Source organism: Triplophysa dalaica, chromosome 9 (assembly GCF_015846415.1).
Source record: "Triplophysa dalaica isolate WHDGS20190420 chromosome 9, ASM1584641v1, whole genome shotgun sequence".
Lineage (NCBI taxonomy): Eukaryota > Metazoa > Chordata > Actinopteri > Cypriniformes > Nemacheilidae > Triplophysa > Triplophysa dalaica.
Window position 1 is genome coordinate 24,223,529 of NC_079550.1, and position 60,948 is coordinate 24,284,476.

The 60,948-nt window shown below is 40.5% G+C and overlaps 2 protein-coding genes and 1 pseudogene across 5 annotated transcripts in view; 2 read left to right on the forward strand and 1 right to left on the reverse strand.

Annotated features, from left to right (window-relative positions):
- LOC130428789 (26S proteasome non-ATPase regulatory subunit 2) overlaps positions 1-1,948 on the reverse strand; it is a 7,354-nt gene extending 5,406 nt beyond the window's left edge. The window contains exons 1-5 of the mRNA XM_056757036.1: positions 1,780-1,948; positions 1,053-1,109; positions 541-705; positions 309-430; positions 1-129 (exon numbers count right to left, since the gene is read on the reverse strand). The exon at positions 1-129 is cut by the window's left edge and continues 96 nt beyond it. Coding sequence (XP_056613014.1) covers positions 1-129; positions 309-430; positions 541-705; positions 1,053-1,109; positions 1,780-1,884 — 578 coding nt within the window. The 5' untranslated portion in view covers positions 1,885-1,948. The remainder of the gene's footprint in view (positions 130-308; positions 431-540; positions 706-1,052; positions 1,110-1,779) is intronic.
- Positions 1,949-2,467: 519 nt separating this feature from the next.
- Positions 2,468-17,616, forward strand: LOC130428787 (NLR family CARD domain-containing protein 3-like; annotated as a pseudogene).
- A 4,910-nt stretch (positions 17,617-22,526) lies between these two features.
- Positions 22,527-60,715, forward strand: LOC130428784 (NACHT, LRR and PYD domains-containing protein 3-like). 4 transcript variants are annotated; one of them, XM_056757025.1, is made up of 17 exons: positions 22,527-22,665; positions 23,371-23,473; positions 23,661-23,771; positions 23,856-23,966; positions 24,051-24,161; positions 24,248-24,358; positions 24,451-24,498; positions 30,985-32,796; positions 33,456-33,629; positions 36,782-36,955; positions 38,010-38,183; positions 39,238-39,411; positions 40,562-40,696; positions 57,943-58,116; positions 58,477-58,650; positions 59,342-59,515; positions 60,299-60,715. In XM_056757025.1, exons 2-17 carry the CDS (start codon positions 23,424-23,426, stop codon positions 60,309-60,311), a joined length of 3,720 nt encoding a protein of 1,239 aa, XP_056613003.1. In that variant the 5' UTR covers positions 22,527-22,665; positions 23,371-23,423; the 3' UTR covers positions 60,312-60,715. The 4 variants fall into 4 exon arrangements, with proteins under 4 accessions (XP_056613003.1, XP_056613004.1, XP_056613005.1 ...); XM_056757026.1 differs by lacking the exon at positions 57,943-58,116; XM_056757027.1 differs by lacking the exon at positions 39,238-39,411.
- The last annotated feature ends 233 nt before the right edge of the window (positions 60,716-60,948 follow it).

A 60,948-nucleotide genomic window follows, 5' to 3' on the forward strand; every position in this document is an offset into this window, starting at 1 on the left:
TCGTGCTCGGCATTATGGGCCATGTTATACGGAACGATCTCTTTCACGAGCTTCAACAGAAGCTCCTGTTGGGCTTTATCGCCTTCCTCAATCTCCTGCCATTCCTTAGCGACCTCTCCTGCCAGATGCCTAGAAACACACATGATGAAAGAAGTGTTCTTTAGGATGAACAGACCATCTTGAGGTTTAACTTAAAAAAAGCGTATCAAGTAAATGAGACGTCTGATTTTAGATAATCACATAACATTTCTTAAGTTTTTATTATTTGGTCTTTGGTTACATTTCTCTTTGATATCGTACAGCTGTACCTGACGTATTCATGACCCCATGAGGCGAGCTCCTCCTGTGAGCCCAGCAGACGATATTTGAGACACTCTCTCTCAGAGCTCATGGTCATGGCGAGCACAGACACCACATCAGCACAGAAATGCTGTCAAGCAGAGACAGCTGTTAGACACTGCATAAATTATTCTCATGAAATCTATTAATAACAAAACTTTGATCTGTGTGAAGATAATTTTGTGAACATCACAAACACACCTGGTTCTCCCCTGCGGTCATGTTCTGGTAGATCTCTTTGAGTTTGGCGTAATGGGGTCGCAGGAATTTGAGAGGTTTCGGCACGGAGGTCATGGACGTCGTAGACGAGCGGATCTGACGACGCAGTTCTTCAAGAGCAGGGCGGTGCAGAGATGTGTCCTTCTCCTGAGAAACAGAGACAGAGAAAATGCATGTCATCTGATTTCTCACCAGTTTATGGACTGAATTTATTATAAAAGAGAGGAACTGGCTTTAAAGTCTTAATAAAAATGGCATTCACAGGGCATTTATATTCTTCAATGAACATGTTCTGTTGAAAAACAGTTCTCCCAGAACCAAAACAAACTTAATGGTCAAAAGACATTTTGTTGAAAAAGTTTTCAACTTATATCACTGATGTCAGAAATGTTTAAGAAAGTTAACAACGGTGAATTAAGATGTCTTGTTGTTTTGAAACAGCTGTTACACAAACGTTTGTAAATGAAACATCAGCAGTAATGAACTGAACTTACACCAAGTCTCTCCACCAGCAACTCCAATTCATCCTGCAGCTGTTTGTCCTCCTCTGACTGTCAAAAAACACATCATATGAATGAATTTACCCACTGAACATCCTACAAGACTGTAAATATATATATATACACACATGTATGATTTATTATCTCCGTTGGGACAATCCATAGGCGTAATGAGTTGTATACTGTACAAACTGTATATTTTATCCCCTAACCCACCCCTAAAGATCGTAGAAAACATTGCACTTGATTTTCAAAAATGATCGTTCTGTTCAATTTATAAGCTTTTGTCCCAGTGGGGACCTTAATTTTAGTCCCCACTAACATATATAAACCAAGTCCACACACACAATCCGTACATCAACATTTACACATACACACAAACTCTCTAAACACACACATTCATATAGACTCGTTATACAGTCCACACATATTATACATTTAATAAAATCCTGTTTCAAATGTCTATATGTAAAAGTAAAACATCATTTACATTGGCGTAGCGACATACCGTCACCTGCTTTTAATTTAATCGTCTGAGATATGATGTTTTAAAATATTTAGTATTGAACGCTTATCATAATAGCAATACTGATTGAATCTTAAATAAGTGAAGAGTTAAGGTGAATGAATGTTGTGAATGAGTGTGTGCGAGGATCTGGCCTGCAGTGACTCAGGCGGATTCAGCAACTGTGTGTAACGCGTTTATTTCTCTCTCTCTCACCAGCTCCTGTTCTTCTTTCTTCTCTTTCTCTTTTCCCGCAGGTTTTTTGTCCTTCTCTTCTGTTACTTCGGCCTGTTTTTTCTCTTTCTTGGCGGTTTCCTCCATGATTTAATGCGGCTGTTTCTCCTGACAAAACCCGACACTTCTGATGCGGTTTCTTCTTCTGCGAGTGACGAGTGGACGAGAAAAAGAGACAGAGACGCTATAGCGCCGCCTGCAGACTGCCTCTTATATCTGCACCTAGTGATGTTACTGTTTTAAGTCACCAAATAATGTGTGTAGTAGACTTATTGATGGAAATTATAGCTTGAGATTTTTTACATCTATCCATCTAACTTGGCTCATTTTGATGAAGATGAGGGTGGTTAAACTTGCATTACCCATTTAATTAAACTTATAACCAAACTTTTTATTGCTAATATGGGTCGTTGATGATTTTCACCATGAACGAAAGATCAAATCTGAGGGAGAAGTTTGAGTGTAAGGTAACGTCAAACCCAACACTACAGAACTTTAATTACAGTGGGAGAAAGAATATATAAAAGTGGAGAGATTGAGGCGAGACCACTGAGTGACGAAAAGCTGCGAAGAGGCGGGCCTTAAAATCGCTCTATTCTCATTGGCTCGTGATATTTTGATCGACAGCTCCCTTACCTCTCTGTTAAAGAAGCGGTTTTTCGAGGACGAGCTGGGTGCTGTTTGTCTGCAGTTGTATAGATTCACATGGTATGTTGTATTGTAACTCATTAATTGTTTTATTTGGTTATATAAAAAATTGTTTATATATTATTGTTTGTGTGGTTAACGTTACATGATTTTATATTTTTTCGAGATCGTAGGATTGTTTTTTCCTCAGACTCTTCCCGCTCCCTCAGCTGCGCTCGAATCACTCCTGAGGTAAATCAATATAAATGAGACAAACATACACAACTTAACCAGTTAATTTTTTTATCGTAATATGAACTTAGAATAATAATGAATTGTATACAGATTTTCAATTATGATGAAAGCCGAAACACTTAGGGAAGGGCGGATCACGTGATTCCCCTTCATGTTGTCGTTCCCTGTAGCCATATCACACCTGCGCAAAACACAATTCTGTAGAACAATGTTCGGTATCAAAGTGTCTTATAATACCGTAAACAATTACTTTTTCAGTGATGATACACAGACAATTCCTCGTTCAACAAGGTTTTATCAGTAAAGAGCAGACTGATATGACTGAATGATTCATGGACAATTTAGAGATGGAGATTATTCTTCAGGATTCAGGTAATCTTATCATACTTAAGTCTGTATGTTGCGTATACTTTTACAAAAAACATGTAACACATATAAATTAGAAGGTAGTCCTTTATATTAAATGTTACATGTTTTTTAATTTTTATGAAACATTTATTTATAGGAATATGCTTATTTTATGTGTTGTAATGTAATGTAATCATCAAATACAAGTAGCGGTACATAAACTGTAAATGAGAGAAACTGAGAAGCCCAAACACAAACGATCGAAAACACAAGTTATCAGAAATCTGTTGTTTAATGTCTCTGTTATTTGTTACAAATCAGTTGAGCAGAAGAGATCAGACTCCCCTGAGATCAGCTGTGTGTCTACGAAGAGTGATGGATCTATGGAGAAACTAACAGAATTTAAGGATGGAAACACATTTAATGTTCAAAGAGACAACTGCTGTCATGAACCTCAGTATGAAAGACATTTGAGATATTTATGTACCTTTTATCATTTCTATCTAGAGCAGTTTTATTTACAGTTCTGTATGATATTTGCTATATAAATATCTAGTCTTGCTTATAAATTAACATAAGAGACTGTTTTAGGTTTACAGTTAACGGTTTAGGAAATTCAGTTATCAAACATCTACTGTATACTGTTCTGTCACAGATCAGTTGATCAGAAGAGATCATAATCACCTGAGATCAGCTGTGTGTCCATAAAGAGTGATGGGTCTATGAGTAGACCAATACAATTTAAGGACAGTGACGCATCACCTGATCAAAGGTACAACTGTAAAAATAATGCTGGATGTTTTTCTTTGTAAAGCAATTTAAACTATCAATAGGTATCAAACCCGCTATATCAATAAACTTGAATTGCTTGATGCAACAAACAACAACTAAGAATATAATGTCACAGATTGGAAATTGTTACAGATCAATCCAACTGAAGAGATCAAACTCTCCTGAGATCAGATGTGTGTCCATGAAAACTGATGGCTATGAGCAGACCAATACAGTTTAAGGATGAAGACCCATTGCCTGATCTGAGGTACAACAGTTGCAAAAAATATGTGAATGATGTGCTTAAAAGCTTTCTAGTCCAGTAATATCAAGCATCTTGATGGTGTCTCACCGTCTTTAAACTCTGTTTAAGGTCATTTATGTTGTCTGGATCAGACTCAGCAGATCAGAGCAAAGGGTCTGTCAATGTTAAGTCTACAAATTATCTACATGATGAGAGTGACTGCTATAGTTCCAGGTAAAATAAAAGTGTCTCAAATCTCAACTTTTAAAGATTTTATAGATACAGTAGTTGTTTAGTGAGATGGTCTGTTGACCTTCATAGTACAGTTCTGTTATCAACCAACTGTACACACACGAGACAGTATGAACAAAAAAAAAGGATTTATCTCTTTATGGCTCCTCAAAAGTACTTCTGTAATAATCTGTTCCCAGTTATTATTGTCAATTTCCTGGCTCGATTTCGTTGTGCTGTGAACTTATTTTTGCTTTTTAAATGTCGTTATGTTGTGCACTATTGGGCCACCGTACATTAGAGAATTCCCTGTTAATACATTGAAATGTTTTGTAGTTTATGATACAAATAGTATCAGTTTAGTTTTCTAATTTGAGGAATAATCTGTTATTCTTCCTCCACAGCAATGACTCTGAACCTCATGAAGTCTTGAGAACATTTAAATCAAACTTGAGGAAGAAGTTTGAGTGTTTGTGTGAAGGAACATCAGATGAGAGAAACCCAACACTGCTGAATGAGATCTACACAGAGCTCTACATCACAGAGAGTGAAAGTGGAGAGATCAGTAATGAACATGAGGTGAGACAGATTGAGACACAATCCAGGAGAACAGCAACGGAGGACACACCAATCAAATGCAATGACATCTTTAAAGCTTTACCTGCACAAGACAAACCCATCAGAAGTGTGCTGACAAAGGGAGTCGCTGGCATTGGAAAAACAGTCTCTGTGCAGAAGTTCATTCTGGACTTGGCTGAAGGGAAAGAGAATCAGGACGTCCACCTCATATTTCCACTTCCTTTCAGAGAGATCAATCTGATGAAGAACCAAACACTCAGTCTTTTACATCTTCTTCATTTTTTCTTCCCAGAGACAAAAGAAATGGAAATCTCCAGCGGTGAATATAAAGTGTTGTTCATCTTTGATGGTTTGGATGAGTGTCGTGTGTCTCTGGATTTTCACAGCAGTGTGAGGTTGTGTGATGTCAGTGAATCAGCCTCAGTGGACGTGATGCTGACAAACCTCATGAAGGGGAATCTGCTTCCCTCTGCTCTCATCTGGATCACCTCCAGACCAGCAGCAGCTGATCTCATCCCCTCTGAGTGTGTTGATCGAGTCACAGAGGTACGAGGCTTCACTGACAAACAGAAGGAGGAATACTTCAGCAAGAGAATCAGTGATGAGAGTCTGAACAACAGAATCATCTCACACCTGAAGTCATCCAGGAGCCTTTACATCATGTGTCACATCCCAGTGTTCTGCTGGATTTCAGCCACTGTTCTAGAGAGAATGTTGAGTGAAGCAGAGAGTGAAGGAGAGATCCCCAAGACTCTCACTCAAATGTACACACACTTCCTGATCATTCAGACAAACATCAAACATCAGAAGGACTATGAGAAGAAAGTGAAGAATGATGAAGACATGATCTTCAAACTGGCCAAACTGGCTTTTGAGCAGCTTGTGAAAGGGAACCTGATCTTCTATGATGAGGACCTGAGAGAGTGTGGCATTGATGTAGCAGAAGCATCAGTGTACTCAGGATTGTGCACTCAGATCTTCAGAGAGGAGTTTGGCTTGTATCGGGGGAAAGTTTACTGCTTTGTTCATCTGAGCATTCAGGAACATCTCGCAGGTCTTTATGCTCACATCTCCATCACAAACAACAACACAAATGTGTTAGGAGCTGGTCGGCTTTCAAGAATTCGGAGTAGAGGAAAAAATAAATCATCAGAGCAGGTTTCATTATGTGAGTTTCATCAGAGAGCTGTACATGAAGCTTTACGGAGTCAGAATGGACATCTGGATCTTTTCCTGCGTTTTCTTCTGGGTCTCTCACTGGAGTCCAATCAGATTCTCTTACAGGATCTACTGACACACATGAGAAGATGCTCCTACAAGAAAGAGAAAAGAACTGTTGAGTACATTAAACAGAAGATCAGTGAGAATCTGTCTCCAGAGAAATCCATCAATCTGATTCACTGTCTGAATGAACTGGATGATGATTCACTGCTGCAGGAGATTCAACATCACGTGAAATCTAGATCAGTAACACAGGCCAAATTTTCCTCTTCATAGTGGTCAGCTTTAGTTTTTATGTTGCTGATGTCTGAACAGCATTTGGATGAACTTGATCTGAATAAATTTATTGGAGGAGAAAATACAGCAGATGAAGTTCTTGTGAAACTGCAGCCTGTGATTAAAGAATGCAGAAAAGTTCAGTAAGTAAAACTAACAACACTCAGTCATTACGCTATGATTACTTATTTCAGGTTAATCATTGCTATGTTTAAGTCCACCTATTTGTATGCACATTTTGGAATATCACCAAGAAAAACCTAGGATTGTAACGGCAAGATGCATACATAAAAAATATATGCCCAAAAAAACATATATGCTCAATTGGGTGGGATAACTTTTTATCCATTAAAAAGATATTCACAAAACCCAAAAAGGAAACCGATCTACTGAATATATTCCTTGATGCACATCACAGAAGTCCGGACGGTCCGGTCTAGTTGCACAGCATCTGGAATGTTTTTCTGAAATGCTTTAGCTAAAGTCTGTTGTGAAAGTGTTTCAACCATATATGTCGTCTTATATATGACTGCTTTCCTAAAAGCAGGTATTCGCCTCCAAAATCTGTGTTTATTATGTTTCATCTGTGCTGTCTGAGGCGCAAGCAACTTATTATATATATATTTTTAAAACAACATACAGTTCTGTGGGGGGCACGGTGGCTTAGTGGTTAGCACGTTCGCCTCACACCTCCAGGGTTGGGGGTTCGATTCCCGCTTCCGACTTGTGTGTGTGGAGTTTGCATGTTCTCCCCGTGCCTCAGGGGTTTCCTCCGGGTACTCCGGTTTCCTCCCCTGGTCCAAAAACATGCATGGTAGGTTGATTGGCATCTCTGGAAAAATTGTCCGTAGGGTGTGAGTGCGTGAGTGAATGAGTGAAAGAGTGAGTGTGTGGGCCCTGCGATGGGTTGACACTCCATCCAGGGTGTATCCTGCCTTGATGCCCGATGACTCCTGAGATAGGCGCAGGCTCCCCGTGACCCGAGGTAGTTCGGATAAGCGGTAGAAAATGGATGGATGGATACAGTTCTGCTATTGGAAAAACATAGCAGACAAAAAAATTCTGAGTGATATTTCGCAAAAGTTTGTCAGGAAAGGATAATTTTATAATTTTTAATTTTTTTAATTTATCCACAAGTGTTTCATGTGATATTCCAATTTTGAGCAGAAGTAAATATTGCCAAAAGAACATCAAGGGTGTCATGTAAATCAGCAAGTTTCAAAAGCAGAACATTTAAGCGGTACAGAGAGTGATGTGTATTTTTACATCACAGTATGATGGTATTGAGTGATCAAGTGTTCATTTTATGTTCAGCATCCATGTTTTTACTGACCTCTCTACAGACTGAGTGATTATCTTATCACAGATGAAGGTTGTGCTGCTCTGAGTTCAGCTCTGAGATCAAACCATTCACAAATAACACAACTGAATCTGATTGAGAATAGTCTGAGAGATTCAGGAGTGAAGCTGATCTCTGCTGGACTGGAGAATCCTCATTGTAAAGTGGAGAAACTGAAGTAAGATTGAGAAATCATTTCACTAATGATTGTTAGATTAACACTTATGAATAAAAATATGCCAATCAAATGTAGTGTAACATTCATCAAATATGTGTTATTGACAGACTGAAGTGTGTCTCTGTGCTTTACAGGTTGAGTTATTGTTGTATTACTGGTGAAGGTTATGCTGCTCTGACGTCAGCTCTGAGATCAAACCCCTCACACCTGAGACATCTGGATCTGTCTGATAATAATGTAGGAGATTCAGGAGTGAAGCTGATCTCAACTGTACTGGAGAATCCTCACTGTAAACTGGAGACACTGAAGTAAGGTTGTCTTAGGGTGTGTCAGGCGACTCAAAAGTAATTTTTCCTACTAGTCAATTGGGCTAAAGATCTGTTTGGTTATAAGCATTATTCCAAATATCTAAACATTTATACAGATTTTTAACATCGAAGGTGTGCAAATGATGACAGAATTTTCATTTTTGAGAGAAGAAACCCTTTTAATCGCCTCTTAGGCAAGGCAAGGCAAGTTTATTTATATAACACATTTCATACACAAGTGCAATTCAAAGTGCTTTACATAAAATGATTGACAGAAAGAAAGAAAATGTATCTTTAAAATGCAAATGATTTAAGATCACAAAAACTTTCGATTGTTAAGAAACAATAAAACAGCAATAAAATTGATTAAAAAATGTTAGTGTATATATGAAAAGAATAAGAGCAAAATATAAATAAATTGGAAATAGAAGTGCAGTTGATGTAAAGCAGCACAGTGCTCAGGTTGTGAATGCACAGCTAAACAAGTGTGTTTTTAATCTGGATTTAAAGTATCTTCTGTTGGTGAATGTCTGATATCTTCTGGAAGCAGATTCCAGCTACGGGTGGCGTAATGACTAAACGCTGACTCGCCCTGTTTTGAGTGAACCCTTGTTATCTCTAACTGACTTGATCCTGATGATCTGAGAAGTCTGTTTGGTTTATATTCAATTAGGGCTGCAACTAACGATTATTTTAATAATCTGTAGATTTTTTTTTTTAGATTAATCGATGAATCGCATAAAAATTTAAACCAAGAAAATCATTAAATTCCAACCCTTTATTCAAAAACAGAACTAAAATCTTTAGAAACTGCACAAACATGTTGCTCCTTGAACATCCCTGAGCTGTTAAAATAATAATAAAATAAAAATGGACTAACACAAAAAACATACACATGTATGCTTTACATCTGCCAAATATATAGACTTTTTTAAATAAAATGCCACCTGAGCTGCCAGAACAATAAATAATTTATAAAAAGTAAAGAACAATACAAATCAGAAAATGTAACAGGATTTGTTTGGATGTCAGAACTTGTTCTCTACACTACACTGCAGACAGACACTCGCAGACGCACACACTTTTGCAGACGCACACACTCACAATCTCTCACACTGACACACACACACACACACACACTCTCTCAAATTCACTTGAAGCTTATTCATTCAATTATTGCCATCATTGTAGGAAGTGCAAGCTTCATTTATACACCACATTTTAACAAAGCTTAAGATGACCGAGTGCTATAAAAGAACTTTAAAATTAAATTAAAAAGTACAACACACACAAATATATTTGTCAATAATAACCTATATGGGACAAAGCACAGAATATACACTGCAAAAATTGCTTTTCTAACTTAGTAGTTTTGTCCTGTTGTCAGTCCAAATATCAACAAAAATCTTAAATCAAGATACATTTACTAGACACATGAAATAGCATAAGAAATGATGTCTTGTTTTCTGAAAAAACACCTCAAAATTAAGTGATTGTTTGCTTAAAACAAGCAAAATTATCTGCCAATGGGGTACGAAAAATAATCTTAATGAGACATAATTTCAAACAGAAGTTTTTAGCATCAATTAATTCTCTCATGCCATTTTTTCTTGTCTAGTAATCTTTTTTTCGATACTTGGACTGGGAACGAGAAATAAATTACTTAGTAAGAAAAGCTTTTTTGCAGTGTAGCTTTACATGACAACAGATTGATAAATTAATGGTTCAAAAAAGGCGAGTGAATAAAAACGTGTCTTTAGTAACTATACCACCCCAGCTTTACTACTGTTATTAGCGAGCTAACGCTAATTTGTCATGCTTGTCAAGCTGGATAACGAGTAAACATCCGCACCAGGGACATTATGTTCCTCACTTCAAAACGCAACAAAAGTAGGATTCTGTAATGACTTAACCTGCTGTTGAACTCCCTTCCTCCTCATCAAAGACTCCAACATGTTTGCGTTTCAGGTGCTGGATCATTGCCGCGGTGCTCCCGTGCCATGTCGCTTTTGCATATTTTGCAGTTAACACAGTTTTTCTGTTTATTTAGTGTGAAATGCTCCCGCACCTTGGATGACTTGGGTCGCGCAGATTTCTCTGCCTCCGCCATGTTTCTTTCCTCGTTTAATTTTTGCTCTGCCCTGTCTATGAGGCGCCGAACTCTGCTAGCATCAGTGCGCGAGAGAGACCGAGTGTGTTCACTCTGCTCTGCTCTCAAATAATTTTTTTTTATAATCAAACGTCTCCGTGTCGCCCGACACAACGAATCGATTATGAAATTCGTTGCCAACTCTTTTAGTAATCGATTTTAATCGATTAAATCGATTCGTTGTTGCAGCCCTATATTCAATGAGCATATCTGAGATGTGCTCTTATTCCATAATTAATTTTTATATAATACTTTTCATAAGCATTTACAACCGCAAATCAGAGTTAAGATGCTATGTAAAATGCAAGTCAAACCCGAATGTAATGATTTAAATAATATATTATTTTATGTAATTTTGAATTTAATGGCAGCATATTTTAAAAGTTGGGACAGGGTGGTGTTTACTGATGAGACCAGTTGCTGGAGTTTTGGGAGATGAATGTTGTCCCATTTGTCTCTTATACAGGATCCGAGCTGCTCAACACATCATGATGTGTAAAAAGTTTTTAATTGACGATAGGTCTGGACTCTTCTACCATGAAGAAAAGCGGATCAGTGTTATCTTGCTGAAATAAATTCTTCCCTGTAAAAGATGTCATATGAATAAAAAAAACGTACATAGTTTCCAGCATTTATGTTGCCTTTGATCTCTGTTTCTGAACTGAAAACTGTCTTGTTCTCCACAGTTTGAACTTCTGTGATATCACTGCTGATATTCAACTAATTACTAGTGCACCTCTTAATAACAAGAATAAATAACCCTAAAAACATCAGTTACATAAAATATTGTAGAAATCTCTAAATGAATTTTGGCTCGCCCTTTGTTGTTTGATGAACATTATAAACCAAGATCTTTATTATGCTGCTGCCCCTTTAAGAGTTACCGCACTATTCTGCAACACACGTGTTTTCTTACCAAAATGTTAACGAAACACACTACCTTTACAAATATTCTTGTTAATATGGGAGTTTTGACGTAATTTTGTGTTTATAGACGTGGTCTTGTAGTTCGGTTCGTTTGGTACTTTTGGTCCGGACCCCCCAAAAAAGAAAAAAAATCCTGGTTTACCAAAGATATCGAACCCAACAGCTTAAGTGTAAAGTCGCAACGTGATTGTACAGCTTTTATAATTTAGATTTTAAACAGAACTTACAGGATATCCGAAACAATGCAGAATGCTGTGTGCACAGTAGCGATCTGCACTACGACTAATTTGACTGTTACAAAACCTTCGTTTAAACGACTGTGTAGTCGACTAGTCTAAAACTAAGAAGGGCCTATGTCATACATTTTAAAGTCAAACGAATGTAGGCTAATCGAACTGTTCATATACAATATTTAATATGAGCTTATTTATAGAACATACGTTGGCTAAACAGTTGAGTCCGCATGTGATTATGACGTTAATATTATTTTACATGTTCTTGTTGAGGAAATGCACGCATTATGCTCCAATGAAAGTCGACTCGATGTTTGTGAACAATAACTCCGTCTGAGGAATCTGCGAAAACTCTGAAAGGGCACACCGATAACAGTGCTTAGCGATCATATTTATTCGACATTATATTCAAAGAAATTTTGAAGTTTTGAGAATCTAGAAGCTGAGACATCCTCATCTAAGTTTTATTGAGTGTGCTCAAGATGCATTCAACACATGTACAGCTCATTATGCGATAAAATATCGCCAATCCGTCTTTCACACAATTAAAATATTAAAATATTGATATTTATTATTAAGAAATTGTTAACATAACTCTATGTAGCTTTAGATCATTATCTACTTTTCCTTTTATGCCTGCATTCCGTGCTTCCGATGCATTTTCCACATTGCGGCAAAAAGAACCCAAAAACAGTATGTTTATGCGTGGCTCCAGTGAAAGTATTATTATGCCACTTTGATATGATATAGTTTGCGTAAAACCCCGATTTCCTCCTTCAAAACACCCCCACAACTATTCTTTCAATTGGTCATTTCTGAGCGTGCTGTAATTGGCACAAAGGAAACTCTGTTGTAACCAAAAATTTTAATATTTTATTCCCAATGCACTTTAGACTATTAATAATTCTTTTTTCAAACATATTGTTTAGTATGTAATGTAAAAGGTTTTTATACAAAATTTTAAATTTAAAGTATAGTATTTTGTGTATTGCTTTTGTTTAATCGACTGTTGTTTCCAATGTCGACTTTGGAGCTTACGGTTTAAACGACTAGTCGTGTAGTCTCGCATACCACTAGTGCTAGTGCTGCATGGGTTATACATGTTCAGTGTATGCCTGTGCATATAAGGGTATTTTTAGCAAGCCAATAACTCGCGAAGACCTCATGAAGTATCTAAAGCTGTCAAAACGGCGGCAGGAATTCCTCCGTTACATGTGCAATGATCACTCGTTTTATATTACCAAATCACAAAATTTTTGGGTCGTATGTTTTTATATTGTTTTTAAAATATGTCTGTTTCAGAGTAAGAACGCTTGAAAGAGAACTCTGTTTAGTATTTTGTGCTCTGACACCCTGGGCATATCTCAAACAACCCTTGAGACCTGAAGGCTTAAGTGATTTTTCTTCATGAACGCTGGATTAATAGTTTGGTTTAATCAATGGAGACTCACAAATAAATAGGATTTTATGTGATGTATAACGTTAACATTTGGTATGCTTTGCAGTATTGTTAGAGAGGTTTATACAATAGTATAGTGCTTAAATGCATGTTTCCTGCGTTTTGTACAACAGCAGGGGAAATTTATTCTGGAGACAGAAGATATATTTGAGTTGCAAGATTGAAGCTTCACTCATTTACTCTGTCGGTCCTTGAACCGCTTCATCATAGCATTAAACGTGGCTCTTTTACACCTGCGAATTACGTCTTTGGGGGCTGGGGCACTGATAGAAAATGCAACTATTTGGTCACAGTCTAGAGCCCTGCTGACTGCAGAGTGAAGAAATATCATTCATCACATTTGTCTGACCTGATAGACTGAAGCGTGTGTCTCTGTTCTCTACAGGTTGTGGAGGTGTAAGATCACAGATGAAGGTTGTGTTGCTCTGACTTCAGCTCTGAGATCAAACCCCTCACACCTGAGAGTTCTGCACCTGTCTGTGAATGATTTAAGAGATTCAGGAGTGAAGCTGATCTCTACTGTTCTGGAGAATCCTCACTGTCAACTGGAGAAACTGATGTAAGATTGAGATCTGATGCTCAGACAGAAATCACATATAGATTATATCATGGTCTGTTTGAATACCAGATTCTGATGGTCTGGTAGTTCAAGTCAGTTTGATCGTTTGAAATGAACTGACAAAAGAATTCACCGGTTGGCACTGTAAACATCAATATCAGCTTTAACTTGGCAAATGACCATGGTTTAAGCCGGATAATCCATGGCTAGCTGTGCAATAAAGGGTTTTAATGCAATTCACGGAGGCAGGTTCGGTGGAAATTGGCCTCAACATCGTCCTTTAAATCCTTTAACGATGCGATGAATTAAAATCACAATTTTAACCTGAGTTTATGTTGTATAAGAAGGAATCGTATTCACGCGAACATCATATAAGTGTTAGAACTGAAAACACCTTGTTACTGAGATTACATCTGTTATTGACATCAGGCCCAGCGAACGCCAGCTTCTGGAATTCACCTATCTATGATGACTGTAATACGATTCAAGATATGGAAGGAAGGAAGCGGGAACCGGCAGACATTTAAATAAAGATTTAATATAAAATAATATAACAGTCGGCAGCCCCTCGCGGACGACTGCCGGCGAACAAAACATAAATACAAATATAAATACAAACGTAAAACATGTTCGGGCCCTGTCCTCTCTCTTCGACAGTCCGGCCGCTCGTTCCTTTTATATGCTCCCAATCTCCTACGTGATTCCAGCCCGGTGTGCGCACAGCTGGCGCCCATTCACAATTACTCACCGGACTCGAACCACGGTCTCGCCCGGCCAACTCTACTACAATGACATTGATAGGTTAATCACCGCCTCCATAGAATAATATCTATAGATAAGCAATAAACAAACATTCCGTTAAAGATAGCTAAATATTTTGACACCCCTAATTGTGGAAGAATACAGTTGCTGCACAACCTTCCTTCGGATTCCCATGTTAGGAATGCCGGGTTACAGACACAAAACGTTCCAGCTCATGTGGGAAAAACATGCAGCGTTTGCTCGTTTCATTTCTCTGAGGATTGCTTTGTGAACATTAAAATTAAAAAGCAGTGCTGTGCCTTCAATTGGATCCGATAGGAATGGCGCAGCAATCTTATAGGAGTAAAACATTTTTGTAATATGCATCACTATGGCTTTGTTAGAGATCGCTGGTCTCTAATGCTGACAGGTACGGTCATATACCATTAAACGCAATACAAGTATAGGTTATACTAACTATACGCAAAGCATTGCCATCACATCCAGGAAATAAGTCAGTTAATTTGAGTAAAATCATGCTGTACGATTGCGTCACATGAGATACTGATGTGTGGAGGTCATTTATAAATCAGAGGAGGTCTCCAGATAATACTGATGCCCTGCGAAAACTGTGAATGGTGAACGGAGAAAGTTACGTCTCTAACCAATTTCACAGAAGCCTCCAAATCTGCAAATTGCCATCCAATCAGAGCAGTGGGCGTTTACTTGTCTCAAGTCTGCTTTATTGTCAATTCTTCCACATGTACAGTATATACATACAGAGAATTGAAATTGCGTTACTCTCAGACCCTTGGAGCATACAATTAACATTAAACACTGACAGTAGACGTTGAAATACAGATAAATACGGTTTAACCATATGTACATCCAAACTATACAGATATACAAATAAGGACATTGTAGAACAAATAACAAAATAAATAAAAAAGAGATAAAGTGACAATAGGCACATGGCAGATAGAGTGCAAACCAGTTACATAAAACAAAACTGTGCAGATGCGAGTAGTGCAAGAAAAAGAACAGACTTGTATCAGACTGTCAAAATAGGTAGATTACAGACAATGCTGGATGAGGTAGAGATCATTGTAAAGTCTTCACAGCGGCACGCCCATTAAAACCGAGCGTTTGCAGAGCTGGCCTCAATACCAGTTGTGGCAGGCTGAACAAGAGACAGACACAGGTATTCCAAAAGTAAGCCCCGGAGGGTGATATAATGAGCACACAAACACAGTGCAACACGGTGAAAAGTACAAGGGGAATGTAACTCGTGGGTGCTCCGGTGTAGCTGTGGTGGTGCTCGTGCCTCGTGGTATAATAGTTCCAATCTTCCCTGTGCTACTAAAGGTGTATTTCCTGGGATCGTCAGTCACTGGTCTCTGCATAAGAAAAAGCTACAACATGTTAGAGAATCAATTGTAATGCTGGGAGCAAGCTCACCCTTTCCTCTTCTTCCTATGTTTATAAAGGGTGAGCTTGATAGGGACCAGGTGTTGACGATCCACAGGTATGGCGGCTTGATTGCGCCGTTGCCTTGGCGACGCTGACGTCACACTGACCTGCTCGTCACACAGTGTAGAAAATAGCCTATTACTTATGGATTTTGATGTTTTTGATTGTAAAAACCACGCGATTGTCATAAGTAGACCTCATGTAACAGTAGGAAACAATAAACAACACCACTTCATCCCACCTGTAATGCACGGCTGGATGTGGATCATCCTTTACTAAAATTACACCTGTTATGAATTTATAGTATTTTAATTCAGTCATGTTTTTGATAACTGAAGTCACAAACCTAAAACATTACATTGGAAATATGATGGGCAATATAAAAACTAATCCTTCAGAAAGAGAAACGCAAACACACAGAAAGAGTGAATGTATAAACACTTAACGATCACAAGTAGAGAAACAAATTCAACTCATTGTTGATTTGATCTGTGTGTGAACAGACTGTGTGTCTTTGTTCTTTACAGGATGAGCTGTTGTGATATCACAGATGAAGGTTGTGTTGCTCTGACTTCAGCTCTGAGATCAAACCCCTCACACATAAGAGAACTGAATCTGTCTGATAATAATGTAGGAGATTCAGGAGTGAAGCTGATCTCTACTGTACTGGAGAATCCTCACTGTAAACTGGAGAAGATGATGTAATATTGAATGATTTGTTTTATGAAATGATATGCTTACATGAGAAATCAGAGAATATGTGATATGCGAGATGAATGAAACAAACATCAACGTTTTCAAAGAATGTGATTTGTGTGTCTGAACTGACACTGTGTTGTTATTCTCTACAGTTTGAGGTCTTGTAAGATCACCGATGAAGGTGGTGCAGTTCTGGAGTCAGCTAAGAGATCAAACCCTTCACACAAGACACATCTGTACCTTCGAGTAATCTGAAATATTATGAAGATATAAACTAATGCCCATTAAATCCAGCTTTAGACATCAGAATACTGCAGTATCAACAAATAATGATCATTTCCACACAAGTCAGTACAGTTCATGTTATAATTACTTCATTTACAGTTGATTGATCCAACTTTGGCCATGACATGAATGTAGATCTTTCAGATCCAAGAGTCTCATTAGATCTTTGTTTGTCAGGAAATGAGCTACTCAAAGATAATTCTTTGTTGTGATATAACACTTTAGATCAACCTTGAGGCAAAATAACAGCAGACAGGCGATGAAGTGATGAGAAAAAGAAGAGATCTTGAATAATCTTAGTTGTGTTGTGATGCTCAGTGACTAGAAACAGTTCCAAATCATACCACCAACGGACGTAGATTTGTGGGGCTGTGGTTACTATTGTGTATAATTCTGATCATATTCTGTATACTATGGGGCTTTTTATGTACCCCGGTTATGAAGAAGTATTCATAGGAATGTTTGTAACATAGACGTGTTAGTAGATCAGAAATCACATTAACTTAGAGATGAGTGTTAGAACGATAAGATTGTTTGAATGATATAATCAATACATTTATGCATGACTCTTGATTTTATAACATTTATGCATGACTCTTGATTTTATAAACTATTTTAATAATTTTCAGCAATACAAAATCCAGGGATGGTGTGAAGGCCAGACCCAAATAAATTATAGCACAGCTCATTTTTGAAAAGCTAGACTCAAATAAATTATGGCACAACTTATTTTTTTAAAAATGAGTCAAGGTTGACTCTCCACCATTAGACATGAAACCTTGTTGCCTAAAAATAATGGTGGCAGACAAGGACAGTTAGGATAATAAAAAATAAGAGATAACGGGTAATTACCTGATTGGTTTTGAGAGGCAACACCTTTGAAAAGTTTCACTATAACTAGAGGCTGGAAAACACCAAGTTTTCAGATGTTTTGGGGACTTGGAACATCTCACTTTTTGTTTGACTTGTACAAATAAAGTTGAAACTTTGACACCTGGACCTTCCTTGTCTGAGCAATTTTTTGAGCTTGAAGATCAACATTTTCCACATCATTACTCGAGGCGTTTTAGGCAGGTCTGTGTGAGCATATTCGCTTTTAGATAGACTGCATCTTTAGTTCCCACTCTTTCATTTGTGCAATTTTACATGTCTATGCATAACACACCAAAGACTCAGAAAAACAAAATACTTCTGAAACTACAGATGATAAAAATGCTTCAAAATAACATCGTTCATTTTAATTATTGAAGGTCAAAACATAATTTTGAAGGTCAAAACAAATAAGATTACACACGTTAAACATTTCTGCTCAGATTTCTGATTGTCTCATTGAGATATTTGTATCTCAAAACAGATAAAAACTCAAACCAACACCTGCTAGTACTGCTTCTGCATGTTTCCTTAATCCATCGTTCTGTGGTAAATGCAAACACTTGTGAAAGTGTTCTACACTATCTCTTAAACCTGCTTTAAATCTTATTTTAAAACTTTTTATTAAACATTTAAATTTATTTTTTATATATATATATATATATATGTACTGTATATAATATTACAAATAAAATTTTCAAACTCATTTCTGACAAAAACTTCCATCCATCCATCCATCCATTTTCTACCGCTTATCCGGGGCCGGGTCGCGGGGGCAGCAGTCTAAGCAGGGATGCCCAGACTTCCCTCTCCCTAGCCACTTCCTCCAGCTCTTCCGGGGGGACACCGAGGCGTTCCCAGGCCAGCCGGGAGGCATAGTCCCTCCAGCGTGTCCTAGGTCTTCCCCGGGGTCTTCTCCCGGTGGGACATGCCCGGAACACCTTACCGGGAAGGCGTCCAGGGGGCATCCGGAAAAGATGCCCGAGCCACCTCAGCTGGCCCCTCTCGATGTGGAGGAGCAGCGGATCTACTCTGAGCTCCTCCCGAGTGACCGAGCTTCTCACCCTATCTCTAAGGGATCGCCCGGCCACCCTGCGGAGAAAGCTCATTTCGGCCGCCTGTATCCGGGATCTTGTCCTTTCGGTCATGACCCACAGCTCATGACCATAGGTGAGAGTAGGAACGTAGATTGACCGGTAAATCGAGAGCTTCGCTTTGCGGCTCAGCTCCTTCTTCACCACGACAGACCGGTACAGCGACTGCATTACTGCAGAAGCTGCACCGATCCGTCTGTCAATCTCCCGCTCCATCCTTCCCTCACTCGTGAACAAGACCCCCAGATACTTGAACTCCTCCACTTGAGTCAGGAACTCTCCACCTACCTGAAGTGAGCAAGCCACCCTTTTCCGGCTGAGAACCATGGCCTCAGATTTGGAGGTGCTGATTCTCATCCCAGCCGCTTCACACTCGGCTGCAAACCGTCCCAGTGCATGCTGAAGGTCCTGGTCTGATGAGGCCAGCACGATGACGTCATCTGCAAAGAGCAGAGATGCAATCGTGTGGTCACCAAACCCGACGCCCTCCGGCCCCTGGCTGCGCCTAGAAATTCTGTCCATAAAAATTATGAACAGAACCGGCGACAAAGGGCAGCCCTGCCGGAGTCCAACATGCACCGGAAACAAGTCTGACTTACTGCCGGCAATGCGAACCAAGCTCCTGCTCCGGTCGTACAGGGACCAGATGGCCCTTAGCAAAGGGTCCCGAATCCCATACTCCCGGAGCACCCTCCACAAGATGCTGCGAGGGACACAGTCGAATGCCTTCTCCAAATCCACAAAACACATGTGGATTGGTTGGGCAAACTCCCATGAACCCTCCAGCACCCTGAAGAGGGTATAGAGCTGGTCCAGTGTTCCACGACCGGGACGGAAACCACACTGTTCCTCCTGAATCCGAGGTTCTACTATCGGCCGGATTCTCCTCTCCAGTACCCTGGCATAGACTTTCCCGGGGAGGCTGAGAAGTGTGATCCCCGGTAGTTGGAGCATACCCTCCGGTCCCCCTTCTTAAAAAGGGGGACCACCACCCCGGTCTGCCAGTCCAAGGGCACTGTCCCCGACCGCCACGCGATGCTGCAGAGGCGTGTCAGCCAAGACAGCCCCACAACATCCAGAGACTTGAGGTACTCAGGACGGATCTCATCCACCCTCGGTGCCCTGCCACCGAGGAGTTTCTTGACTACCTCGGTGACTTCATCCCGGGTGATGGGCGAGTCCGCCTCTGAGCCCTCGGCCTCTGCTTCCTCAATGGAAGACGTGACGGCGGGATTGAGGAGATCCTCGAAGTATTCCTTCCACCGCCCGATGATATCCCCGGTCGAGGTCAACAGCTGCCCCCCTCCACTGTAAACAGCGTTGGTGGGGCATTGCTTCCCCCTCCTGAGGCGTCGGACGGTTTGCCAGAATCTCTTCGAGGCCGACCGATAGTCCTTCTCCATGGCCTCGCCGAACTCCTCCCAGGCCCGAGTTTTTGCCTCCCCAACCACCCGGGCTGCAGTCCGCTTGGCCTGTCGGTACCTGTCAGCTGCCTCGGGAGTCCCACAAGCCAGCCAGGCCCGATAGGACTCCTTCTTCAGCTTGACGGCATCCCTTACTTCCGGTGTCCACCACCGGGTTCGGGGATTGCCGCCTCGACAGGCACCGGAGACCTTACGGCCACAGCTCCGAGTGGCTGCGTTGACAATGGAGGTGGAGAACATGGTCCACCGGACTCAATATCTCCAGACTCCCTCGGGATCTGGTCGAAGCTCTGCCGGAGGTGGAAGTTGAAGATCTCTCTGACAGGCGATTCGGCCAAACGTTCCCAACAGACCCTCACAGTACGTTTGGGTCTGCCGAGTCTGTCCAGCTTCCTCCCCCGCCATCGGATCCAACTCACCACCAGGTGGTGATCGGTTGACAGCTCCGCCCCTCTCTTCACCCGAGTGTCCAAGACATACGGCCGTAGGTCAGATGAAACAACAACAAAGTCGATCATTGACCTCCGGCCAAGGGTGTCCTGGTGCCATGTGCACTGATGGACACCCTTATGCTTGAACATGGTGTTCGTTATGGCCAAACTGTAACTCGCACAGAAGTCCAATAACAGAACACCACTCGGGTTCAGATCAGGGGGGCCGTTCCTCCCAATCACGCCCCTCCAGGTGTCACTGTCGCTGCCCACGTGGGCGTTGAAGTCACCCAGCAGAACGACGGAGTCCCCAGTCGGGGCGCTTTCCAGCACCCCTCCCAGAGACTCCAAGAAGGCCGGGTACTCTACATTGCCATTTGGCCCATAGGCGCAAACGACAGTGAGAGACCTATCCCCGACCCGGAGGCGCAGGGAAGCGACCCTCTCGTTCACCGGGGTAAACTCCAACACATGGCGGCTGAGCTGGGGGGCTATAAGCAAACCCACACCAGCCCGCCGCCTCTCACCCTTGGCAACTCCAGAGTGGTAAAGAGTCCATCCTCCCTCGAGGAGTGTGGTTCCAGAGCCCAAGCTGTGCGTAGAGGTGATCCCGACTATCTCTACTCGGAATCTCTGAACCTCACGCACAAGCTCCGGCTCCTTCCCCGTCAGAGAGGTGACGTTCCATGTCCCTAGAGCTAGATTCCGCGTCCAGGGATCGGGTTGTCGAGGCCCCCGCCTTCGACTACCACCCGTTCCACTTTGCACCGGCCCCTTACGGTCCCTCCTGTAGGTGGTGAATCCACGGGAGCCAAAGCAACTTGTGTTGCATTATACAATTCATTTGTTTCTGAGTGTGTACAGTCCCTTGGATCGAACCCATGACCTTTCCCTTGCTAGAGACATGCTATAACAATTAAGCTACAGGAAAGCTGTATAATTATGTATATTGCCATGCCTGAGCAGTAGAAATCGCGGTCGTTCATGCAGGAGCAGCTTCAGCCGTAATTATTGACAAGATCATTTCTCTTCAGCTCCTAAAACTAGAACAGATCCATGAAAAGATTCTGCACCTCTCAATCATTATTTATTTCAGGTGTACACACAGTTACAGCCAATCTGCTAGGTTGGTTAAACGTCTGTTAGATTTTGACTGACTGGCCAAATGTCGCCTTGTTTTAGACTAGACGTCAGTGCAGTGATTGAACGGCTAACAAAAATGCCTGGTGTGTGTGTTTCAGAAGTGATGAACTATGTTTAATAGGGATGCAACAATACAGCTCACCCGTGGTTCAATACTGTCCTTGTTTTATGGCCCACGGTTTTTGGTTCGGTTCTGGTGATTTCGGTTCGGTTTTCGGTTCTGCACATTCAAGTGTTTTTTTTGTGATTATGCTTCCGTGACAGCAACAGTTAACACTTAAGAAGAAAAACTGTTTTACTGAAATTATCTTTATTTTACTTGACTTACTTTGTAATCTTTAAAAAAAAAATCAAACCGGAAAACCGCAATTCACCTTGACGGATTGAACCATAGATGTCATACATTACATTTAAATTTAAGCATTTTGCAGACGCTTTTGTGACTAACATTGCATTATCCTATACATTTATACTTGGGTAAATGCAATCCCCTGGGATCAAACAACGCAATGCTCATACTACTGAGCTACAGAAAAGCAATATATTGAGTATTGTGGCATCCCTAATGTTTACTGCTTTAATTTCAAAAGACGATTAATAAGACAATTTTAAATAATTGATAAAATCCAGAACCCAGTAGATTAACTCCTCAAACGACCTATTCGTATTTAAGAAACAATATGTATAATGCATACATACACATATAATATCATTGGTTTCAAATCATTTATATTTTAATAGTATGGTTTTGTCACATCTTAATTTGGGCGGGTTTGTTTTAAGAAATGTTGACGTATTTTTAACATTTTAATTTATTTATTTTAACAAAAACGAAAGTGAAAGAGCGAGCGCAGTACATCACGTGACTCTCTCTCGGTGTCCATTTTAGACACGTCTTCGAAACAAAGTTATCTTCAGTATTCAATAACTGTGGCTTATTATTAAGTTTAAAGTCGCTTTTGAACTCCGATGGGATCTTTTGAGTATATAATGACACTTTAACCGAGGTAAGTGTCGATTATATATTTTTTTATTGATTTGAAACTGCGTTTGTCTCTGCAAGGCTAGATAGATGATCTGGAGCTAACGTAACGTTACAGCTTACGTTAACTTACAATCTTCAGCTAACAGTAGCACAGAATGTAGACCAGGACGTAAAACATAGTATTTTAGTTTCCGGATGTAAGTTACGGGTGCAGTTTAAGGCTTTATTGTTAGTTTTTAGAGATTGCGGACCTCATAGTTTCGTGTGTCGTCACACTGTAGTGTCGAATGCGGAACATTAGCGGGGTGAGCAAATGGAATCTCCAGTTGTTGTCTGTAAGTTTAAAAGCTGTCGATTTATATCGTTTAGTTTAAATTACAAATAGTTAATATCACCAAACGTCGAGAAGAGACCTGAGCTGTGATTTGTACAGAATCCCCTCTGAGAAAGAAAACCCAGAAAGAATGTATTTGGTGTCATAAAAGTTCCGAGTGATTCTCCACAAAATTTAGGCCCTATGTTCACATCAGAGGAGCCCTGACAGGAATTTGTGACTAAAATACATCTGCGGTTGCTGACTTGCACACAAACTACACAACGTTATGGTCCATATATACTTCATGTCTTAGTGTTTCTTCTGTTAGTGATGTTATTTAAATATTTATGTCTTGAAAACGAAAGAAAATTGAGAGCTCTATAAACAGCCGATTTCTTGCCTACCCGGTAGGTCACGTGATCAGATTTACCAGTGAAGATCAGACTGATGTGACTGAATGATTCATGGATGATTCACAAATACTCAGAGATGGAGATTATTCTCCAGGATTCAGGTATTCTTATTAAAGTCTGTGTTTAAAAACTTTTACTTTGCATTTAAATATTAATATGGTAAATTATATCAAAATCACAATAAAATATTAATATAGTTCATCGTCTAAAGGATGTTTTTTATAACGAATGACAAAGAACTAATGAATAATTTACCTAATTAAGAAAGTAGTTGACTTTCTGTTACAGATCAGTTGATCAGAAGAGATCAGACTCACCTGAGATCAGTTGTGTGTCTATGAAGAGTGATGCGTCTATGTATGAACCAATGAAATTTAAAGACACATCACCTGATCAGAGGTACAACAGTTCTGTCATTTTTTTTTTTTTACCAATCGTCAGTTATCAAACATCTGCCGTTTAATGTTGTGTTTGTTGTTACAGATCAATTGATCAGAAGAGATCAGACTCACCAGAGATCAGTTGTGTGTCTATGAAGAGTAATGCGTCTATGTATGAACCAATGAAATTTAAAGACACATCACCTGATCAGAGGTACAACAGTTCTGTCATTTTATTTGTATTACCAATCGTCAGTTATCAAACATCTTGTGTTTAATGTTGTGTTTATTGTTACAGATCAGTTGATCAGAAGAGATCAGACTCACCTGAGATCAGTTGTGTGTCTATGAAGAGTGATGAGTCTATGTATGAACCAATGAAATTTAAAGACACATCACCTGATCAGAGGTACAACAGTTCTGTCATTTTTTTTTTTTTTTACCAATCGTCAGTTATCAAACATCTGCCGTTTAATGTTGTGTTTGTTGTTACAGATCAATTGATCAGAAGAGATCAGACTCACCAGAGATCAGTTGTGTGTCTATGAAGAGTAATGCGTCTATGTATGAACCAATGAAATTTAAAGACACATCACCTGATCAGAGGTACAACAGTTCTGTAAAACTGTGCTAAAACATGTTTAAGAACTGTGTAGTCCAGTAATATCAGACAGTCTGATTGTGTTTTTGTGTTTAAGGTCTAAAAATGTTCTGCAGTCCATTGAAAGTGGCTGTCATAGTTTCAGGTAAAATGAACGTTAACATTTGGCAAAATCTTTCATCTAAAGTGTCTTGCTTTGGTATACATGTGTAGGGTGGTCACAATTATTAAATTATAGTCTCATCACAATTATTTCAGGTAACCGTGAGTGTTGTGAATCCTTTGAAAACAATAGAGATCTGCAGTATTTGCTGGGTTTTACATCCACTGTCATTGATCTGCACTCACTGTTACATTTAACTGACATTTATCCATCATTTGAGTTGTATTAGCTTTAGTTGATTTGTTTTGTTTCCAGACTTGCAGCATCTACTCAGCAATACCTACTTTAGTGCTCAAGACTCAAGTTTTCTCTGTTAAGGTCACTCAGTAAATAGGGCTGTAACAAGGTATCAAAGTATCATATAACGCAATACTAAGTCATTTAGATATGTGTAGTACAGCAATTAAGATATGAATCGTAGAATATGACAATATATTTTCTGATTAAATTATATTTAAAAAAATCAGTTTTTAGTTGACATAAAATTGGTTGAATTAATCCTTAAATATTGTTAATACTTTAACAAAATAACAAATATTACTCAACATTGTAGGAGTGATACTGAATTGTTGAATAATTGATGTATGGATAGGAGCCTGATTCGACTACCAATCTCACAGTCGAATCTTTGCAGAGGCAGTTAAAGATAAATTAATACTTTGTATGTAAATGCAGGTAGTTCGTTACTTAGACTGAACTTTGCACTGCATGATACAAATAAAAATCACAGCATGTAGTGAACACGGCGTAAACTTTCGGAACTTGTCATTCTCTGCTCTGAAAGTAACCGTGTGTGTCAGGAGGACAGAGAAAGAGTGCGATAGGAAAGAAAGGTGAACAGGATTTTTTGACTGTTTAAATGGTGAGATGCTTTATTGCATTCCTCCTTTACATGCGGGAAATAAAGTTACATTATTGGAAGTGCATTGGTTCTGTATTCACGTTTGTAAAAAAAACAATTCATTATTGTCGGGTAGTTTTGAATATAGTTTTGAGGCGAGATCTGGCCTAGTAGCCTAGTGGCACAGTATTATTGCAAGATGTTTAAGGAAAATGTCCATTAATTTGACTATTTGTGGCACGAGTTTTAAATGTACTGTATCTGTTTATGCAAAATGTCTGAAATGCAGGGGAACACACATAAGATAAAAAAAATCTAATATTAATTTACAGAATTTGTTTACAACAGAATATCAATTATAATAATAAAAAATAAAATATACATGATTCAAGTCAAAATGTGCATAATAAATGTGTTACACATTGCACACACATACATATGATTCGACTATAGGCAAAACATAACAATTCTTTAATCGGGGACACATTTTTAATGATTTTAGGGAAAAGTTTGTTCTTTATTTATTTTTATTTATTTTTTCTTTCTTATATCGTGATGCAATCGTCATTGTAAACCCAGTATCGTGCAACCTATTGAATTGTGAGCTGAGGGTATCATTTCACCCCTATCAGTTAATAAAAGTTATTTACAAAATTTTCACATTTCTAAAGTATATATTTTCTTAATTGAATAAATTAATTGTAATATTAGTTATATTGTCAAAGCCTTAAAACAGTCAATTAATTGGCTACATGGCAATTATTTAATAGACAATTAATGCCCAGCCTAATTTCATTATCATGACCTCCCTATACATGTGTTCATTGTGTTTGTCCATGTTGTTTTGTAATTTTGTTGAGAATTGTGCTGATATCATTTACTGTATTTCATTAACAGCATATTATTAGATTAAATGACATTCATCTATTGATTTAAACTGACAACACCATTATATGGCTGTTCATAACTATTTTATGATTTGGCTAATAGGTAGTCATTTGTATCTTATTTGTTAATATGATCTGCTTTCACATAGGGAATGCTTATTGGTTTTAAAAAAATGTGTTTATGTTTTATTAAAATTGGAGATGCACCGATTGATCGGCCAGAGACCTGAATTGCCTGTTTTTCGCATGATCGGTCACTCTCAGGTTTTACCTATTCCAAGTAAAGCTGATTTTGCCAGCGAGGTGGGGAGTAACTTCACAGCCGTTAATACAATCTAAGCCGCAAGTACACATGTTAACGTCTGTGCACGAAGCCGATCTTTCACGGCTGGTTTATACTTGTGTCTGGGTCCACCGAACTGCGTTAGTCTCTGCTGACTGCACACGCATCATGTAGCGCACAGACAGAGAGATGCAATTTTTTTTACTTAGGGTATGTACTACATGCTTACAGTTATGCTAAACTCTGACACATGCTGAACTCTCTGTGTAAAACAAACATACATTTTATTCAACCCGAATGCTTTTGTTATGTCAAAGCTATGGTAATTTCACTAAGGTGTAATGACATTTAATACCACTTGTTTTTAAAAATCCAAAATATTTAAAAGAAATCAACCAAAATATGTGATATATATTTGCACATTTTTGTGTTCGTAAAGAACTGAATCAAATACATAATACATCTTTAAAGTAGAATTCACTCAAAAGAATTCACTACATTTTTACTTTTTATTGAAGTTGTAGGGTTGTTATCCTAGACTTTTGTGAGATGCGTGCATAAAGATCAATAAAAAAACAAGTTTAGTTATATTTTATTATTTCTACTTCTTTTCAGTCACAGAGTTCTTCAATTTAAGAGCTGTTTGAGTAAGTGAAGATTCTGTTATTAAAGGCGAAGTTCTTGATTTTTAATGGCCACTAGCGTTGTATTATAGATTTGAAACGAATCTCTGTTCAAACACAACAGTTAACTGCACATTAAAATCTATGGAGATCTATATATATATCTATGGAAATACTTTAGAACACCGAGGCGTTCCCAGGCCAGCCGGGAGACATAGTCCCTCCAGCGTATCCTAGGTCTTCCCCGGGGTCTTCTCCTGGTGGGACATACCCGGAACACCTTTCCCGGGAAGGCGTCCAGGGGGCATCCGGAAAAGATGCCCGAGCCACCTCAGCTGGCCCCTCTCGATGTGGAGGAGCAGCGGATCTACTCTGAGCTCCTCCCGAGTGACCGAGCTTCTCACCCTATCTCTATGGGATCGCCCGGCCAACCTGCGGAGAAAGCTCATTTCGGCCGCCTGTATCTGGGATCTTGTCCTTTCGGTCATGACCCACAGCTCATGACCATAGGTGAGAGTAGGAACGTAGATCGAACGGTAAATCGAGAGCTTCGCCTTGCGGCTCAGCTCCTTCTTCACCACGACAGACCGGTACAGCGACTGCATTACTGCAGAAGCTTCACCGATCCGTCGGTCAATCTCCCGTTCCATCCTTCCCTCACTCGTGAACAAGACCCCCAGATACTTGAACTCCACCACTTGAGGCAGGAACTCTTCACCTACCTGAAGTGAGCAAGCCACCCTTTTCCGACTGATAACCATGGCCTCAGATTTGGAGGTGCTGATTCTCATCCCAGCCGCTTCACACTCGGCTGCAAACCGTCCTAGTGCATGCTGGAGGTCCTGGTCTGATGGGGCCAGCACGACGACATCATCCGCAAAGAGCAGAGATGAAATCGTGTGGTCCCCAAACCCGACGCCCTCTGGCCCCTAGCTGCGCCTAAAAATTCTGTCCATAAAAATTATGAACAGAACCGGCGACAAAGGGCAGCCCTGCCGGAGTCCAACATGCACCGGTAACAAGTCTGACTTACTGCCGGCAATGCGAACTAAGCTCCTGCTCCGGTCGTACAGGGACCGGATAGCCCTTAGCAAAGGGTCCCGAATCCCATACTCCCGGAGCACCCTCCACAAGATGCCACGAGGGACACAGTCGAATGCCTTCTCCAAATCCACAAAACACTTGGGATTGGTTGGGCAAACTCCCATGAACCCTCCAGCACCCTGGAGAGGGTATAGAGCTGGTCCAGTGTTCCACGACCGGGACGGAAACCACACTGTTCCTCCTGAATCCGAGGTTCTACCATCGGCCGGATTCTCCTCTCCAGTACCCTGGCATAGACTTTCCAGGGGAGGCTGAGAAGTGTGAGCCCCGATAGTTGGAGCACACCCTCCGGTCCCCCTTCTTAAAAAGAGGGACCACCACCCCGGTCTGCCAGTCCAAGGGGCACTGTCCTCAATGGAAGACGTGATGCCGGGATTGAGGAGATCCTCAAAGTATTCCTTCCACCGCCCGATGATATCACTGCTCCACTGTTTACAGTGTTGGTAGGGCACTGCTTCCCTTTCCTGAGGCGTCGGACGGTTTACCAGAATCTCTTCGAGGCTGACCGATAGTCTTTCTCCATGGCCTCACCGAACTCCTCCCAGGCCCGAGTTTTTGCCTCCCCAACCACCCGGGCTGCAGTCCGCTTGGCCTGTCGGTACCTGTCAGCTGCCTCGGGAGTTCCACAAGCCAGCCAGGCCCAATAGGACTCCTTCTTCAGCTTGACGGCATCCCTTACTTCCGGTGTCCACCACCGGGTTCGGGGATTGCCGCCTCGACAGGCACGGGAGACCTTACGGCCACAGCTCCGAGTGGCTGCGTTCACAATGGAGGTGGAGAACATGGTCCACTCGGACTCAATATCTCCAGACTCCCTCTGGATCTGGTCGAAGCTCTGCCGGACGTGGAAGTTGAAGATCTCTCTCACAGGCGATTCGGCCACAAGTTCCCAACCGACCCTCACAGTACGTTTGGGTCTGCCGAGTCTGTCCAGCTTCCTCCCCCGCCATCGGATCCAACTCACCACCAGGTGGTGATCGGTTGACAGCTCCGCCCCTCTCTTCACCCGAGTGTCCAAGACATACGGCCGTAGGTCAGATGAAACAACCGCAAAGTCGATCATCGACCTCCGGCCAAGGGTGTCCTGGTGCCATGTGCACTGATGGACACCCTTATGCTTGAACATGGTGTTCGTTATGGCCAAACTGTAACTAGCACAGAAGTCCAATAACAGAACACCACTGGGGTTCAGAACAGGGGGGCCATCCTCCCAATCACGCCCCTCCAGGTGTCACTGTCGTTGCCCACGTGGGCGTTGAAGTCCCCCAGCAGAACGACGGAGTCCCCAGATGGGGCGCTTTCCAGCACCCCTCCCAGAGTCTCCAAGAAGGCCGGGCACTCTACACTGCCATTTGGCCCATAGGCGCAAACGACAGTGAGAGATCTATTCCCGACCCGAAGGCACAGGGAAGTGACCCTCTCGTTCACCGGGGTAAACTCCAACACATGGCGGCTGAGCTGCCATGTGGGGGGCTATAAGCAAACCCACACCAGCCCGCCACATCTCACCCTGGGCAACTCCAGAGTAGTGAAGAGTACATCCTCCCTCGAGGAGTGTGGTTCCAGACCCCAAGCTGTGCGTAGAGGTGATCCCGACTATCTCTAGTCGGAATCTCTGAGCCTCACGCACAATCTCCGGCTCCTTCCCCGTCAGAGAGGTGACGTTCCATGTCCCTAGAGCTAGATTCCGCGTCCAGGGATCCGGTTGTCGAGGCCCCCGCCTTCGACTACCACCCGATCCACTTTGCACCGGGCCCTCCTGTAGGTGGTTGGTCCACGGGAGGGTGGCCCCACGTCGCTCCTTCGGGCTGAGCCCGGCCGGACCCCATGAGGGAAGGCCCGACCACCAGGTGCTCGCAGGGCTTGGCTCCAGGGTGGGGCTCCGGCTGCGCCATGCCGGGCGACGTCACGCTCCTCGAATTTGTCGTCATCATAAGGGTTTTTTGTATTAGTTATTAAACAATGAAATGCTTTATTACTTTACACAAGACTCTCCTGGTCCTCCATAGTTAGGGAGCAACAAGCGATATGTCATACAGGAGCCATAATACATTAGGTGCCAATACAAAGTTACTGGTTTCAACTAAAGCTAGACCACTACCTGTTGAGAGAAAGTTTTTTTATTTTTTTAAACCAACTGTATGTAAACCAATTCCGTGCAGTAAACCAATTCCACATTGAACAAGGTGCAAACAACCTTAGTCTTGTCGAGGTTTCCATTGGAAACTTCTTGAAAATAAATTTTCCCTGAAGCAAACCTGGGGGCTTCATAGCTGCATACATGTTAGCACGTCACGCTTGCGTAGTATAGACCCAGCTCGTAGCCTAACTTTGAGAATGGATTAACGGCACAATTTTAATTACGCGATAAGAGTCTCACGTTAACGCAGCACGTTAACGCCGATAACGGCCCACCACTAGTTTTTATAGACCTGCATTTAGGGAAATTTGAGGAAATTGTAATGTTCAATAATTTATGTAATTAAAATTGTTACATTGAAGTAAAGTAAATCTGGTTTTCTATGTGGTGTCAATTATATTTTGTTGATTGAAAGAATCTGCATAAGTTAGAATCGGTAGGTTTTAACTTATTATAAAATCGAAAACTGGAATCGGCAAAGAAAATTGCAATTGTTGCATCTCTAATTAAAGTCACAAAAATCTGATTTATAAAATAATCTGCAAATTATTACAAAGTCAATTTTAAACTCTGTTATAATCTGTTCATAGTTCTCATTGTCCGCTTCCTGAAGTCCTCAACACATTAAGATTAAACCTGAGGAAGAAGTTTGAGTGTTTGTGTGAAGGAACATCAGATGAGAGAAACCCAACACTGCTGAATGAGATCTACACAGAGCTCTACATCACAGAGAGTGAAAGTGGAGAGATCAGTAATGAACATGAGGTGAGACAGATTGAGACACAATCCAGGAGAACAGCAACGGAGGACACACCAATCAAATGCAATGACATCTTTAAAGCTTTACCTGCACAAGACAAACCCATCAGAAGTGTGCTGACAAAGGGAGTCGCTGGCATTGGAAAAACAGTCTCTGTGCAGAAGTTCATTCTGGACTGGGCTGAAGGGAAAGAGAATCAGGACGTCCACCTCATATTTCCACTTCCTTTCAGAGAGATCAATCTGATGAAGAACCAAACACTCAGTCTTTTACATCTTCTTCATCTTTTCTTCCCAGAGACAAAAGAAATGGAAATCTCCAGCGGTGAATATAAAGTGTTGTTCATCTTTGATGGTTTGGATGAGTGTCGTGTGTCTCTGGATTTTCACAGCAGTGTGAGGTTGTGTGATGTCAGTGAATCAGCCTCAGTGGACGTGATGCTGACAAACCTCATGAAGGGGAATCTGCTTCCCTCTGCTCTCATCTGGATCACCTCCAGACCAGCAGCAGCTGATCTCATCCCCTCTGAGTGTGTTGATCGAGTCACAGAGGTACGAGGCTTCACTGACAAACAGAAGGAGGAATACTTCAGCAAGAGAATCAGTGATGAGAGTCTGAACAACAGAATCATCTCACACCTGAAGTCATCCAGGAGCCTCTACATCATGTGTCACATCCCAGTGTTCTGCTGGATTTCAGCCACTGTTCTAGAGAGAATGTTGAGTGAAGCAGAGAGTGAAGGAGAGATCCCCAAGACTCTCACTCAAATGTACACACACTTCCTGATCATTCAGACAAACATCAAACATCAGAAGGACTATGAGAAGAAAGTGAATAATGATGAAGACATGATCTTCAAACTGGCCAAACTGGCTTTTGAGCAGCTTGTGAAAGGGAACCTGATCTTCTATGATGAGGACCTGAGAGAGTGTGGCATTGATGTAGCAGAAGCATCAGTGTACTCAGGATTGTGCACTCAGATCTTCAGAGAGGAGTTTGGCTTGTATCAGGGGAAAGTTTACTGCTTTGTTCATCTGAGCATTCAGGAACATCTCGCAGCTCTTTATGCTCACATCTCCATCACAAACAACAAGATAAATGTGTTTGGAGCGGGTCAGTTCTCTAAAATGTTGGACAAAGTGAAACATAACTTATCAAAACAGGTTTCATTATCTGAGCTGCATCAGAGAGCTGTAGATGAAGCTCTACAGAGTCAGAATGGACATCTGGATCTTTTCCTGCGTTTTCTTCTGGGTCTCTCACTGGAGTCCAATCAGATTCTCTTACAGGATCTACTGACACACATGAGCAGATGCTCCTACAAGAAAGAGAAAACTGTTAAGTACATTAAACAGAAGATCAGTAAGAATCTGTCTCCAGAGAAATCCATCAATCTGATTCACTGTCTGAATGAACTGGATGATGATTCACTGCTGCAGGAGATTCAACATTATGTGAAATCTGAATCAGTCGGACGCTCCAAACTCTCCTCTTCACAGTGGTCAGCTTTAGTTTTTGTGTTGCTGATGTCTGAACAGCATTTGGATGAACTTGATCTGAAGAAATTTATTGGAGATAAAAATACAGCAGATGAAGTTCTTGTGAAACTGAAGCCTGTGATTAAAGAATCCAGAAAACTGAAGTAAGTAAAACTAACAACAATCAGTTCACTGTTACTGTTGTATTCCTTTGTAGCCATCCTGAAATTAAATGAAATTCATTTCAAACACAAAGCCGGTAAATTTTTTGCCAGCCGGCCGTACGTTATCCCTTTCTTATTTTATTATTGTTATTTGTAAATAATTTTTATTCGTCTTGTATTTGTTATCCTGACCCATAGAGTATCTAATTTCTCTGATGTAGATGCTAAACAGCAGGTGTTGTGTTGTCAGCATGAGATCTTTTCATCAGAGAGTTGATGTGTATTATTCAGTTTATCTGATGTGTGAATTATAATATAAGTGTAAAGATGTAACATCACAGTTTGATGGTGTTGATCTAGTGTTTGTGTTATCAAAGGTTTTGTTTTGTTTGTGTGGAGTTTCTCTAAAGCACAGTGATGTTCTTCAACAAGAACTCAAAACTCTTCAGTGTTCTTCATCAGTCTGATGTTCATGAGCTTCAACATCAAACATCTGCGTTTAACAACAAACACAACAACAATATTCCACTTATTACACTCACATGTGTTTATATGAGTAAAGACACAATGAGAAACTGATTTGTCTGTTTTATTATTGTTTAATTTTCTCTTTTTTTTATTTCATGTTTAGCAGCAATGTTTGTCATTTATCTCTACAGGTTGAGTCAGTGTAAGATCACAGATGAAGGTTGTGTTGCTCTGACTTCAGCTCTGAGATCAAACCCCTCACACCTGAGACATCTGGATCTGTCTTATAATAATGTAGGAGATTCAGGAGTGAAGCTGATCTCTACTGTACTGGAGAATCCTCACTGTAAACTGGAGACACTGAAGTAAGATCATCTCTCTGATAGTCACACATGATTCTTACAGAAGCAGAAAACATAAACAGTTTTAAAACAAAGAAGAATTTATGGGACATAATAGTTATGATCAGACACAAGCTCCTCAGTGTATCAACAGGTTTTCTCATCTATTCATTTTTAAAAACATTGTGTCAGGTAATAATAATACATTTCTTTGTATAGCGCACTTAAAAGTTGTTTCTCAATGCGCTTCACAGTAGAGATCGACTGATATGAGTTTTTCTATATCTGATGTTTAGAGGTCAGGTCAGCCGATGGACGATATGTGCTGATGATATTTTGAAGTTTTCTCTTTATTTATGATAAAATGTCACACTTATAATAAGTGGATACACAACATTTTTAAACTTAAAATCATTTATTGAACACTGACTTCGACCTTGAACTGAACTTGAATAAAGACAGTAACAGTAGTATTCAGGTACAGGAATGTAAAACTGAAGTGTAAAACAACACAATAATGTTTACAGCAGAAGTTAAATACAGATGATGATCAGGGCCGGAGGGGCCCATGTGCGCTTGAGGCACAAGAATGGGGGAGAAATGTTCTCATAACAAATTTTCACTATTTTCAATCTGGCGTGTGCCTCTCTGTCCCGCACATACGCAGTGTGCACACAAAACAGTGTTTCTAACGTACGCAAGTCTGTCTCTTGATTTAGTAACTTTTAAAAGCTCTTTAGCAGCTTTTGTTCAAGAGAAGCACAAAGCGAAATATCCAGCGACCTTCCTATAAATCTTTCATTCAGAGGGAAAATGTGTCGGGTGCTGTCCGGAGAGCACAAGGTCTCTCTTTCCCCGCTCAGGGATCGTCTCAGTGAGCGGCAGAAGGAAGCAGAACATTTGACAGGTGACTCCTGAATGAAATGAGAACAAAACAGCATTTCCAACAAACCGGCACTGTTATCAACTGTTTGTCATGAAACAAGGGGGAGAACCCAAATCCAGGCAGGCACGGTGGTGAAAGATTTATTAAACAAATAAACACAAAACAAAGACCCACGATTGGGTAAAACAAGACTAACAGGTACAAGGTAAACTTGAAATACAGGACACGACTTGGCAAACAAGCACACTCAGCTTGGGGTATACAAACTACAGGCTACAAGCACATACATTGACCGACACATGACAATGAAACAAGAGGAGTATATATGGGGAACAAACACAGGATAATTAATAGGGACCAGGTGATGGGTGTTAAACACTTAGGGAAGGCTAATGAGGAAACGAGATGGCGGGAAACACTGACGAGACATGGAGAGAGAGTATCGAAGGCTCCTAGGGAAACTATCTCTCCCTCCACATAACTTAAGGCTATGCCATGACTCCACTGCACGAACAAGAATAAACGTGACATGATAGCGGAATCATGACACTGTTTGAATGTATGAACATGAACACATTTCATCTGTACATATGCATATGATTCCCTAAACGGAGGCTTTGTGAAAGAATATAGCAAAAATCGCCCCTTTTTATGGTGATTTGTTGGATGTCGCGTCAGATTTGACAATAGAAACTGAAAATATGAAGCCTAATTGAATAAAAACTTTATTGTTGTAATTAATCTATAAGCTAAATTAGTATACCCTCACAGTTGTATTTAAAATCTCAAAAGGTAAGAGTTTTTTAAACGTAAATGTAATTGGTGTTTCTTCACCAATAATGAATGTTTTTAAATAATGTTAATCAGCTTTATTGTTTAGTCTTCGTTATTAGAAAATCCAGAATGCTTTGAAAATGTTTTACACAAACTAACATAAAGACTCAAGAAGTAATCCTAATATTTGTTAATGCTGTTTAACACATTATACGCTTACATAAGAACATAAGTCGTGAGGTGCTTGTTACACAAATGAAGTTTAACAAATGGATAAATTACAATCATAGCCTTTTTATTCTTAGAAAGATTAAAATATTTGATAATTACACTTTAGAATATAGTTAAGAACGTCCTATACTTTATTTAAATAAAGTTTTGTAAATCTGTCATGTTTGTGTGTGAATTATGGAAAATTTTTATAAATTAAAGTTTATTTATTTATATAGCGCTTTTCACAATGTGCATTGATCCAAAGCAGATTTACAGGAGCAAACAGGAAAAAGAGAAAAGGTGAAAACAGCAGAGTGTTTATAGAACAAGAGAGATCATTATGATGAATAATATCTAATAAATAAATAGATAGAACTGAATGAATAGGTGGAGGTGAGGCAGTGTGTGCTTGAATATGTCAGTGAGTTACAGTATGCAGTGAATTATCTTGATATGATGTTGCTGATCCAGAAAAGGATTGTTGTTGTGTAATTCCTGTATGATGGAGAATGTGTTCAGGTGTTGATTGTCTTTCAGGTTGTGATCATAGTTTGTAATTTGACACTGTAATCCTGTATGATAGAGGTTTCATACACATAGTAACCTGTAGACTATTTTAAAACTTTAGTGTGCGCCCGTGTGTATGTGGGGGTCTACAAGATACTTGTACCCAGGGGCCCCTGAATTCTTAATCTGGGCCTGATGCTACTAAACTCTTAGTGATTTCTGACATTCTTGCCGATAAACGTTAGACCGGTTTAATGAGGATAATAACTGTGGGATGTGTGTGTGTATATATATATAGCCATTGGTCTGAACACGTCACTTTATTAGGTTGATGAGCATTTTTATTGGCATTACACAGTTTATGGAAACACAAGCAGATGCTCATATTTTTGAGCTGAATTTTTACTAAAGCAAATAAGTTGGATGTAAACCTGCCTATTGTCTGCATCAAACCATGCTTCCAAACAAATGTCAAACACCCTTCTGGGCTGCTCCAGGTCAGGACAGATCTGTGTCTCCAAGCACGCTGCTGTCTGTGAGTGGGGTGGAGTCACATGGTAATGTAGCCGTCAATCACGCTGCAGTGTTTGTGAGAGCTGTGGCCTTCTCCACCCCACACACATAGTGAAATTCTCCCACTCCAATACAGGAAAAAACACAGAACATTGGGGCTAATATGTTAGCAAGCAAGCTGCTGTCCTTTTGACTACAGTTCTTAAAGTTAACTGCAAGTAACTTTATATAGCAACATTCTGCTGAAGTGAGAGACTGAAGTGTGTGTTATTGTTCTCTACAGGTTGAGATGGTGTAAGATTAAAGATGAAGGTTGTGTTGCTCTGACTTCAGCTCTGAGATCAAACCCCTCACACCTGAGACATCTGGATCTGTCTGATAATAATGTAGGAGATTCAGGAGTGAAGCAGATCTCTACTGTACTGGAGAATCCTCACTGTAAACTGGAGACACTGAAGTAAGATCATCTCTCTGATAGTCACACATGTACTGATTCTTAGTTCATCATCTTCTATATTCATGTTCATGGGTTGGTTGTGGAGTATTTGAGATGCAGGAATGTCATAAAAACACAAACACAAAACTTTACATTATAAGTGTATTGTGATTGTCAAAACATTTGATAACTACAATCAACATCATTTTATTACTTTTAATTGTAGGTGAACTGTCCCTTTAAATTTTGAGCACAGATCAGACATGGACTTTTCAAACAATGGTTAAGAGATCTTGACATACAGAATAAATCACTGAAATCATGTGAAATGATGTGTTTAAGTATATATAAGAATATATTTTTATTTTAATAGATTAAACACAACCAATAAAGAAACTTTAAAAGCCACACAGTTTACTGGGACTTTGTAAAATGCTTAATGTGAAAAGCACTTAACGTACCCAAACAACCACCAGAAAAAACTAAATTTCTGTCAAATCTTACTTGTAATAAACACAAGCTGCTGTAAACAGAAGGAGTTGATATTCCACAAATAAAGTGAATAATGTCACGTTAAGTGTTTTCTCCTCCATAGAAGTCCATTATAAGGAAACAGTTTAATGTGGGACATTCACACACGCTTAACATGAAACTTTACTTGTTGTGTTTATATTCTGAGCTCATCAGATCATCTGCACATGAAAAACTTTATTTACAGAAGCGCTCGGCTCTGTCAACACTAACTCTCGTCTTCTTTCATTTGATTGGTCACCTCACTTATTTTGACATTGAGGAGCGCTGTTAGACCACTGAGACGTTATCAAATGTTTGCAGCATTAAATACACTTCGGCTTTTACACAATTATTACACACATTTGATGACACACTATAGAAACAATGGTGCGTACGGTCCTGTGTAAGAAAACAGATGTGTGGTGTGAGAGCGTGAGAACAGCATTTTAATGATGAGCTGAAGATTTAACATGATGATGAATGTTATTCAGTGTAATATGTGTTTCATTCATGACATTCTGCTGAAGTGAGAGACTGAAGTGTGTGTTATTGTTCTCTACAGGTTGAGTCAGTGTAATATCACAGATGAATGTTGTGTTGCTCTGACTTCAGCTCTGAGATCAAACCCCTCACACCTGAGACATCTGGATCTGTCTTATAATAATGTAGGAGATTCAGGAGTGAAGCAGATCTCTACTGTACTGGAGAATCCTCACTGTAAACTGGAGACACTGAAGTAAGATCATCTCTCTGATAGTCACACATGTACTGATTCTTAGTTCATCATCTTCTATATTCATGTTCATGGGTTGGTTGTGGAGTATTTGAGATGCAGGAATGTCATAAAAACACAAACACAAAACTTTACATTATAAGTGTATTGTGATTGTCAAAACATTTGATAACTACAATCAACATCATTTTATTACTTTTAATTGTAGGTGAACTGTCCCTTTAAATTTTGAGCACAGATCAGACATGGACTTTTCAAACAATGGTTAAGAGATCTTGACATACAGAATAAATCACTGAAATCATGTGAAATGATGTGTTTAAGTATATATAAGAATATATTTTTATTTTAATAGATTAAACACAACCAATAAAGAAACTTTAAAAGCCACACAGTTTACTGGGACTTTGTAAAATGCTTAATGTGAAAAGCACTTAACGTACCCAAACAACCACCAGAAAAAACTAAATTTCTGTCAAATCTTACTTGTAATAAACACAAGCTGCTGTAAACAGAAGGAGTTGATATTCCACAAATAAAGTGAATAATGTCACGTTAAGTGTTTTCTCCTCCATAGAAGTCCATTATAAGGAAACAGTTTAATGTGGGACATTCACACACGCTTAACATGAAACTTTACTTGTTGTGTTTATATTCTGAGCTCATCAGATCATCTGCACATGAAAAACTTTATTTACAGAAGCGCTCGGCTCTGTCAACACTAACTCTCGTCTTCTTTCATTTGATTGGTCACCTCACTTATTTTGACATTGAGGAGCGCTGTTAGACCACTGAGACGTTATCAAATGTTTGCAGCATTAAATACACTTCGGCTTTTACACAATTATTACACACATTTGATGACACACTATAGAAACAATGGTGCGTACGGTCCTGTGTAAGAAAACAGATGTGTGGTGTGAGAGCGTGAGAACAGCATTTTAATGATGAGCTGAAGATTTAACATGATGATGAATGTTATTCAGTGTAATATGTGTTTCATTCATGACATTCTGCTGAAGTGAGAGACTGAAGTGTGTGTTATTGTTCTCTACAGGTTGAGTCAGTGTAATATCACAGATGAATGTTGTGTTGCTCTGACTTCAGCTCTGAGATCAAACCCCTCACACCTGAGACATCTGGATCTGTCTCATAATAATGTAGGAGATTCAGAAGTGAAGCTGATCTCTACTGTACTGGAGAATCCTCACTGTAAACTGAAGACACTGAAGTAAGATCATCTCTCTGATAGTCACACATAGGGTTGGGCTGATAGATGATGACATTGTCCATAGCTGATGGTGACATTCATCATGATGTTGGGCCGGCATCGTGATTCCCCTCCATGATGCAATTTTCATCATCAGGGGGTCCGCGCTCGTCTGGATATCCCGTCCACGTACATCCCAATACCAAGACAAATGACATATTAGATACTTATACTTATTCAACTTCAGTACGTACTGGCATAGAATGAGATTTCACACACAACTTTGGTTACTAGTCACAGACCGGGGCGGCCAGTACAATATGATCATGATAGTGAGGAAAAGCAAGGACGTCTTCCTGTGGATAGATGAGGAAATCCATGTTATAAAGCTTGTTTGATTTCATCCGGCGCCAAGCAGACCGATGGACGGATGACATCACAGTACTGAGAGAGAGTTTTAAAAGCATATGGCTCATGATTCTCTCTGGTGTTGCTGTAATGTCACCGGCTCCATCAGTGTACGCAGCGCTGCACGAAGTCAAACAAGACTTATAACATGGATTTCCTCATCTATGCACAATGACTGCGTCCTGTAACAATCACCTAAGATTAAACTTGTGAAATTTAAACAAAATCATTTTAACCACTGACCAATATAGCAAATATATAAACTAACTCATGTATCCAGAAACATAACTTGCAAACACAAAATGTAAAATGCTTTCTTTATATAGAGAAACCAATGAAGAAGTATCACACACACACACCATACTACACAAACCATTGGAATTCCCAATAGTCCAACATCTACAAAAGTTCCCAAATCACAAAGTGTCTCTATGGAAACAGTAACCTTTAGCAGTCCACTGTCCAGGGTGTTGAAGTGCGGAGCTGAAGTAAGTCCTTGATATCTTCTAGCACAAATTCTCAGTTATGGACATATTTTCAATGTCCTGTTGACACAGACGCATAGAACCTCCTTAAAGAAAACATTGAAGAATATGAAGATGTAAAGAATCCTTTTGAGTGAACACAATAATAATGTTTTTATAATAATGTAATGATGAGAATAAAAGTTCTATCACTTCATACAAAAAGATGATTGTCATTGACGTAACATGTTTATTTAATAATGACATTCTGCTGAAGTGTGTGTAATTGTTCTCTACAGGTTGAACTGGTGTGAGATCACAATCACAGATGAACGTTGTGTTGCTCTGACTTCAGATCAGACTCTAGGAGATTCAGAAGTGAAGCAGATCTGTGATGTACTGGAGAATCCTCACTGTAAACTGGAGACACTGACGTGAGATCATCTCTATGATAGTCACACACACTGATCACACAACATTCATTCATGTTTATCAGTGTGTACTTTTAAAACATAAATAAATAATACTGTAAACACTCCATTAAATTCAGTTGTTTGGCTCAACATCAAGTGATCAGTCAGTGCTTGAAGTTCATGTTTTGAAGCAGAAAAATCAGGCGGTGAAAATATCTGAGTGACTTTGACAAGGGCCAGATAGAGATGATACAGACTGGGTCAGCTCATGTTTAAAAGACTTTGACCTGTCAGTGTTCCTCATTCCTGGTCATTGGGCATCAGGGTCAGAGGTGCCCAAGACTTACTGATGAACATGTGGAGTGAAGCCGAGCTTGTCTGATCAGATCAGATGTGAAGAGCATCTGAAGTTTAAAGTGATGAAAATTTATGTAACATTCCTTTAATCCCCTCCTTGAACTGCCACCTTACCGTGGTGGAGGGGTTTGAGTACCCGAAAGACCCTAGGAGCTATGTGTCCTTCTTGGAGACTCTGGGAGGGGTGCTGGAAAGCGCTCCGACTGGGGACTCTGTTGTTCTGCTGGGGGACTTCAACGCCCACGTGGGCAACGACAGTGACACCTGGAGGGATGTGATTGGGAGGAACGGCCCCACTGATCTGAACCCGAGTGGTGTTCTGTTATTGGACTTCTTTGCTAGTTACAGCTTGGCCATAACGAACACTATGTTAAGCACAAGGGTGTCCATCAGTGCACATGGCACCAGGACACCCTTGGGCGGAGGTCGACTTTGTGGTTGTTTCATCTGACCTACGGCCAAATGTCTTGGACACACGGGTGAAGAGACATGCAGAGCTGTCAACTGATCACTACTTGGTGGTGAGTTGGATCCGATGGCGGGGAGGAAGCTGGACAGACTCGGCAGACCCAAACGTACTGTGAGGGTCTGCTGGGAATGTTTGGCCGAATCCCCTGTCAGAGAGATCTTCAACTTCCACGTCCGGCAGAGTTCAACCAGATCCCGAGGGAGTCTGGAGATATTGACTCGGAGCTGTGGCCGTAAGGTCTCCAGTGCCTGTCGAGGTGGCAATCCCCGAAACCGGTGGTGGACACCGGAAGTAAGGGATGCCGTCAAGCTGAAGAAGGAGTCCTATCGGGCCTGGCTGGCCAGTGGGACTCCCGAGGCAGCTGACAGGTACCGACAGGCCAAGCGGACTGCAGCCCGGGTGGTTAGGGAGGCAAAAACTCGGGCCTGGGGGGAGTTCCGTGAGGCCATGGAGAAAGACTATAGGTCGGCCTCGAAGAGATTCTGGCAAACAGTCCGGCGCCTCAGGAGGGGGAAGCAGTGCCCTACCAATGCTGTTACAGTGGAGGGGGGCAGCTTTTGACCTCGACCGGGGGTATATTAGGGGGGTGGAAGGAATACTTCGAGGATCTCCTCAATCCCGCTGTCACGTCTTTCATTGAGGAAGCAGAGGCTGAGGGCTCGGAGGTGGACTCGTCCATCACCCGGGCTGAAGTCACCGAGGTAGTCAAGAAACTCCTCGGTGGCAGGGCACCTGGGGTGGACGAGATCCGCCCTGAGTACCTCAAGTCTCTGGATGTTGTGGGGCTGTCTTGGCTGAAACGCCTCTGCAGCACCGTGTGGCGGTCGGGGACAGTGCCCTTGGACTGGCAGACGGGAGTGGTGGTCCCTCTTTTTAAGAAGGGGGAACGGAGGGTGTGCTCCAACTATCGGGGATCACACTTCTCAGCCACCCCGGGAAAGTCTATGCCAGGGTACTGGAGAGGAGAATCCGGCCGATGGTAGAACCTCGGATTCAGGAGGAACAGTGTGGTTTTCATCTCGGTCGTGGAACACTCGACCAGCTCTATACCCTCTCCAGGGTGCTGGAGGGTTCATGCGAGTTTGCCCAACCAATCCACATGTGTTTTGTGGTATTGGAGAAGGCATTCGACTGTGTCCCTCGCGGCATCTTGTGGAGGGTGCTCCGGGAGTATGCGATTCGGGACCCTTTGCTGAGGGCTATCTGGTCCCTGTACGACTGGAGCAGGAGCTTGGTTCGCATTGCCGGTAGTAAGTCAGACTTGTTTTCCGGTGCATGTTGGACTCCCCTTTGTCGCCGGTTCTGTTCATAATTTTTATGGACAGAATTTCTAGGCGCAGCCAGGGGCCGGAGGGCGTCGGGTTTGGGGACCACACGGTTTCATCTCTGCTCTTTGCGGATGATGTCGTCATGCTGGCCCCATCAGATCAGGACCTTCAGCATGCACTGGGATGGTTTGAAGCCGAGTGTGAAGCGGCTGGTATGAGAATCAGCACCTCCAAATCTAAGGCCATGGTTCTCATTCGGAAAAGGGTGGCTTGCCCACTTCAGGTAGGTTGAGAGGTTGAGGCAGAATCAGCTACTTAGGTCGGCTGACTCGATTTCCTTCTCATTCATTCCAGTAGCGTACAGTGCATTACTCTGTTGAAGCCCAGCATCCATTGACTTCAATGGGGCTGCTTTAAACAGTTTTTTTCAGAGCTTAGAAATAAGACGGTCATTGGATAACGCTACGATTATGTCCCGCCCACGGACACTCAGCGTCTCTGGGATGAATGGAGGAGTGGGCTGGCCCGGACTCCGAGCGATTGCGTGATGATTGGATGGTCTGTTATCTCTTTTTAATCCACTTTTATGTCCCAAAACGCTCGTTTTTTGGGGTCGACAGCTTTTAAAAACGTATTTCTTGTTTTTTTTAGCTTGTTTGCTATACACATTGTCACATATCAGCTTTTAGATATTGTTTTTTTGTTGTTGTTATAAATCATAAATGACTAGAAGGCGGCAGCTTCTCGCAATGCAAAGAGACGGTTGGTGTGGGCGTGGGCGTGGTCTTCTGATTATGACAAGTATCACTCTGTGTCTCCATTTCCAACTCAGTCCCATTGCGGATTTTGCATGTGTAGTCGAAAGACAAACTGCTGCAACCTTCATCGTATATTTCACACAATTTCACAGCACATTCATGTTAAAAGAAGGGCCAACACTGCAAATACTGACTCTTTGCATAAATGTCATGTAATTGTCGATAAAAGCTTTTGAAACGTATGAAGTGCTTGTAATTAGATTTCAGTACATCACAGAAACAACTGAAACAAATATCTAAAAGCAGTTTAGCAGCAAACTTTTTGAAAACGAATATTTATGTAATTCTCAAAACATTTGGCCACAACTGTACTCCTACCCACAGGTCTAGTTCCTTGGGTAGTGCACACACTGGTATTCCCACTCCGTGATCGGTAAATTATGACGTGTAGTTTTCAAAGTGCTCCATCCTCGGTCTATAACTGGTCGGTGTCCAGGTTTTGTAAAGAAAAAGACAAAAGTTATCAACGACAGCTTACTACGACAACCTGGGACAGCAACTGACTGTCCTACTGCCAGAACCGCTGGATCCTGTTCCAGTATTTGCCGTGCTACTGGTCCTAAGTGTCGTCTGGGGTACCCCGGTCGTGCAGGATGTAGGACTACTCTCTCACTCCAGAATCGGTACTCCTGTAAATACTCGTCTTCTCGCAGCGGAAGAGGTCGTTTCCATCCTATTTTAACCTCCTGTTCCTTTCGGAACTTCTCTGCGGACGCCAGTTTGACGATCACCTACAACTCTCTCGGGAACACCCAGTCTTGGCCTGTATATTGTGACAATAGTAGCAGAAAGAAAGAAACACATAATGCATATCCCTCTTATTGGCATCTTTTTGGGATCTATTCATGGGCAAACTAAAAGTAAGGGAAAGGGGTTTTTGCCAAAAACAGCAAACAAAACATCAGCTATTTGCCTGCCTATTTATGTCTAAAAGAATATAACTACACTTCATGCCCCAAAAGAAAATACAATTCTAGGCTTTCTCCCTTTCTTATATCTAAACAGAGTTATAATATTAAAATAAAAGTGGCACTCCTTTTTCTGGTTTGGTTGTTTAACAGGCTAAGGTGTCTCATATTATTCACATTTATCCATTGCTGTAATCATGGTTAACATAAATGTCTCAGAGTCATGCTGCACATTTAACTCTGTATGCAGTAACATTTGCCTAGCTGTGGACCCAAACATTGACTCAAACCATGTCCCATATGCCTCATCTCTTCCCGCATTAGCCGTTAATTCATCTCTAAGGTTTTTCAACTTCTCCATAGCAAGAGTAAAAGACCCATCAGGGGCAGTGTTATTAGGTATGTAAGTACAAAAATCTTCTCCAAACATTACACAAACTCCTCCTTTTTCAGCTAATAACCAATTCAGGGCTTGTCTATTTTGCCAGGCCATTTTACTTGTCTGGGCTAGTTGTTCTCCAAGAGCTTTATGTGCATCATTTGTGTAGTTAATAAACCTCTGTTGATTGTAATACAGATAATTGATATATTCTGTGTTCTTATTTGGGGTAATCCATACAAAGATAGACTCAAATCCAGATTTAACTTCATCTCTTGCTTTAAACTGGTGTGGGATATTTCTAGGATGACCAATGGCATCTATGTTAACATTTGGGTCACTTTGGTAGGCCCTTTTCACTATTTTCTGTTTTGGCTCCCTTTTAACACTCTCATTTGGATCCCATGTAATCATAGTGGCATCTTGTATTAGCTTTACTCTTGCACATAAACCTTTCCAGTGTTTTGGTAGTGTTGGTCTTAGTTTACCTCCACCACAAATCCAAAAGTAATCAGCTATAGCATTAGCCTGATTTTCGTAAGATTCAATCAAGGGCCATCCTATTGTCATTTTTGGGCAATCTTCCCATCCTATCACTGTGAAATTATCTGTAATTGTAGCGGAAACAAACTTATTATCCCATTGTCTTATTATCCCCTCCTGTCATCTCATAGTCTTGTCTAAATGCCAAATAGTTATACAATTCCCTTCAAAAATTCCCACATTATTGCCCTCTTTTTCATTTGTACTATTATAACATTCGTGCTGCAATGTATAATCTATTTCATAAACTACTGGAACTTCAATCATATTTGTTGGGATCCTCACATCAATATCCATACACTCCTTTCCCCTTAATGAATGAGCATATTAAAGTTCCCTGTTTTCACGTCCTGCCAGTGCTAAGCATTCTGCATGGCAAAAAGGAACAGTTTTTCTCTTGGCACTGCACTGAACTGCATAATGTCGAGCGCAATGTCTGTAATCATACGGGTTTGGTACAACAAACAGTTTGCTCAATGGTGACAGGGTGCAAAACACGCAACTATCCATGTACGATTGATCCACTGTGAAGTGTGCCCACCTGAACCACTCATTTTGAATAGCAATGTCCCAAAGTCTCTCAAACTGGGACACTTCATCTCATGTTGAAATCGTAGGGTGTCCATTCAAGTGTTGACAAGTCAATTGTTGGGAACTCTTCTGCCAGTAGTTGTTCGGCGGATAATTCTGGGCATGCAAGCTCTCGGTCTGTGGTATGGTCTGCACCATGCTCATCAAGAGTAGTACCATGACCATAAGGTCCTGGATCTCCCGGTCTGGCCATGGTTCACCGGCGCCTGTTGTGGTTGGGGTGGTGTCTGGTTCTGGTCTATAGCGGCTATCTCGAGCCGCACTATGTTCCCCATGTATGTCAGGATCGTATATAGTCCTGATAGCATGTTCCTCCGGGTGTCCCTGTTCTGTGCTCCGTCTTGGCTTGTCGGGCTCCTGCTCTGGCTGTGATCCGTGCTCTGACTGTGCCGGCTCTGGCTCCTGGTGTGGCGCCTCCTGCTGTGTCCTCTGCTCTGGCTTGTGCTGTGGGAGCTGCTCCGGTTGTCCTCAGCTGCCCTAGGCGTCTCTGGGGTGGACTCTGGAATCCCCTCAGGGGTTCTCTGACTATTACCTTGGCTCTGACCTTCGTCTGAAGTCTCTGATTAGTCCTCTTCATCAGTTTGCTCAGGATTTCGCCGTCAAAGTTGTGGTACTCTGGCGCAGTGATTCAGATGGTACCAGGTAGTGCTCCCCTCCACTTGTACTGCCATTGGTGTTGCTCGTGTGACTGTGTAGGGCCCCTCCCGCCTTGGCTCATTCCATTTTCTTCTGAAGTCTCTTAAATACACTTTGTCTCCTGGAACGATTGCACATGGAGCTTCTACGTCCTCTCTAGGCCATCGACATTGCTCCTGTGAAGATATAGCCTCATGTATAGCAGTTAATGGTCTCATGTAAGTTCTTAACTCAACTTGCAATTGTTCCAAAGGCGGTCCATAATAAGGCTCTTAAGTAGGGCACCGTCAAATTTGTAGTCCTGTTAGTTTGCATGTGATAGTTCATTAGCGCTAGTCATCTACCCAGTTCAATTTGGTGTCTGCACAGATTTTGCTAATCTTTGCCTTTAGGGTCCCGTTTCCTTTCTCCACAATTCCTTGAGATTGGGGATGGTAGACACAGCCTAGCCGCTGTTTTATTCCCAACTGTTGCAAGACAGTTTTTACAGTTCTTTGAATAAATTAGGAGCCGTTGTCCGAACTGATCTCAGATGGAATTCCAAACCTGGGAATCACTTCTCTTGTCAAAAACTTGATCACAGTCCCAGAGCCCTGGTCTGATGATGGCACAGCCTCCACCCATCAGCTGAATCTATCTATTATCACCAGCATGTATCTTTTGCCTCTGACTTAATGATCATGTCGACATAATCCATTACCAAGTGTTTAAAAGGTTCCTCGGGTACAGGGATGTGTCCTATAGGTGCTGAGCACAAATATCACACCCTGTTAGAAAATCATTCACTGTTGCTTGCAAATAAGGTGACCGATACCCTTGTTGCTTGATTTTTCTCAGTATCTCATTTCGACCGCAATGATCAAATCCTTGTGTCTCAGAAATTAACGCAGTCAATAGAGCATGTGGTGCAATGATTAGTCCTTCATGAGATCGCCATACTCCATTTACATCTCTTGTGGCCCCCCTTTGCTGCCATACTGATTGTTCGACAGCACTTGCCTGCTCTTGTATGCGAGCAAGGTCTGTAATTCTGGGCTCTGGTTGTATTAACACCATGGGGGCCATTAAAGCAGCTTTGCTCCCTGAGGCTTTTCTAGCTTCTGCATCGGCAGCATTATTTCCTTGTATTACAGAGTCATTTCCCTTTCCTGGCAATAATACCCAGCAGTTTAGGTTTCATCATAGCCGAGATTAACTGTACAATCTGCTCGGCATGCTGTATTGGGGAACCATCACTTTTTCTGAACCCTCTTTGTTTCCAAACTGCTCCATAAAGATGACAAACTCCATGCGCATATGCAGAGTCTGTATAAATATTTACAATTTGCCCCTTTGCTAGCTGGCAAGCTGTGGTCAAAGCTTTCAACTCAGCCAATTGTGCTGAACAAGGCTGTTCACAGTGCTGGGAAATTACAGAAAGGAATTCATTTCCTTCTCGTTTGACCAAAGCAAAACCAGCATGATTTCCTAAATGGTCTCTGAAGCAAGAGCCATCTACAAAATAATCAGCCACCGCATTTAGTATGGGCGTAGACTCTAAATCTGGTCTAAGAAGGGGAAACGCCAATGATTCAGACATGTAATCATATGGCGTGCCTTCATTATCCAGAGGTATGTAATTTGCTGGGTTTACAGTAGCACAATGTTTCAATGTTACATCAGGATATTTCAAAAGAGCTGAATATTCCAGGCTTCTGGCCTGTGTTAAAACAAATCTACCTTGTTCCAACATTTCCACCACCTTGTGATGTGCATACATTATCACAGGGTATCCCATAGTCAAAGTAGAATCCTTCTCATAAGCATAATATACAGCTGCAAGTCCTTGATAACAAGGAGGATACCCCTGTGCTACAATGTCCAACCTTGTATTATAAAAGGCAATGGGCTGTTTTCCCCTCACTTTACAAGTCTCCTGCATTAATACTGCAGAGGCATATCCCTCTTTTCTGTTAGCTACATAGAGGTGAAAGGGTTTTGTATAGTCAGGACTTGTGAGAGCTGGAGCACTTTGCAGTTCTCTTTTAATGGATTTGAATGCTATTGTCGCATCATTATTCCATCTGAGTGTGGTTCTTGACCAACAGTCTGTGGAAGCGGCACTTTGCTAATTCCTTCCAATTGGCTTTGTGATATTGCTTTGGTTTTATATGCAATTAATCTTCCCAAGTATTCTACCTGGAGAAGACAATACTGTAGCTTTGTCTTTGAGGCTTTATGTCCTCCTTCTGCTAATCTATTCAGAACTTTAATGGAATCTCTGTGGCATTGCTCAAGTGTAGGGGTACAGATCAACAAGTCATCCACATACTGGAGAAGTGTACTGTCCAGTACTAGATCTTCCAGATCAGCTTTTAACAGCTGATGAAATATGTGAGGGCTATGGCGGAACCCTTGAGGGACCCTAGTGTAGGATATCTGCTTCCCCTCATATGTAAAAGCAAACAAATGCCTGCTACTCTCTGCCAAAGGAATGCTGAAAAAGGCAGAGCAAAGATCAATCACTGTAAAATGCTTAGCATCAGGCGGCACATTTGTAAGCAGGGTGTAAGGATTCGGAACTTCTGCTGGCCAATCTTCTACTATTTCATAGATTGCCCTTAAATCATGCACCAAGCGCCATTTTGCTTAATCCGCTTTGGTAACTGGCAATATAGGAGTGTTACAAGGACTGGATGTCTCTGGAGATGGTGATCTAGTGGGTTAAACCACTAAACTGGTAAATCAAAAGGTTGCTGGTTCGATCCCAGCAGCCACCACCAGTGTGTCCTTGAGCAAGAGACTTTACTCCATGTTGCTCCAGGGGGATTGTCCCTGTAATAAGTGCACTGTAAGTCGCTTTGGATAAAGAAGACTAAAATAAAAAATTAAAAAATAAATGTCTCAAACAGCACTCCTGCTGTGGTTAGTCCTTCTATATTACATCTGATGCCTTTTATTGCTTCAGGCTTTAATGGATATTGGTACTTGTGTGGCAACTTAGCCCCTGTTTTTGTCTTAATGACTATAGGGCTAGCAGATTTTATCAGCCCAACATCCATGTCATGTTTTGACCACAATTTTTCAGGAACTAATTGCTCCATTTCTTCAATTAGCTCCGTTTGTTTCATCTTTGTTTTCATTTTAAGATGATTTCCAAATTCATGTTTCTCTGATTACTGACTTCCACCTCTCTAGGAGTTCCCTGCATAATAGTTGCACATGCAATTTTCATGAAATGTTTATCTGCTGAAATAAAAATTAAGGGGTTGTCTGTGCTTTTCCATTGTATTCCCTTGGCTTTCTTCATCATTGGGCCTATGTCTTTGTTCTCACTTCCCTGCTCTAAATATAATGCAATATGGGGGACTGAGTTTGGGATCTGGAACCATTCTTTAATAAAATCATTACTGTCAACTTGTAATGCCGCTCCTTGTGGTCCTATAACTACATGCTGTGAAATGAGGGGAACTTTCTTATCTTTGGTTTCTTGCAACCACTTTTTCTCTATGTCTACTCTTCTCAGTGGGTCATATATCATGGTACAGTGAAATTCTAATTCAGGTAGTTTAGGGTCTTTGAGCTGTTCTTTAACAAACTTTTCACATTTATGCACTGTCTTTCCGACCTCTTCCTCTAAATCTCCTATCCAGTAGGCATTGACCTGGGGGGTTGTAACTACCATTGGCCTAACTCCATTGCTGCTAATGTAAATACCTTCAGGGGAACATGATATTTGTAGCTTTAATTTACTCAACTCAACTCAACTTTATTTATATAGTGCTTTTTACAATTTTCATTGTTACAAAGCAGCTGTACATGAGACACATTTAATACAAGTATGAATTCTAAAGCAGCCCCCCCGGCCAGGCACATAGTGCAAAACAATATGCAAACGGTGGTGAGGAACCCAAAACTCCCATCGAGAAAAAAACCCTCAGGGGAACCCAGGCCCAACCAGGGGATTCCAGTTCCCCTCTGGCAAAAGCTGCTGCCTCTGCACAAGCTCAACAGTGCTTGCACAACAAGGCTTAATAAAAATATAAAAATTAAGGATTTAAGATTATCATTAACAATCTAATAGCATTTGAAATGTTGTAGGAAAAACAAAGTTGTTGCGTCCTTTATCCAGCTCTATCCTCTTAGCTCTTGTCAGGTCACCGCTTCCCATTCTAAACTCTGCCATCAGGTCTGGGCATGAACTGCATCCTGCGGTAACCTTGGAACAAAGAGACAAGACTGGCTGAGAGTAGAGTACTGTTCTGCACTCTTTGATGCAACAAGTACATCATTTGTTGTTGGATGTGTTCCTGGTTCCGGTTGATCTAAATAATGCAGCCTAAATCCTCTGAGGATTAATATTATGGAGGTGTAGTGTATGCAAGATTAAAAAGATGAGTCTTTAGTCTAGATTTAAACTGACAGAGTGTGTCTGCCTCCCGGACCGTGCAGGGAAGAATATTCCAAAGTTTAGGCGCTAGATAAGAAAAGGATCTACCTCCTGCACTTGATTTTGAAATTCTAGGTATTACCAACTGACAGGACCCCTGTCAGTTGACAGAACCGGGGTTATATGCTCATACTTTTTTGTACGTGTAAGAACTCGAGCTGCCGCGTTTTGAACCAGTTGCAGTTTTTGTAATAGGCCCGCAGGGCAACCACCTAGAAGTGCATTACAGTAATCTAGTCTTGATGTCATGAATGCATGAATTAATTTCTCTGCATCTGACAGTGACAGCATATGACGTAATTTAGATATATTCTTAAAATGGAAAAATGCAATTTTACAGGTGTTGGCGACATGGCTTTCAAATGACAGAGTACTGTCGAATACAACGCCAAGATTCTTAGCTGATGACGAGGATTTTATGGGGCATCCGTCAATCGTTAAGCAGTATTCTTGGTTGTTACGCATAGCAGTTTTCGGTCCAGTAAGTAAAACTTCTGTTTTGTCCGAGTTTAGTAGTTAAAAAAAAAAAAATCCAGTAGGCATTGGATATTTGCACATCTACCAAATGGAAACATCTACCCTATGTAAATAGGATGCCCTATGTACATAGGGCATCCCTCCCTAACAGATTAGCAGGGGTCTGCTCTGATACTAGAATAGGCAGAGTTACTTCTTTGTCCTTTGTCCTCAGACGCACTGGAGCCGTTATTGGAATTAGCTGAGTTTGCCCGGAAAATCCTACTGTCTTTGTGAACTTTCCAGACATGGGGAGGTGTGAGGCATGACTTGAACTTATACATGTATAAGTTGCTCCAGTGTCTATCATCATTGGTGTGTTCTTGCCTTCAATATTGACCTGCAGCATTGGTTCTCAATCAGCATCTTCCGTAATCAGTGGGTGCTGACCCCATCCCGTAGCATCTTCTTGGCAGCCCTAGTATCCAACATCTGGACCTCACCATGGGTTGACTGTTGCTGTTGTCCTTGTTCTGGTTGATTTTGTTGGTCCTGCCAGCGGGCTCCCTGTTGATTCCGCTCTTGCCATTGGGGTTGCTGTTGCCCTTCCTGCCATTGGGGTCTCTGTTGCCTCTGACCTTCCCATGGAGGTCGTTGTTGTTGGCCTGGTTGCCATTGGGAACCTTGTTGCTGGTTTGCATTCCAAGAGTTGGTGGGACATTCTCTTCTGTTGTGCCCCTGTTGCCCACATCCCCAGCATGAGTTCCTTCCTCTATTCTGTCTTCCTTGCTCTCCTTGCCCAGGCCTTGGGCCAAATCTGTGTTGGCTGCTGAGGTCCATTTCCAGGTGTCTGTTGCACAGTGACTACACTCGGTTGCTGTGTCATAGGAACTGGGACATTTACTGGAGCCATCATTGCTGCATGATCTTTTTATTCGTCTTTGTCTTTGACCACGGCTTGCATCTTTTTCTTTCTTCCCAGTTCTTCGAGCTGCAGCTGTACCAGTTTTCTTTGAAGTTCTTTTTCTTGGTTCCTCAGCTTTAGTTCATTTCTTCTATACTGTCCGACTGCATGGGTCACATGATCACAGAACTCTTTATGTGACTTGGATTTCAGACCCACTACATCTTCCAGTTTGGTCTTCACTAGCGGAGGCATTGCATCAACAACAGCATTCCTGAACAATGTCGTCATCAATAAGTCTTCATCAGGAACTCTTTCAAGTTCTTGCTTCCACTTTCTCAGTTGTTTCTATATGTAGGTGGCAGGGTTCTCTTCCTCTCCCATCTGTTCTCCTTTGAGTGCTCTGGGATCAATGCGGTTGGGAAATTCTTCTCTTAACCTAAGCCATATAACCCTTCTATATCTGTCGAATGGGTGTCCATCCAGATCTGAGGTGTCTATAGCTTGGATGTCTGCTGCTCTTAAAAGTTCATTCAGCTTGGAACTTCCCACGCATTTGGCAAGGAGTGCCGTGATATCTCCCAATGCCAATAGCTTTCCTGTTCTCTCCTCCTCCAGCAGTCTGATCCACTTGCCTGCCCCTTCATCTAGGTTTGGTAGATGTGCAACCAGATCTTGTGACGCCCATGGCACATATTGTGCTTGAGCCCCTTTTATCAATATGGGGAACTGCTTTCCTTCTTTGGTGTCACGCGACTTAGGTAGGCATGTGGTACATGTAGAGGATCTTGTCAGTCTTCCCTTTGGCATTCGGGTCCAGGGCAGGTGCCACTGCTCAGGGTCTGCATCCTGGATATCGAGACTCCCTGTGACCCGCTTTTGCTCCCCTCTTGTAAGGCTTCTTGAGGCTGATCCCGGAGGGGCTCTTTTGTCGATTGTTGGACGTTGTGTCTTTTCTTGGCTGCTGACTTTAGGGGCATCATCTTCTTCTCCTTCTGAGTTTTGCCTGAAACTTGACTTAAAGCATGTGCAGAATCTGTATGTATTTGTATTAGATCTTCTGTCATACTGTCGTAGGTCTCCTCACGTCTCTTTGTTATGTTGTTCAGTGCTTCTACAAGTCCTCTATAAGGATCAGGACCGCATGCACCTCTGCCTTCCTCATCTTCTTGGTCTCTATAAACTGGGGATTGTTGACTAGCCCTGTCACCTTTTCTCTTTTCTGCTTTCTTTCTCTTTTCCTCAGGTGTTTCTGCACCTATTTCTACTTGTCCTTCTATTTTGACATCTCATGATATTGCTACCATTGGCATTTGAGTTGATGTTTGTATCTTTTCTAACTTTTGGCTGGGAGGTTCATAGGTGGGTGAGTCATTTTCTCAAAGTTTTCTTCATTCTTCCCATCATCCTTTTTTATCACTTCTCTTATTTTTCTCATATTTTTCAGAAAATTAATTCCTTCATTTTTGAACAGGTTAAGTACTTCCTGTTCTAATTTTCTCTTTTCTTCTCGTTTTTTGCTTCTGTCTTTTGGTTTATAGTTCTTAATTAGTCCCTCCATTTCCTGACACACTGTTACATCAAAGGTACCATTTTCTGGCCATATTGTTCTCAAGTTTTTGGTTCTTGCGGCCCATTTTTTAGATATTCTTTCTATTGAGTTTTTCATACCGGGTATCTGGACCCCAACAAATCTACAGGGGTGGATGACATACTTAAACAATGCACAAATCAGTATTATTCTTAAATATACTATTATAAAGAGAAAAGTACAGAGATTTTAAATGTATTTCATTTGTTTATTTAAGCATTAAGGTGCAAACCAAGATCTAGGGTTCTCTGGGGCTATTTCCATCACCAATTTTTTCAAAGTTACTGCCACAAACTGTTGAGGAACCACTTCTCCACTTTCATTCCAAGTACTTAATATCTTGCTTGTCCAATTTACATATTGAGTTTCTGCATAGACTCTCACCTCGGGGAAACCAGTAAGCCGCCCAATCTGTCCTCGCCCTAAGGAAAACCCCCGCAGCTCTCCTATCTCATAGTAAGCTCCTGTTAAGCATACCATTGGGGATCCTTTGAATCAATAAAGTTCTTGCTGTCAGACCTGAGGGACAATTAGAACTGTTATGCTGGTAAGCACAGACTTCATTCAGGTAGTGATTCAATACATTTACTTTACAACAGTTTTTTTACAATCTTTTCCCAATTTATGTAAGGCCACTCCGATTGGGCAATTTCTAAATTTCGAATCTCTGTCAGTTGATTCAGGTACCAGTCTTTTCTTTCTCCTAACAGAATATGTTCTACCCCTTCCGCATCAATGTATGTGGGTCAATGACAAATAAGAAAATGTCAGGTGGTGCGACCATATATTAATTTAAAATAATATACATTTAATGTATTTAGCACTGAGTATTTTTCCCCTCATATATAAGAAATTTAACATAAAATCATGCCAAAATATTTTATTAAGAATTTTATTGAGAAAATTAACATTTATTTCTCAGTTTTGTTCTCTGTTTGTATGTTCGGACGGTCGCAACACCTTTTTGGACATTTTTGGTCTTTCATACACCAAAACTCAAAAAATCTATTGAATTTCAATAAAATGAAATTGTTATAATTCTTATAAAGGACATATTGTAGATCCATTTGATATATGACATGTATTTATTCAAATTCTTTTTAGGAAAATAATGAATTTGGACACAAAACACGTCATTGACCCATGTATCTTCTTCCCAAAAGTGATTTCCAATTCCCCTAGTTTCAAACAGTACTTTTCTTAGGGTCAGTATCTTACTATGAAAGGCCTCTTTTCTCTAATAATCAAGGCCTGGCCCCTCTTCAGCTATGCAACTGTAATGCAGTGAACTGAAATGAAAAACAACATAAACTTTTTCCCCATTGGTGATTTTTGCTTTAAGACATGAAATTTAACAATTAATTTAAGATCAATGATCAATGTGGGCATGAGGGTTTTATATCACTCTATGTGCAATTATCAAAATCTCAACATCAATTCTCTTAAAAAGATAACTGAAATAAAAACAAGATTCAGTTGCTGTTAGGGAAGGGAAGGGTAGTTCATAAAACTTGATGCTAAAAATTATAAGACTCAATCTTTCCAAGAGGGAATGCTCTTAAAGCTCAAATAACAATGTATTGGGTTGAGACTAATAAATCAGATACTTCCAGATCTAGACTCAAACTACCTCTTCTTTTACAACATTTGTTACTATTGTATCCTTTATTATTCAATATGCTTAGAAAATGCAGTACATGCATCGTATTGTGACTATGGGTGATTTTCCTATGTTGGTTCTCATACAGCCTTTCAGCCGTGATCGTCCCTAATATATCACCTTCTTTTATCTAGGTGTTCGTCCTATATGAGCTCTCACAAGGCAATGCGCTGATCGTCTCCTATACACTTCGTATTCTTTTTACTTTGGTCACAATATATCAGCATACAATGACATTTTCTTATTATTTTTCAAAATATCACATTATTTATAAAAAAAATATTTCCAAAATACATTGAAAACTCTTAATTATATCTTATATTATAAACTCATTCTTTTTAAAATAAAGGGCTTTACTTATTATTGTTTTCTATCTTCTCCCTTGCTCCTTCACACATGAATGCTCACACACATATAGTCGCTACTCATTCTGGGACTGTGACCAATGGCCCCTCCTTCCTACTCTCTCAATTTCTTAACACACTTACGCAGACAAACAGAACTATTCTACATCCCCACATGTTTCTCTTTTATATAATAAATAAGTGCCTTCTCCAAGCAGGCAGTTACCTTCTCTGAACAGGTAAGACTAATTTACATTGCCTTCTCACAACAGGCAATTAGCCTCTCAAAACGGGTACCACTTATTTACATTGCCCTCTCAAAACGAGCAGTTACCCTCTCAGAACAGGTAACACTTATTTACATTGCCCTCTCAAAGAGGCTGTTACCTTCTCATAACAGGTAACACTTGTTTACATTATGTCTAGACATCACCTACATTCATTCTTTACTTTGAGACCTGGGGCCCTCCTGCAATATTAGTGTCAATTAGTTCTTAGACTGGAGAAGCTTTTTACAGACATCAACTCTACCCAGAACTCACCTCCGGCAGACCACACAGATATCAAAATATTAAACTCTAAACAAAAGTATGCTCACCTGATCTGTGCAGTCAGCCGGATGGTTCGCCCTCGGGTGTCGTCAGATGCCTTCAGCCTCTTTCCACTCCTGGCTGGCTCGCCAAATATGATGAGGAAAATGTTGATCTTCAAGCTCAAAAAATTGCTCAGACAAGAAAGGTCCAGGTGTCAAAGATTTAATTTTATTTGTACAAGTCAAACAAAGTGAGATGTTCCAAGTCTCCGAAAACATCTGAAAACTTTGTGTTTTCCAGCCTCTAGTTATAGTGAAACTTCTCAAAGGTGTTTCCTTTCGAAACCAATCAGGTTAATTCATGCTATCTCTTATTTTGTATTATCCAACTGTCCTTGTCTGTCACCATTAAATCTAGGCAACACGGTTTCTTGTCTAATGGTGGAGTCTCAACCTTGACTCATTTTTTTTTAAATAAGTTGTGCTATAATTTATTTGGGTCTGGCCTTTAAAGCATCACTGGATTTTGTATGGCTGAAAATGATTAAAATAGTTTAAAAAATCAATTACTACACGTATGTTGATTCTATCATGCATAAGTATATTGATTATATCATTCAAACAATCTTATCGTGATTCTAATACTCATCTAAGTTAATCTGATTTCTGATCTACTAACACGTCTATGTTACAAACATTCCTATGAATACTTCTTCATAACCGGGGTGAATAAAAAGCCCCATAGTATACAGAATATGATCGTTATTATACATAATAAAAAGCCCCATAGTATACAGGATATGATCAGGATTATACACAAAAACGACAAGCTCCTTTTTGTTTGTTTTGTGTACGAACAGGTTTTCTCCTCTATTCATTATTATAAACATTGTGTCAGGTACTCTTGTGTGTTTCAATGTTTATTTAATGATGACATAACTGAGGAACATTTGTAAAACCTAACAATCACACTCGGTCACGCAGCAACAAAACACCAAAATAAAGTGTCTCGTCATTCTTGATCATGAACTCTGGAGAAGTTGACTTGTGATAAAAACACAATCTGACCCAACAGACCAACAAAACCGACTGTATGAGAGTGTTTGTGCTGATCTTTAAACATTCTGAGCACAACTTTAACATTCAAGCTGATCTGTTATTGTACATTAATGTGACAGTAAGAAGTGCATTATACAACACATATGTTCTGAAAAAATCATCTGAACAAGTAATAAATTCAGACACTTTATTCTGAGCAAATGAAAATGTAAATCTTAGTGATGTCATTTTATAAAACATTATTTTATATAGTCATTATTTTTATTTAATAATGACATTCTGCTGAAGTGAGAGACTGAAGTGTGTGTTATTGTTCTCTACAGGTTGATTCAGTGTAAGATCACAAATGAAGGTTGTGTTGCTCTGACTTCAGCTCTGAGATCAAACCCCTCACACCTGAGACATCTGGATCTGTCTGATAATAATGTCGGAGATTCAGGAGTGAAGCTGATCTCTACTGTACTGGAGAATCCTCACTGTAAACTGGAGACACTGACGTAAGATTTAACAAAACATTATATTTCATCCTCAAGTTATAAATACATATTAGAAACATTTCTTATCTCAGTCCTGAAGGAAGTTTAGTCAATGTTGTCAACTTAGTGACTTTGTTTCTAGATTTAGTGTGTTATTATAAAAGCATGTAGTGATAAATATTGTGAGTTTTTATAAATGTTAAGCACAAGAGCAGGAGCACATTACTGTGTTCAGTGAGCGACAGGAAGAAGCAGCACATTCACTTCAGACCGCACTGACATGTCAATGACATGTGTACATACACAACTGTGTTTCAACAACTCATCTCTTACTGTGTGTCTGAAGTGAGAGACTGAAGTGTGTGTTATTGTTCTCTACAGGTTGAGTCAGTGTAAGATCACAGATGAAGGTTGTGTTGCTCTGACTTCAGCTCTGAGATCAAACCCCTCACACCTGAGACATCTGGATCTGTCTGGTAATAATGTAGGAGATTCAGGAGTGAAGCTGATCTCTACTGTACTGGAGAATCCTCACTGTAAACTGGAGACACTGACGTAAGATCATCTCTCTGATAGTCACACATTCTTAGTTCATCATCTTCTATATTCATGTTCATGGGTTGGTTGGGGAGTATTTGAAATGCAGGAATGTCATGAAAACACAAACACAAAACTTTACATTATAAGTGTATTGTGATTGTCAAAACATTTGATAATTATAATCATATGATGTAATTTCTTGTTTTTCTGTATCTTTGGTCTGTTCATGCTTATATTAGACACGTAAAATTGCACAAATGAAAGTCTCAAACCAAAGGAGATGTTTAATTTAAAAGCGCAGGCTCATTCAAACCTTCCTAAAACGCCTCTTTTAAACACACCAAAATGTATACGCAAAGAAAAAAGACGTCTCTGTTCACGCTGTAGTGTTGTTGTTGGTCACCTCACTTATTTTGACATTGAGGAGCGCTGTTAGACCACTGAGACGTTATCAAATGTTTGAAGCATTAAATACACTTCAGCTTTTACACAATTATTACACACATTTGATGACACACTATAGAAACAATGGTGCGTACGGTCCTGTGTAAGAAAACAGATGTGTGGTGTGAGAGCGTGAGAACAGCATTTTAATGATGAGGTGAAGATTTAACATGATGATGAATGTTATTCAGTGTAATATGTGTTTCATTCATGACATTCTGCTGAAGTGAGAGACTGAAGTGTGTGTTATTGTTCTCTACAGGTTGAGGAGGTGTAAGATCACAGATGAAGGTTGTGTTGCTCTGACTTCAGCTCTGAGATCAAACCCCTCACACCTGAGACATCTGGATCTGTTTGGTAATAATGTAGGAGATTCAGTAAAGAAGCTTCTCTTTGAGCTGAGAGATGATCCACATTATAAACTAGAGACAGTGATGTGAGTAGAGCTCATTTAAATAAATGTTTCAACCGTTCAACAACTATAAAAACTTACTGAAATAAATGTAAATGACTCTGGTGCTGTTATAAGATCACTGTTTCTGTTTTAACACATTTCTCTTTATTATTTCCTTATAATGTATTTTTTAAATCTTTCTATCCCTCTGACTAGTAATATTACTTACTTCAAGCAAACTTCATGTGTTCTTTCTGAGATTTTAGCCCAACTGAAAACAAAAACTATATATTTTTGAAACAGTTTGTGGAGCACATATGAGTTGTGAATAATAAAACACAAGAGTAAATGTGAAGTGTGCAGATGAACACACTTGATGTTTTATAAGTGCAGTGATGAAGAGTCTGTTCACTTCAGGATTTAATACTGTCATCTTACTCTTCTTAAACATATGATTATTATTGATGTGGAGCTTTATTCTTTTATTTCCTGCTGTTTGTTTGATGGATGTTCACCTCAGTGTTTGTGCACACATGTGTAGATGTTTTTATTTGATGCTCTTGATCATTATTATTGATCATCATCATCATCATCATCACACGTGTGCAGTGAGTGAAAGTCTTGAGTGCTTCAGACACTGCAGAATACTGACAGACTGTAGAAATAACAACACACAATATATACACAAAACATCTACACAATAAAGTGACAGATGACACATATAATACAGGTTATAAGTTCAACAGAGGAAGATTAAAGTGAGTTTATTATTGTTGATATGTGTAGTGATGACACATTACTTCTGTCTTTGTGTTTCTCTTTTAGGACTTACAGGTGATGACAGTAATGTGTGTGTTTAAAGGTGTGTGTGTGTGATCTTCAGTATCATCTGATGGACAATAAGAAGACGACACTATAGTGACATCACAGACACACAATCAACACACACTGAAGACACAATTAAACCTCACACTGATAACACTGTTTGAAAACAATCATTCACACATTCAGTTTCATAATCCTGTGATAGTCTTGATGAAGTGACTGAAAAACTTCTTCATCAAAAGAAAATGATGTTACACAATATTTTCAGGACAGTAAACACACACAAATGTTGTGTAAACTCCAGTAGATTTAAATCAAATAGAGCAAATCTAGTGTGTGTGTTCAGAGATGTACAGTAAAGATCATTATGTGTGTGACTCACTTTATCAACCAATAAAACAAATGAATTTAAGCGTCTCAACATCTGAAGAAGGATCAGAAATAGAAAGAGATTCACATGAACATGTTATTAAAGGGATACTTCACAAAAAAATGAAAATTCTGTCAAGAATCACCAGATGTTAATTAAATGTCTTTTTTTTGTTGAACATGAAGATAATTGGAAGAATATGACTGGATTTTTTCCTGCAATATTAGTCAATGGTGCCCCAGAACTGATAGTTGGTAATAACAAAACATCTCTCTTTGTG

Excerpts from the sequence above, each read along its gene's own strand:
- LOC130428784 (XM_056757025.1), top strand. The coding sequence starts at position 23,424 with ATGGATGATTCACAAATACTCAGAGATGGAGATTATTCTCCAGGATTC. Across the intron at positions 23,967-24,050 it reads GACACATCACCTGATCAGAG|ATCAGTTGATCAGAAGAGAT; the intron begins GTACAACAGTTC and ends TTATTGTTACAG. Across the intron at positions 24,162-24,247 it reads GACACATCACCTGATCAGAG|ATCAATTGATCAGAAGAGAT; the intron begins GTACAACAGTTC and ends TTGTTGTTACAG.